The sequence below is a fragment of the Hippocampus bargibanti genome, linkage group LG06 (genome assembly GCF_051943395.1).
Source record: "Hippocampus bargibanti isolate YZ-2025 linkage group LG06, ASM5194339v1, whole genome shotgun sequence".
NCBI lineage: Eukaryota > Metazoa > Chordata > Actinopteri > Syngnathiformes > Syngnathidae > Hippocampus > Hippocampus bargibanti.
Window position 1 is genome coordinate 4,100,228 of NC_142739.1, and position 68,831 is coordinate 4,169,058.

Sequence of the window (68,831 nt, forward strand, 5' to 3'; positions counted from 1 at the left end):
AGAAAGCCTCTGCCGTAAGCGACAGAATGAGTCGTGTCCACAGCGAGCGTGATGCTGAGCTAGACCACTACCGGCAGCTCCAGTCTAGCATTCAGGACCGGTGGAAGGCCGTGTTCACACAAATTGACCTTCGTCAGAGAGAGCTTGAGCAGCTTGGCCGGCAGTTGGGTTACTACCGTGACAGCTATGATTGGCTAATCACTTGGATAGCCGACGCCAAGCAAAGGCAAGAAAGGATACAGACTGTTCCCATCACTGACACCAAGACGCTGAAAGAGCAACTCTCCCTGGAAAAGGTTCATAATGTACTTTGTTTTTACAAGGAGCCTGATGCAATGTCTTGAGAACATGTAAGGTCAACTACATTTTATCCTGCTTTCCAAAACAGAAGCTTCTGGAGGAGATTGAGAAGAACAAAGAAAAAGTTGACGAGTGTCAAAAATATGCGAAAGCATACATTGACACAATCAAGGTGGGCATTGGAAAACCCTTGGATTATAAAATTTAAATTTTATCTCTCTTGTTTTGTCAACGTAAATACCAGAAAATAAGCAGCTTTGAGGTAGATAATGCATGTTTTAGTGTACCACAACAGTTAATATGTGGCTCCCATGATCAAGCTACCGATGGAATCAGAGTCTGATGCCATACGTAGATTTGTCTGATGATCAGACGAATCTGATGGAGCGCTAAATGGCACCATCTTACTTGTTCTGGCATCTTACTTTTGACCTTCTTGGAGGGAAAGTACAATATAGAGTACAATAAAACATCCACCAGCATAAAATGTACTTCTTTTTCCCCGCTTTGTTTGTGACACACTGAAAAACCATGGTTTATACTTCTCCATACCAATCAACGCTGTTGTCTATCAGGTACCGTAAAAGGATAGCGGATGGACAACACAGCGCAAAATACTGGATGTAATCAACTTTTGTCATGCGCAGCAAGTCTACTCCTGCAGCATAGCGAGCGATGCTACCCCTGTTTCGTTCTCATGTCCCCTTTTACATCAGTGCTCCCCGCAAACTATCATTTACTCTGGAGTACATTTTTAAACCACCCTCTCAGCAGTCTCAAATTTGCTCCGATTTAAGCTGTTTTTAGGGGCTACATTGGTGTAACTTTGTACGTGTGAATGCTCTATGGGGGCCTTAATAGTGCTATACTGGAGTAAAAGTTACTGTGTGAACACCTCTTGAGTTTTGGAGTGACAGGTCGATAGGCAGTGGATGGATCTTATTTAGCACACCATTTCACTTCTCAGACAGCCGGCCTCTCATAGCGTGTTGGAACATTGGAGGCATCTACTTCTGTGACTTCACCTAACCTGAACATTTTTAACCTGATATTTCACAATATTTACTGTTGCATCATAAATGCAAGTCTATCTATCCATTCAACTATGGTCTATATATTTTTGTCCCCTCAAAGGACTATGAACTCCAGTTGGTTGCCTATAAAGCTCAAGTCGAGCCTCATGCTTCTCCATTAAAGAAAACCAAACTGGATTCTGCATCTGATAACATCATTCAGGAGGTATGGTTCATCACATCCACTTATTCAACAGTATCTTACTAAAAACAATTCCTAACTCATCCAACTCTTTTTCCACATCCAGTATGTAACACTGAGGACGCGATATAGTGAACTGATGACTTTGACCAGTCAGTACATCAAGTTCATCACTGATGCACAGCAACGCCTGGAGAATGAGGAGGTGCGTCACTCCAAGCCAAAACAAACAAAAAATGAGCAAGATCTTAACCAACAAACTAATCAACCGAAGACGCAATATTTTTATTCTTCCAACACTTGCGCATGCTACAATCATACATCACTCAGAAACACATTCACGCACACACACCCACACACCATGGTTATATAGTATTTGATTGAAAGAACACTCCTCATTTTTAAGTCCAGAACAAAGTCTAACGACATTGAATTATGTGGGGGTTCAAACTGAAATGAAGGAAGTTTTTAGTCTATCCATATATATTTGGTTATTTTTTTTGGGTGAAATTTACAATGTCTTCAGTTTATTGAGTGTTCCATTTGTCAGGTTTCTTTCACGTCAGTTCAGTTATAACTTGCGCCACTTTTACAAAGTTGAAATCTATTTCCTACTATCCTGTGTGCCCTGTGCCAAATTCACACGTTTGGGTTTTTAACATTCTTTTCTTACCCTAATGGTGTGTGTTTGTTTGCCTCTCTAAACTGCTTGCCATTGGTTTGTCCTGATGAATGCTTGAACTTGTTTGAGCATTAAAGAGGTAAATATTTATTGGTGAATGTTCTTTTGTGTGTATTCTATTTTATTTTATTGCACTTTTTTTACAATACATAACATAAATTCCACATCTCTGGTGACTGGTGAAAATTAACTACATTATTTCAGTTATAGTAGTTAAAAGGTTGCATGTCATGAACTCATTATTAATGTGACCTAATTGAACAGTCAATGAGACAATTGTGAGGAAACCTCAAAACTAAAATGTGTACGTAGTTTATACTTCATACAACGGCACACAAAGCTCACTTTGCTTCAAGGAATATCGATACGAATTATATTAAATGGAGGGGCTTTTCTACGAAGTGGTGTCCAGACTAAAATTGAACATTTCTGAAGGCGTTTCTCTTTGCCTTTGCCTTGTTTCAGTTTATTGCGGGGGGTTTATAGTGATTTAAAGAACCCGGAATTTAAAAATTAGGTCGAACAACAAACTGTGTGTGTGTGTGTGTGTGTGTGTGTGTGTGTGTGTGTGTGTGTGTGTGTGTGTGTGTGTGTGTGTGTGTGTGTGTGTGTGTGTGTGTGTGTGTGTGTGCGTGTGTGAGTGCCTGCGTTCCTGCCTGCGTACTTGTATGACTGTGTATGTATGATTTCATGTGATAGATACATGTCTATGGAGTAAACGACATTGAAGTACATTTTACAACTTCACTACTCAATAATACCCACAAATGTATGTTTCTGATATTAATATGTTCTAGAAATCTAATTTGCAATAATTTTAAGAGTAGTAGTTGCATTGCCTGCATGTAATGTGCCTTTTGTGTCCGTGAAAAATGTCCACGCCATCCATTAACTCATAACATCATCATTTTCACTAAGTTGCTTTGCCATGAATTAATTGCAATGCATCGTGAATTTTTAAATGTATTTTGCATATGACATTGGTCTCCGATTTGTTCTGTTCGCCAACTTTTAACATTAACATTGCACTGGTAGTACATTACATTTCATTGCTCTTATTCCAATGTGTTTATGTTGTGATTACTATTGTAATTACAACAGTAAACCCACACGGTTTGGAGCCATGGTTGCAATGGTTACCTTACACATGTCATGCTTAATTATAATCTTCTCTTTACCATTTGCTCCCACTAATGCAGAAAGCTGCAAAGAAACTCAAAGCAGAAGAACAGAAAAAAATGGCAGAGATGCAGGCTGAGTTAGACAAACAGAAGCAGTTAGCAGAAGCACACGCAAAGGCCATTGCCAAGGCAGAAAAAGAGGCGCAGGAGTTGAAACTCAAAATGCAGGAAGAAGTTAGCAGGAGAGAAATTGCCGCTGTAGATGCAGAAAAGCAAAGGCACAATGTCCAACTGAAACTTCATGAGCTAAAAAATCTTTCAGAGCAACAGATCAAAGACAAAGCTCAGCAAGTGGATGATGCTGTTCAAAGCAGAATAAAGATTGAAGAGGAAATACGCCTTGTTAGAATCCAACTTGAGACAACGGTCAAACAAAAGACAACAGCTGAATCAGAGCTAAAGCAACTTCGTGATAGAGCAGCTGAGGCTGAGAAACTGAGGAAGGCTGCACAGGAAGAAGCTGAAAAGCTACGCAAACAAGTCCATGAAGAGACCCAGAAAAAGCGTAAGGCAGAGGAGGAACTGAAATTAAAATTTGATGCAGAAAAGGAAGCATCAAGACAAAAGCAAAGAGCCCTGGATGACCTTGAAATGCTCAAAAAGCAGGCAGAAGAGGCAGAAAGGCAAGTGAAGCAGGCAGAAATAGAAAAGGAAAGACAGATCAAGGTTGCTCATGAAGCGGCACAGAAGAGTGCCGCCATTGAGCTCCAGAGCAAACACTTGTCCTATGTAGAAAAGACCTCAAAGTTGGAAGAATCTCTCAAACAGGAGCATGGTGCTGTCCTTCAACTGCAACAAGAAGCATTGCGCCTCAAGAAACAACACGAAGATGCGGAATTTGCTCGGGAAGAGGCGGAAAGGGAACTTGAGAAATGGAGGCAAAAAGCTAACGAGGCCCTCCGTCTAAGGCTTCAGGCTGAGGAAGAGGCCCACAAAAAGAATCTTGCACAAGAAGAAGCTGAGAAACAGAAGGATGAGGCAGAGCGTGAGGCCAAGAAAAGAGCCAAAGCTGAAGACTCAGCCCTAAAGCAGAGAGACATGGCTGAACAAGAACTTGAAAGGCAGAGGAAGATGGCCGAGAGCACGGCACAGCAAAAGCTGACTGCAGAACATGAGCTGATTCGTCTCAGGGCAGACTTTGACAACGCTGAGCAACAACGGTCCCTGCTAGAAGATGAACTTTACCGTCTGAAGAATGAGGTTATTGCAGCTCAACAGCAAAGGAAACAACTGGAGGATGAACTTGCCAAAGTGAGGAGTGAAATGGACGTACTCCTTCAGCTTAAGTCAAAGGCAGAAAAGGAGACCATGTCAAACACGGAAAAGAGCAAACAGCTTCTTGAGGCAGAGGCCGCCAAAATGAGGGACCTGGCAGACGAGGCAGGCAAGCTAAGAGCCATTGCAGAGGAGGCTAAGCATCAAAGGCAAGTTGCTGAGGAAGAAGCAGCTCGCCAGAGAGCAGAGGCTGAGAGGATTCTCAAAGAGAAGCTTGCTGCCATCAGCGATGCCACCCGTTTGAAGACAGAGGCTGAAATTGCCCTGAAAGAAAAAGAAGCAGAAAATGAGAGACTGCGACGACAAGCTGAAGATGAGGCTTACCAAAGGAAAGCACTAGAAGACCAAGCCAATCAACACAAACAAGCAATTGAGGAAAAGATAATCCTACTGAAAAAATCATCGGAAGCCGAAATGGATCGGCAAAGAGCGATCGTGGATGACACACTCAAACAAAGGCGAGTTGTGGAAGAAGAGATCAGAATCCTGAAGGTGAACTTTGAGAAAGCCTCATCTGGAAAACTAGATCTGGAACTCGAGTTAAATAAGCTGAAAAATATTGCAGAGGAAACACAGCAAAGCAGGCTGCGGGCTGAGGAGGAAGCCGAAAAACTCAGAAGGCTCGCCCTTGAGGAGGAAAGGAAGAGAAGGGAAGCAGAGGAGAAAGTCAAGAAGATCACTGCTGCAGAAGAAGAGGCAGCTCGGCAACGCATGGCGGCCCTGGATGAACTTGAGCGTTTGAAGAAGAAGGCAGAAGAAGCCAGGAAGCAGAAAGATGAGGCTGATGAAGAAGCAGAAAAACAGGTTGTGGCAGCTCAACAAGCCGCCCTGAAATGCAGTGCTGCGGAACAGCAAGCGCAGAGTGTTCTTGCTCAACAGAAGGAGGACAGTATCATGCAGAAGAAGCTCAAGGAAGAGTATGAGAAAGCCAAAATGCTTGCCAAAGCCGCCGAGGCTGCAAAAGAAAAGGCGGAAAGGGAAGCTGCATTGCTCCGTCAGCAAGCGGAGGAAGCTGAGCGGCAAAAAGCGGCCGCTGAATTGGAAGCCACACACCAGGCCAAAGCCCAGGAAGATGCTGAGAGACTGCGGAAGGAAGCTGAATTAGAAGCGGCTAAACTTGCCCAAGCTGAAGCTGCAGCCTTGAAGCAGAAGCAACAAGCGGATGCTGAAATGTCGAAACACAAAAAACTGGCAGAGCAAACATTAAAGCAGAAGTTCCTCGTCGAACAGGAGCTCACGAAGGTGAAACTTCAGCTTAGTGAAACTGACAATCAAAAGTCTCTCCTTGATGACGAGCTGCAACGCTTAAAGGACGAGGTCGACGATGCTATGGGTCAAAAAGCGCAGGTTGAAGATGAACTGATGAAAGTCAAAATTCAGATGGAAGAGCTGCTCAAGCTTAAAATGAAAATCGAGGAGGAAAATCAGCGCCTGATCAAGAAAGACAAAGACAACACTCGAAAATTCCTTGCGGACGAAGCGGAAAACATGAAAAAGCTTGCAGAGGATGCTGCAAGGCTTAGCGTAGAAGCTCAAGAGGCAGCTCGCTTGAGGCAGATTGCTGAAGACGACCTGAATCAGCAGCGAGCTCTTGCAGACAAAATGCTCAAAGAGAAGATGCAGGCCATTCAGGAAGCATCGAAATTTAGAGCAGAGGCAGAGATGCTCCAAAGACAGAAGGACTTGGCTCAAGAGCAAGCGCAAAAGCTGCTTGAGGACAAACAGCTCATGCAGCAACGTCTTGAAGAGGAAACCGAGGAATATCAGAAATCCCTTGAAGCAGAACGAAAAAGGCAATTGGAGATCAGAGCAGAGGCAGAAAAACTCAAACTCCAAGTTTCTCAGCTGAGCGAAGCCCAGGCCAAGGCAGAAGAGGCAGCAAAGCAATTTAAGAAACAAGCTGATGCCATCGCATCCCGTCTTCATGAAACGGAAATTGCCACCAAAGAAAAAATGGTTGTTGTTCAAAAATTAGAAGTTGAGAGACAAAATAACAGCAAAGAAGCCGGCGATTTACGCAAAGCCATTGCAGCGCTTGAGCACGAGAAGGCTAGACTGAAAAAAGAAGCTGAAGAACTTCAAAATATGTCTAAAGAGGTATTGTGTTAAAAATGGCATAACAAAACAGTTTATGCCATTGTCAACACTTCTCTGAAAACTAACAGTGTTTTTCTTCCAATTTTCCCGATTCCTTTTGTTTGATTGAACTAACCTTATGGCTTTGATTTTTAGGTTCACTTTAAACTTTTTTTTTTTCAGTGCTCTGTGCTCATGTACATCCCTCCCCTAATGCTTCATGCCATGCACCAATTTTTCGGGTGCACTTCATTTGTTTGCTTTGAGAGAAAATACAATAAAAATGGAAAAAGTATATCCTAATTAGGTAACTCAACAAGAATGTGAAAATTAATAGTGTACCAATTTCGTGGGGAGAAAAAAAACAAAACTGCTGTCATCGAAGTTGACAATAGTTATAGTGTGCATATTGACAATGCAATAAAACAAAATCCGCTACTTAGTTGCATTGCGTATCTGAAAACTGAAATTTATGTTAACCCGAATAAAATCACTTACTTCGCAGCAGGCTAAACAGTGCAAGATTCGAGTCTATACTGTACTCATATGTGAGATGTTGGTTTCGTCAAGTTGCAAAACAAGTTGTTTGATCAACATTCCAAATTCATTCATGACAACAAAATTAATCCACACAATTAATGAACAAAGGTATCACGCATCAGCAGACTGCACTGTATGGTGGTTGGTGTGGTGTATTGTAACAGACTGGTGTGAAGAAGATATTTGCTGCCCAGCTCAAACTGGTACTGACTTGGTTGTTTTTCTTCCCCCTGACAGATGGCTGATGCACAACAGAAACAAATTGAGCATGAGAAGACAATGCTCAAGCAAACATTCCTTACAGAAAAGGAAATGATGTTGAAGAAGGAGAAGTTCATTGAGGATGAGAAAAAGAGATTAGAGAGCCAATTTGAAGAGGAGATTAAAAAGGCACAAGCTCTAAAAGATGAACAAGAACGGCAAAGACTGAAGATGGAGGAAGAGAAGAAGAAATTGCAAGCCACCATGAATGCAGCTCTTACAAAACAGAAAGAGGCCGAAAAGGAGATGATAAACAAGCAAAAACAAATGCAAGAACTGGAAAGGAAGAGACTGGAGCAGGAAAGAATCCTGGAAGAAGAGAACCAGAAACTGCGGGAGAAACTGCAGCAGATGGAGACAGCAAACAAAGACTCTATTCAAACTGTCAAAGTTCCTATTACTATGGTTGGCAATGTTCTTAATGGGCAAAATGCTTGTGACACAGTAGATAACATGGGGAAGAAAGCTGACCCCTTAGCTTTTGATGGTATTCGTGAAAAAGTACCAGCAAGCAGACTGTACGACTTAGGTCTACTACCAAAGAAAGATTTTGAAAAGCTCAAAAATGGTAAAGCTACTGTTCAAGACCTTGGTGAGACCGAAAACCTCAAAACCATTCTTAAAGGAAAGAACACCATTGCTGGTATTTTGACATCATCTAATAAAATGATGTCAATCTATAAAGCATCCCAAGAGAAGAAGATTACACCAGGCACAGCCATGGTACTTCTTGAAGCCCAGGCTGCGACTGGTTACATGCTAGATCCCATTAATCATAAGAAGCTTTCTGTTAATGAGGCTGTCAGGGAAGGATTAATTGGACCAGAGCTGCATAATAAAATGCTTTTAGCTGAGAGGGCTGTGACTGGTTACAAAGATCCATACACTGGGGGCAAAATATCTGTCTTTGAATCCATGAAAAAGGGCCTGATAGAACATGATCACGCTATCAGAGTCCTTGAGGCTCAGATTGCAACAGGTGGCATCGTTGATCCTGTCAATAGTCACCGTGTACCCAATGAAGTGGCCTATAAACAGGGACTTTATGATCCAGAAATGAACAAGACTATGGAAAACCCTTCAGATGACACAAGAGGTTACTTTGATCCCAGCACCCAGGAACCATTGACATATTCTGAATTAATGATGAGATGTTCACCTGACCCCAAAACTGGCTTGCTTCTTTTGAAAATCACAGATAAAGCTGCCCAATGCTCTAGTATGTACACAGAGGAAGAGACCAAGGATGTGTTCAGTAAAACCACGGTGTCTGTTCCATTTGGAAGATTTAAGGGAAAAAATGTCACCATTTGGGAAATAATAAATTCTGAGTACTTCACAGAAGACCAAAAGAAAGATCTTCTCCGTCAGTACAAAACAGGCAAAATCACAATAGAAAAAATCATTAGGATTGTCATCACAATGGCAGAAGAGAAAGAAAAGACGAATGAAATAAACTTCAGTGGTCTTCGAGCACCGGTTCCTGCAACTGAGCTTCTAGAATCCAAAATTATTGATAAAGACCTTTACAACAAATTGCAAAAGGGGAATAAGACTGTCAAAGAGGTCTCTGAAATGGAGCCTGTCCACAGAGCGCTGAAGGGCACAAATTGCATTTCAGGTATAATTATTGAGTCAACAAAGGAGCCAATGTCTTTCTATAAGGCAATGAAGGAGAACATAGTGAGACCTGGACTTGCCTTAAATATGCTTGAAGCCCAAGCAGGAACAGGCTTTGTGGTTGACCCGATTGAAAACCGGAGGTACACCGTTGATGAAGCTGTAAAAGCAGGTGTTGTTGGTCCTGAACTGCATGAAAAACTCCTAAGTGCGGAGAGAGCAGTCACCGGTTACAAAGATCCATATACCGGAAAGACGGTGTCTCTGTTTCAAGCAATGAAAAAAGATCTAATTCCAAAAGAGCAAGGAATCAGACTGCTGGATGCACAAATGACCACCGGAGGCATCATTGATCCAGTCAACAGCCACCGTGTTCCCCATGATGTTGCCTGCAAGCGAAATTATTTTGATGATGAAATGAAACGCAGTCTAAGCCAACCAACCGATGAAGTCAAATGTTTCTATGACCCCAATGAAAAAGAAAATGCGACATACGCGCAACTCTTCCAGAGATGTTTAACTGACAAGAAGACTGGTCTGCAGCTTTTCTTTCTCACCAATGAGGCCATCAAAGCAAAGGAGGAGCCAACACTTACCGATGCCCAGACCAAAGAGGCGATGACTCAAGAGACCATTGAACTTGACTGCGGTCCATTCAAGGGCAGGAAAATTACCATTTGGGAACTTATCAACTCTGACTATCTAACTGAGGCGCAAAGACTTGACCTGATCAAACAATTTCGATCTGGAAAGATAACACTTGAAAAGTTACTCAAGATTGTCATCACATTCATAGAGAAAGGGGAGGCAAAGAAACAGGAACAGCTAATGTTCAAGGGTCTCAGATTACCTGTTCCAGCAGGTTGTCTTTACGAGTCCAAAATAATTGACAAAACAACGCTTGATCTTCTTCAGCATGGCAAAACAACGCCTAAAAAAGTCAGTGAGAATCCCAGTGTGAAAAAATACCTCTGGGGCTCAGATAGCATTTCTGGCATCTTCTTAGAACCAACCAAAGAGAAATTGAGCATTTATCAGGCTATGAAGAAAAACCTCATCAGACACAACACAGGGCTTTCCCTTCTGGAGGTTCAGGCAGCCACGGGCTTCATGGTAGATCTTTTGAAAAAACAATTTTTGACAGTAGATGAAGCCGTAAAATCCGGCCTTGTAGGCCCAGAGCTCCATGAAAAATTGCTCTCTGCAGAAAAGGCTGTCACAGGATATAAAGATCCATTTACAGGTGCGAAAATAGGCCTATTTGAAGCGATGCAAAAGGATCTCATTTTGAAAGACCAAGCCATGCCATTGCTTGAGGCACAAATGGTCACTGGAGGAATAATTGACCCAGTGAACAGTCTTCGTGTCCCAATGGACATTGCTTTTGAAAAGAACATTTTTAGTCAGGAAATGGCGAACACACTCTATCAACCATCTGATGAAAACAAGGTTTTCACTGACCCAGAAACTGATGAAAATGTAACATATAAGCAGCTTAAAGACAAGTGCAAAAGAGACCCAGATACAGGCATGTGCATCCTCCCGCTCTCAAAGCCTCAATCTCCTACAGTTGTGGAGAAGACATACCTCTTCACGGAGGAGCAAACGCAGAGTGACCTGGCCAGTACACAAATTGACATTCCGATTGAGGGTGTCACTGATAAACCCACAAACCTCTGGGATATCATGAACTCAAATTTGATCCCAGAACAACAGAGGCAGAAGCTTATCGATGGATATCGTTCTGGAAACATGACTAAAGAACGAATGATCATAATTATTATTGAAATCATGGAGCAGAGAGAGATTGTGCGAAATGAGAATCCTCTTTTATGTAAGACAATGAGGAGACAAGTTACTATTGAGGAGCTGCACAACGCTCGAATCATTGACTTGGAAATGTACAACCTTCTTAAACAAGGGAAAAGAGATATCCGTGACATAATGGAGATCAATAGTGTAAAACAGTATTTATATGGCACTGGCTGCGTCGCTGGTGTCCAAACTGACTCAAGCTCAAAGATTAGCATATATCAAGCCATGAACAGGGGATTTCTTGAACCTGAAATTGCCCTTAGTCTCTTGGAAGCACAGGCAGCGACAGGCTTAATTGTTGATCCAGTAAAAAATGAGACACTTACAGTTGATGAAGCTGTTCGTAAAGGAGTTGTAGGCCCCGAGATCCATGATAAACTACTTTCTGCTGAGAGAGCCGTTACAGGATACAAAGATCCATACAGTGGAAAGGTCATATCTCTTTTCCAGGCGATGAAAAAAGATCTTGTTCAAGAGGATTACGCTCTGAAAATGTTAGAGGCGCAGTCTGCCACAGGAGGAATTATTGATCCAGAATTTCAGTTCCATCTCCCCGCAGACATTGCGATGCAAAGAGGGTATATCAACAAGGATACCAATGAGAAACTGGCGGACGGTGTTAAAGGTTTCACTGACCCTGTCACTGATGAAAAGTTGTCATATGCACAGCTACTTAAGAGATGCAAGCTAGAAGGTGGATTGCGTCTCCTCTCTCTGGGAGACAAGAGACTGATGTTCAAGGGTCTCAGAAAACAAATCACAATTGAAGAACTTCTCCTTTCACAAATTATTGACCAGAAAACTGTTACTGAACTAAATGAAGGTCTAATTTCAGTAGAGGAGGTCAGCAGTAGGTTATCCAAGTACCTAGAGGGCACAAGCTGCATTGCAGGAGTATTCCTAGAGAGCACAAAAGAACGTCTCTCAGTTTACCAAGCAATGAAGAAGAACATGATCAGGCCAGGCACAGCCTTTGAACTGCTTGAGGCCCAGGCAGCCACAGGTTATGTTATTGACCCAATCAAAAACCTCAAGCTGACTGTTAATGAAGCAGTGAAAATGGGAATTGTTGGACCCGAATTCAAAGACAAACTTCTCTCTGCTGAGCGTGCAGTGACGGGGTACAGGGATCCATATACAGGCAAGACAATATCACTCTTCCAGGCCATGAAAAAGGGTCTCATCCTTAAAGATCATGGTATCCGTCTCTTGGAGGCTCAGATAGCCACCGGCGGAATAATTGACCCTGAGGAAAGTCATCGTTTGCCAGTTGAGATGGCATACGAGCGTGGCTTCTTTGATGAGGAAATGAATGAAATACTGACAGACCCATCTGATGACACCAAAGGTTTCTTTGATCCCAATACTGAAGAGAACTTAACGTACCTGCAACTCATGGAGAGATGCATTACTGATCCTGACACTGGCCTGGTTCTCCTTCTCCTTAAAGGAAAGAAGCGAGAGCGAAAGACTTCCTCAAAATCCTCAGTTCGTAAACGAAGAGTTGTTATTGTTGACCCAGACACAGGGAAAGAAATGACAGTGTACGAGGCCTACAGGAATGGACTCATTGACCGCCAGACCTACTTGGAGCTTGCTGAACAAGAGTGTGAATGGGAAGAAATCACAATGACATCTTCCGACAGCACAGTGAAATCCATTATTATTGACAGGAAGTCAGGCAGACAATATGATGTTGATGATGCACTCGCGCGTGGCCTCATTGACCAAAATTCTCTTGAAACATATCGTTCTGGAAACCTGTCCATCACAGAGTTTGCTGACATGCTTTCCGGAAACATGGGAGGCTTCCGATCTCGCTCCTCTTCTTTTGGTTCCACCACTTGCTCTGACTACTCCTCTCCTATGAGTCCAATACCTTCTATAAAACCACCTGCAGTCATATGGAATGATCCAACAGAGGAGACTGGCCCTATTGCCGGAATCCTGGACATAGACACATTGGAGAAGGTTTCAGTCACTGAGGCCATCCACAGAAACTTGGTAGACAACATCACTGGCCAAAGATTGTTGGAGGCCCAAGCCTGCACTGGAGGAATAATTGACCCTACAAGTGGGGAGAGATTTTCAGTCGCGGATGCTGCAGAAAAAGATCTTGTTGACAAAGTCATGGTTGATCGTCTTAATCTGGCTCAAAAAGCATTCAAGGGATTTGAAGACCCCAGAACTAAAGAAAGGATGTCTGCCTCCCAAGCTCTAAAGAAGGGCTGGTTGTATTATGAAGCTGGGCAACGATTCCTCGAGGTACAATATCTGACAGGTGGACTTGTTGAGCCTGATGTTGAGGGAAGGGTCTCACTGGATGAATCAATCAAGAAGGGTTCAATCGATGCCCGCACAGTGCAGAAACTAAGGGATGTCAATTCTTACTCAAGATACCTCACATGTCCAAAAACTAAACTTAAGATCTCTTTCAGAGATGCCATGGACAGAAGTATGGTTGAGGAAGGAACTGGTCTTAGGCTTCTGGAGGCCTCCTCACAGTCCAGCAAAGGCCTCTATAGTCCGTACAATGTCAGTGGCTCTGGATCTGCTTATGGGTCACGGTCAGGTTCAAGGACAGGTTCCCGATCAGGATCTAGGAGAGGCAGTATCGATGCAGGCTCTACCTTCAGCGTCAACTACTCATCCTCTTCCTTCACATCTTCCTCAACTGGTTATAGCCGCAAATTTTAATTGCCCACATATACAGTACCAGCCTCAAACAGCTTTATGAATTGGACTATTCAACATAGGAATCAATAGTAACCACTATATTTTATAAGTTCATTTATTTCAGGAGAAAAAATAGCAAAGAAATTATAATGTATTTATTTTGCCCGCCATGTGGTCAAACCAAGCTTGACTTGACAATTTATTTTGATATTAAGGAACCATGTTTCAAGGGTATTCCTATAAGTGCACAAACAAAACAAAGTATTGCCCCAAATATAAAGATTTTTTTTCCAACAACGCCTCATGGTCTAAATACAGCATGACATTTTTACTTTTTCAAAGTGGCTTCATAGCTCTTATTTTATAGCTAAAAATGTAAGAAGTTATGTATTTTGTTTTTCCTAACTAGTGCTGCTTGTTTGTCAAACTGAAATACTTTTCCAGTCTTCCGTGTTTTTATTTGAAATTCTTTTTTGACTCTACCAAATAAGATGGATAGCAACTTTTTTGACAAAATCTTATGTATTTATCTAACTCATACACGGATTCAAATGTTTGTATACTCCAAACAGATTTTGTGTTTTGTTGATTTGTTGATCTTAACTATGCATTGTGTAATCACAGTCTCAGACACTAAAATGAAAGACCCCTGTTGTATATATATATATATATATATATATATATATATATATATATATATATATATATATATATATATATATATATATATATATATATATATATACAGTACTTTCATATGATTATTTGTGATGCTTTGAATTTTATATAAATTGGACTTGGTTGCATGATTTTTGTTTGCTATTGTCTCTACCCATCTTGGGTTCTTCATAATCATTATTTCTTGCAAAGATTATGTCATACTTCATCCCACACATGATGTTAGTTTCGCCGTAAGTTATTTTCTTTTCCCATGCTTTCTTTTTATGTTTGTGTGTGTCCCTCAAATTAATTCAGTTTGTCACAGCTGCCAATGCACCATCATTTTGCTGCAAAATTCCATCACTTTAAACTACAATTACTTTTCTTGTATTTAAAAGCTCCCTTGGTCCCAAAGAATCCCTCCTTTGTGCACAGCTTCCCATTTGGCCCCAGTTTATGGCACCAACAAATTGGATGTATTTTTCAAACAGTATAAACATCACATCAAAGCACAGGTACAGTAAATTTCCAGAAATTGGTCATTTCAGTTTCATTCAGCTTGCGATGAAATGTTTAATTTCAGTTTGGCCAAATGTTCTTTTGTTTGAGTGAGTTTTTGTTTGTTTTTTTTTCGCCTTTGTAGCCTTGCCATCATTGTTTTGTATTTCACACTCAAAGTGAGCTGAGACAGACCTGACCTGACTTCTCCATCAAGGAATTTTAATTTCTGCCTTAAGCCTACCAAACATACAACTCTTCATCTCATAAAATGAGTTTTCTATTAAAAAAAAAAAAAAAAACATACATTTTGTGTTACACAAATCTTTAAAATCATTTTTGTTAAACGGCCTATATCATGCAAAATCAACTTTATTCAGCTTTTTGATATGTAAAGAGGCTCAGTAGCTGTCGTGTTTTCTTTCAATCACCCATCTCTGAGCATGTGTGTTTTCTAAGGACCAACACCACCCAATCGAACAAAATGATTGGTTCCTCAATCTTTGACTGAGCCACACCCATATAACCCCTCCAAACAAAACTCACATCCAAGTGTCGAACACCTGACAAGAGTGTCCAGGAAAGAGGCACTTTACTCGCCACCTGCACAGCCACATGGGCCTGCGTTTACTTTTGGATTAGAGAAATAGACACCAAAATAACTGAAATTTCTTAAGAAATTAGATTGCCCCTGTGTGAAAGGTAATATATATGTATAATAATATATATCTCATTTTGGTTGAGTGAGAAAAGTTTTAAAAAGCATGATATAGACCTTTTAAATAATTGATTTTGTTGAGCAAACATGATGTTCATTTTTCTTTTTTAGTTTCTCCAGGAATATTAGAGCAAATATGGATATTCATTTTCAACCATATAAAAACGGTAAGCTTTTGAAGAGATGTTGCTTTGTCTCGTGTTTGACTGCTGAATATTCCTGACATAAAAAATATGCAAATAAATATTTTGAGATGCCTTTTTGATATTTTATCTGAATGTGATCTAAATCCACTCATACCAACCTGCTCACTGTTATTGACACATATGTTTTGCATGATCTTTGCAATAACTGAACAAAATAATTGGAAAAGTTCCAAATGTAACTACTTTGGATGTTTGAATTGGTGTTTTAATTTAAATTATTGTAGGGTTTCTCAACTTGCATATTTAAATCCAAAGACAAAGAAAACACAGTTAGTGCAGCAATGAAACAGCTCATCAGCAATCTCTGAAGAAGCAAGATAATGCAGCAGGGAGAGATGAGGACCAACCCTCATCCATTCATTCATTTCTTTATTTTCCGGACCACTTAATCTTCACTATGGTAGCAGAGGGTGCTGGAGCCTATCCCAGCCGTCTTCGAGCAATAGGTCAGGGCAACCCTGAACTGGTAGCCAACCAATCGCAGGGCACACAGAGACAAACAACCATTCACAGTCACACCTAGGAACAATTTTGAGTGTTCAATGAGCCTTCCATGCATGTTTTTCAAATGTGGGAGGAAACCGGAGGACCCAGAGAACACGCAAACACCATACAGGAAGGCTGGAGCTAGAATTGAACACATGACCTCTACACTGTGAAGTCGATGTGCAAACCACGTGACCACTGGGCCTCGCAGTGGACTGTAGTTTAACTCATTCACTGCCATTCACAACATATACATACATATCAGTGACGTGCAGTCAGGGGAGGCAGCTGAGGCAGTCAGGGGAGGCAGGTGAGTCTGTGCCTCACCTGTCATCATGGAAATATCAAATGACAAAATGAATTAGTTATTTTAGTTACATTTATATTTATTTAGTGATTTGTACTTGAACGTTCTTTTCCATTTGACTACACCATTTTTGGATGTTTTTTTCAAAATCGCAGAATTTTCACATTTACCGTTCAAATACTAAGTGGAGACGAGCGGTGAGGCAGCAGCCGGCTGAGCCTCACCATGGATTGCGCAATCACTATGCTTACTGTGCTGGCTTGCTCTGCAGTGTGACCGCATTGCTGTCCCTCTGCATATCGCTATTAAAGTGTTCAAACACTTTTAGTATATGAACTAAATTTCTACAGTTTAGCTGGTGTTTATAATGTACAGTCACTGTACATTATAAACACTGTACTACAGTGTTTATTTTATTTTATTGTTATCAAAACTGTGTGCATAAGTGAGGCACACAGTTCTATTGCCTCATGACAGGGGGCGCTGGTGATTAGAGATTCTTCTTGCGACTCCTCGGCTGCAGAATAATAGAATTGTATTTATATATATATATATATATATATATATACAGTAAAGTCTCGTTATATCGATATTCAAGGGAGTCCAAAAAAATATCGATATAACCGGGACTATCGATATATCCGACCCTGTTTGCATGTAATTTTCTCCGTGCGTGCATAGAAATAGTATCGATATAACCGGGACTATCGATATATCCGATATCGATATAACGAGACTTTACTGTATATATATATATATATACAGTAAAGTCTCGTTATATCGATATCGGATATATTATTAGAAACTTTAGTTACTTTTAGTTACATTTATATTTATTTAGTGATTTGTACTTGAACGTTCTTTTCCATTTGACTACACCATTTTTGGATGTTTTTTTCAAAATCGCAGAATTTTCACATTTACCGTTCAAATACTAAGTGGAGACGAGCGGTGAGGCAGCAGCCGGCTGATATATATATATATATATATATATATATATATATACAGTAAAGTCTCGTTATATCGATATCGGATATATCAATAGTCCCGGTTATATCGATACTATTTCTATGCACGCACGGAGAAAATTACATGCAAACAGGGTCGGATATATCGATAGTCCGGGTTATATCGATATTTTTTTGGACTCCCTTGAATATCGATATAACGAGAATTTACTGTATGTATGTATATATATATATATATATATATATATATATATATATATATATATATATATATATATATATATATATATATATATATATATATATATATATATATATATATATATATATATAGGGCCTAAACTACCAGCAAGACTTTAGTTTGCTGACGAAGTTTCTAATAAGTAGCGAAACGTCCGACACCTTCAAAGAAGTACAGATGACAGCTGAAGAAACCTTTTCATCGATGGACCACTCCTGTACGACTGACAGCTTACACAGACGTATGTTGTGTGTAGTTTTAAGGCTTATTGAGTTGAAAATTATATTTTATGGAGACCTGGGAACTGATTATTCTGTAATGGCTTCCTATGGGAAATTATTTTTTGGGATACACACTTTTCTCCTTACACACTCTGTTTGGGAACCAATTAAGTTAGTAAGCCAAGGCCCCACCATTGAAAGAGACAGTTTCAACTCAGCTTTGTGAATGTTCAGGAGTGGCTCAGCCCAAAGCTCAGACCGAATCCGATTGAGCATCTCTGGAGAGATCTGAAATGGACTGTGCAACAACCCTTCCGGTTCCTGATGATGCTTGAGAGGCGCTGCAAATAGGAATGCCCTAAGAGAGGTATGCCAAGTCTGTGGCATCATATCTGAAAAGCCGTGGGCCTATAAATACTTTCAAATGTGAATCAATTAAGTGTACAGCAAATGCTGTGAAAACATCTGTTGATTTTTTTGTCTTGTATTTTAATACATTGGCAAATAATGTTGTACAATTTGAAGGATATAAATTCATGCATTTAATTTTGGAATGGGGTTGTCACTTAGTAAAATGTGGAAGAAGTTAATCCTTGTCAATACTTTCATGTTTTTTTTCTCCAACTATCTTTTCAAATTTACTACAATGGAAACTGGAATGTCTACTTCCGCAGGGAAACTTTTTCTGAATGCAGAAAGTCATAGGTGTGTGTGTTTGTTTGCGCTGTATATGTGTGTGTTTGTTTGTGTGTGTGTGTGTGTGTGTGTGTGTGTGTGTGTGTGTGTGTGTTGGGAGGAGGGGGGTGTTGAAATCAGGCTTTTTGTGTTGGGTCTGGGCAGCCAGGCCTCCCAAGTGTCACTCGAGGCCCTCTGCTCACATGAATGAACACAGTGAAAAGACATTGAATTCTGTGAGGATGACAGGAAAAGGGCGGAGCAATAAAAAAAAAAAGATTTAGGGTGATTGCGGCAAATGCGCTCATATCCTACCATTTTATGGATCACAACTTCCGCCCAAATGCGTATATCAAGTACAATTATTGTGCCACATTGAAAGATAGGCATTATATAAAAGAAAAACGCTAAACATTCATTAACGTAATTTATCGCATGCATTTGTAATCATTAATTACGGTCTAAATATATTTAGAATGTGTAAAAATGGAACAAAAGTCGTGTGGTTCGAAAAAGATCTCTGAATGAACTGCTCTTGTTGAGTAATTAGCAGTGTTGGGGGACATTTCAGTGTTTCAAATTTTTCTCATTCCTGGAGGGTTTGCGGTATGAATGAGAAAGAATAACGTCATAAACACGGTCATCATCATTTTGGGTTATGTTGTGTTACATCTATATTTCAAAACACACCAATATTTGGTTTATACGTTTTTGGATAGCTATTTACTTGTGTTAAATATGCAGTTGGCACTGTTATGCCTTTGTCATTCTACATCCAGTTACAGACTTTTGTCATGGAAATGTTGTTAGTCGGCTGCTCTGCTCTTTTTTTCCCTTTCTTTTCACATTTTGGACTTTTAGGACTCGTTAGTTATCAGTATGAATGAGGGTCCAGATAGACCTTTTTGCATTACACGAGAAAGTGTGTCACATCTGCTACTGTCCACATTGAACGATGCCATAATTATCTATTTGAAAAGATAGAAATAAAACATAGTGTGTGGTATATATTTTTACTGATGCAACTGAATTACTAAGACAATTGCTCCCTTGTAGCTGGGTGGGTCTGTGTGTCTTTTCAGGGCCTCTTGAACAACAAATGTTCTGGGCTACTTACAATTAACAGTATGGTATGAGTGCCCTATGAGCTGGGGTACTTGTCCTGTTAACTAGATTGGATATAAATGTAATGGTAATTCATGCATCAATTTTTATCAATAATTTATGAGGATGTTTTCAATTGAGTAGGTTAATAGTTACATGTAGCGACTAATAAAAGTATACTTCGCCCTCAACGAAGACGACTATTGATGGTGGATAATTTGGATGTGTTGATATATACTCTGACGAAGGCGGAAGTAGACGCCAAAGCATGTCAGGTATTTGAATACCTACACTATCTGTAAGTAAAGAATCTGCTTTATTTTAGTGTTGATATATAGATGGGATAAACGAGGAAGGCTCACTGTCTTTAATTTCTATGTACAGTTCCCGGGATCTGTTGCAACCACTCATGTAGTTTGGGGGTTACTGCCCTGGGTGCTCTTACCACAACAGACATGACTGTCACCTTAATTTTTTAGCACACACTAAACATTTTACAAATTTATTTACAATAGCCCTTCATCACACGTGTCAAAGGGATTCAGATTGCAAGAGTTAGCAAATTTGTTGATCTCAGCCCAACAGGAAAAAAGAAAAGAAAAAAAGTTTTTAAAAAGTAATCATTTGAAGAATATAGACCATTTTGGCCTTATTACTCTCTCTCTCTTGGCCTTATTACTATCTCTATCTATCTATCTATCTATCTATCTATCTATCTATCTATCTATCTATCTATCTATCTATCTATCTATCTATCTATCTATCTATCTATCTCTCTCTCTCTCTCTCTCTCTCTCTCTCTCTCTCTCTCTCTCTCTCTCTCTCTCTCTCTCTCTCTCTCTCTCTCTCTCTCTCTCTCTCTCTCTCTCTCTCTCTCTCTCTCTCTCTCCCTCCTCTCCCTCCCTCCCTTGCGCTCTCTCCCATTTGAGTTTCCCAGATAGCTTAAACAGTCATTGCAATTAGACACAGTTAATGACCACTGGGTGTGTCAATTATGTGTGGGAATTACACTTAAATAATGGTATAGAGTTGCAGCAACAGGGAAATGCATAATGAGAGGAGAACATATATCGCACACACAGTTTGAGGTAGTCTTTAGGAAACAAAGTGGCTGAAACCAGAGCAATCATGCGCTCAGTCTTTCTTGTGGGACTTCAACACTGTGCAGCCCACCCTACCCAATCGTCTGTCAGAATGTTGTACGCTATGCTAAAGCTTGACTAATCAAAGACAATAAGACAACTTCTCAACTTTGTCACGGAGATGAACAACGTATTTTAGTTTCGATTCTTTCAGTCTAGCTTTTTGTAACAGGCTTTGTTTGCTGTTAACTATCTTTCTTTCTTTCCGACCTATACATGTATGTCTACATACATTATGGTGAAATGTTACCTCTAAATTAAGTCAAAAATACCTAAACATTGCGGCTAGCCTATTCTGTTTAGGTCCATAGTTTATTTCTTCTCATCACCCAATCCTTAAGAAACTGAAGTAGAAACAATACTGTTTCTGTCTTCGCAAGGCTTGCAGTGCATCTGCCACAGGTCTCGCGTACACAGAACTTGGAAACAAGGCTAGTCAATGGTGTCAAAGATCCTAGCCTAGCCCATTAGGTTCTCTGCTTTTAACGCTCAGTCAGTGTTCTGTGATCTTTTGAAATTAAAATATATAAGTGGTAAAAAGTATATAGCAATATATTAGAATATGCATCTCATATATGCAAAAGTTAGTCATATATTTATAAATATGTACAAACATGGGAATGGGTAGGTCTGGCCTCCATGTGTGGAGTTTGCATGTTCTTCCCTGGCCGACGTGGGCTTTCTCCGGGTCCTCTGTTTTCATCCCACATTCAAAAAATGTGAATTACAGTTTATTGGAAAACTCCACATTTTCAATTGGTGTGAGATTGAGCACAGACGGTTGGCTGGCAACCGGTCCAGGTACTCCCCGCCTACTGCTCAAAGACAGCTGGGAAAGCAGATCAGAAAATGAATGGATGGATGTCTCAACTTTGATTTTGCTATCAAACATTAAAGAACAAAGCATCCATCCATTCAACTTTAATCCACTTTATCCTCACAAGGGACGTGGGGAGTGCTGCAGTCTATCCCCAGTAGTTGGGGTGTACCTTCACCTGGTTGACAGGCAATACCAAGAGCACACATAGAAGACCAACCATCTGTGCTCACAATCACAGTCATACCTAGGTGCAATTTTAAATTAGTCAGCATGCGAAAAATAATTATTTCCATGGGGAACCTTCAGGTTTTGTTACAGAGCATATCAAGTCCGTTGGACCTGGGTGTGAAACAATCATACATCGATCCGTGATATGGTTCATCCGCAAGTGGCTCATCGCAGCCTGACACAAAGCAGAAAACCCAATTCAGAGGGATGACAGCCTTTCATTCAAATTTATTTGAAGTAACCACTTGTCTGATAAGGGCGGCCCGGTAGCCGAGTGGTTAGCACACCGGCTTCACAGTGCAGAGGTCGCCGGTTCGCGTCCCGGTCTGGCCTCCCTGTGTGGGGTTTGCATGTTCTCCCCGCACCCGCGTGGGTTTTCTCCGGGTCCTCCGGTTTCCTCCCACACTCCAAAAACATGGATGGCAGGCAAATTGACCACTCCAAATTGTCCCTAGGTGTGAGTGTGAGAATGTCTGTTGTATGTCTTTGTGTGCCCTGCGATTGGCTGGCAACCAATTCAGGGTGTCCCCGGCCTCGTGCCCAAAGACAGCTGAGATAGGCTCCAGCAACCCCCGCGACCCTAATGAGGAATAAGCGGTACGGAAAATGAGATGACAGATGAGACTTGTCTTATAAGTGGGTGTGCATGAAAAGGCTTCTGGTTTCACCTGAACAATGAACACCTTTTTGCACAACTCTCTTGCACATGGATAATTATGTTCTGGGAAAGACTTATTGAGGTCTTACTTAATTGAATTTCAGCAAAGCGGTATGTAATTTCATAATGTAGGACTGGACAAAAAACAACAATGATTTTTTTTTTATTTCTAAGATTTCAGCCTTCAGTCTAATGAGAGTTTTTTTCGATAACTGTTTTTCATTTTTCATTTGATTTACTGAAATTTTGTCAACCATCAATCCACCATGTTCAGGGTCAAGGATTTCAATAAAAAAGTTGAATGCTTGAAATCACAAAGTGACCTAATGAAACAGTTCGGTACATCATCTGCAGTCAAATTGTGAGAATCGTTGAGAAGGGGGAATCCCTCCTCGAGCATGACAAGTCTGCAGTGGATACTCAGTGGGCAACATTTGACACAATATTGTATGATACAAGATTAGTTAGAATTACTTTCGAATACACACTTTCGAATAGGTGGGCCCCCTTTAAACTGGGCCCACTTCGTCAATGAAGAAATCTTCATGACAGTGCCTCTGAGTGGTCGATCCAGTTCTGGTCAGTCAGTGCCGATGTAAAAGGTTTCGTTAGGGTCTGACGTGAACTCTTCATCAGCTTTACCCAGGGGTTTATTGAATTGCATCATCCCACACGGGTCATTTCTATTTAACTGGCCAAGCATTGGGAGTTGCCTTTTTTTAATCCAATATATTATTTTATTTTTGAACAATAAAAACAAGAAAACATTGAATGTTTTTTTAATAAATAAATCGCATTAGACTGAGTCACATTATTCAGCTAAAAAATCATAAAAATGCCTTAAAGAAATGAGATGTGCTTTTTTAAACAGAATGCGTAGTTGACTTGAACAAATTAACGTTCAACAAACTAGCATTCAAGATTGACCTTGTGCATTAGTTGAAAAAAAAATGTGTCCACATGCACGTCTCCTAATTGAAAGTGCAAATTAGGATGGAATGTGGATGTGTGCACAGTGCAAGTGGGTATGCGTTGGTTGGATCAGCTGATTTGGTTCGTTATTTGACTGGCTGGAGAATTACAGGGGCAACAAAATAAAGAGGGCACAATTTAGGACAAACAAACTTCTAGGAAGTGCCTTGTGCCTTGTGTGATTATGCACAACAGACAGAATTCTTTTGTGTGTGTGTGTGCGTGCGTGTGTGTGTGTGTGTGTGTGTGTGTGTGTGTGTGTGTGTGTGTGTGTGTGTGTGTGTGTGTGTGTGTGTGTGTGTGTGTGTGTGTGTGTGTGTGTGTGTGTGTGTGAAGAATGTTCGTCTTTCATTTACATGTGAAATAAAAGAACCCCCCCCCGTGCTTTTCGTACAACTTCCAATAATGTTGACGTAGATTGATGTAATCAACGTGGACTCGTAATTCCCAGACAAATATTGTGGCATTTTGAAACATGACAGGAAATACTTCACAATGGAGGTCCTTACGCCAATAGTAGGGAACATATCAAAGTTGTTGGTATCGATGTTGTGTTCTTTGTTTTTGAGCAGGAATTACAATAGCTGCAAGTAAGATGAAAAGTAATGTGAGATCTTTTATTGCAATTAGTTATCACCTTTCTTGCGCCGAAGAAGACTGCTGAACTGACTCAATGAGGAATGAGTAATGAAAGGGGGTTGGGACGCTGAATGAGTGGGTGGGTAGCAGAGTGGGTGTGGATCTCTTTTGTAGCCTGCACTTCTCTCCCTCGCCACCCAAAGGGGGAAAAGGCAGAGGCATCTGTCGCTTAACACGTGAATGTTCTGAGAGTGGCCTGGGGGCCTTTCGAAAACTTTTTTTTTTCTTGCCCCTCCCTGCCCCTCCACCCACTCAAGGGGCAGCAGCATGAATTTTTAAGCTACATTGAGATCCAGGAAATGGGCTTCATTGAGTGAAATAAGATAGAGCAGGTGTGTTGGGGAAATGCAGAAGTGGGGCTTACATGATACAGGAGGAACCTGAGCATCATCATAGCTGGTGAGAATGATCTCTCATCTTGTTCCTCAGAGTCTGATCCCCTTGTCTAAGCTGATCTTGGCAGAGAACTGTGGGAGTTCAACTGAGTCGTTGGAATACATTGTGTCCATCTCGGCGCGCTAGCCCATCAGCAGCATTAACAAGGAAGGAATTCCTCTATCACAGCTCCCACAACAAAGAAGAAAGGGAGAGGAGCAAAGCCGGTGGGAGGTGAAGTGAGCTGAAGGGTGGGGTGCACTGTGAGGGGAAAGGAGGAGGACATTGTTTCCCTGTGACTATGGGCAACAGAAAAGCATGAGTTATCAGGACATGTGTGTGATCGTGTTTAGAAAGTGTGTTCGTAGGTGAGCATGCGTAAATGTTGTGAAATGATTGGGTGTGTGTTGAAGAGAGCATAGATGAGGTGGTGTGCCCAGACTTCAGTTTGGGATGTTGGAACAGGGAGGCCATTCAAAGGATGCTCAGACAAAGCGGTTTTATTTTTTCCCAACCTCTTTGAATCCTGAATGGGGACTTTCTGGATTCTTTTACCCATGCTGTTTGTCCCTGGTAGAGGGTAAGTGGAGTTCACATAATCTCAAACTGCCAAAACTCTCAGGATTCATCGAAAAATTGTGTTTGGATGTTGTTGGCTACTACTTGAATCCAAATCATCAAGAAAAACAAGCAATGTATTTTAGATACATTTGAAAAAATAGTTTTCATTTTGGACATACAGCCAAATTCTTGCAAGAAAAGAAACATATTTTTTTAGACTTAATCATTCCTGATTAATGTTTTAAACATTGTGATTTGGCAACTGTTCTATGGATAATGCCGTGATTGCTGATTATTACTCTGTTGCTAATTACAGCCTTCCCCCCAAAATGTGTGTGTGCGCGAGTGTGTGCGAGTATGTGTCTGCTTGTCTGTCCATCTATCAATCACAATGTTTGCTTGGCAGCAATTCAGATATGTATTGTTCTTACAGTGCACATCGACTGTGTTGTTTTCATTATTTTTCTTCAGATTACATTATTTAATTATACCGAATTACCATATCGTGTATTTCCTTAATGAATTTGAGTGCAGTGATTTACCAGAAATAACTGTTGTGAGCACTGGTTTGTTTGGAATGAATTTTAAGGAGAGGTCTAAGATGGTTTTGTGATGGGATAGTTGGGTCATCGGAAGATAAATGAAATGCATAAGTACAGTAGTATTTTTTCTGCCCAGTCAGACAGTGGCATAGTTGCATATCAGAAGCAGGGCTGGGGTATTTTTATGCTAAAAAAAGATATTCTTGGTCATTGGTTGAATAGCATTGATATCACTATATCTTGATAAATCTGCTCATATAGCCCCATAAATGGTATGCTAAGATCAGTTTGGAGCCAAAATGCGACTTCAGCAAATGGCTACATGCGGTAAAAAAAAAAAAGAAAAAACACCCGTACTCTTTAATTGTCAACCTATCTGGACATGGCCAGATACTCTGTGCTTTACTTGCTGGGCAGTGATGTGAGCTCACTGAGTAATCATTGATTTAAATGTTGGTTCTTTGTCCGGGACGACTCTCTGATCTGATTTAGTACTCCCCTGTGGATGTTTTGACAGCATCAACTCCCCGGTGAGACCTACGGTACATGAGTTGTACTTACTCATGCACATGAAGACGTCATATAGAGACTCTCATTTAGTTAAAAGCCATGTCCTCTAGCTTCTAGAATTTAAGTGCTTTTAAATACATGAGAAAAATGACATTCAAATTCAATGTTAAAATGGAGGATTCCTTATTTCCCATGGCTACATATTCTTTCCCACAAGCTAATAAAAGTGCACAAACTTATTGAAAGTATAAAGTCAAAGTCAGCTTTATTGTCAAATATGATAATAAGCATGACATACAGCACAGATGAAATTAATGTCCTCTCGCACCCAGTGTACGAGGCATGCAAGGCACTTATAACGTGGTTAAAAAGACGTACAATTGACAACAGACAATACATGTAATTTCTGAATGTAAAGTGAGGTAGTGTCGCCTGGAAAGTGAGGTAGTGACGTACGTAAAGTGAGGAAGTGACGTACGTAAAGTGAGGAAGTGACGTATATAAAGTGACGTAATGTAGTACTGCAAAAACAAACAACAAGAAAGGGTTGAAGTGAGGTCTTGCAGAAAAAATGAGAAAGAACAAAAAAATAGAGGTCAGGATGATAGTACAGCATGTAGTGTGTACTCAGAGTTCGGTGAGTGAGGCAGTGGGAAGGGGCAGGATGGGCAGGGCTGGGATGGAGTTGAGTTTCCGGACTGCCTGGTGGCAGAAACTGTCCTTGAGCCTGCTGGTCTTGGCTCGAAGACTCCGCAGTCTCCTACCCGATGGCAGCAGGCTGAAGAGGCTGTGGGAGGGGTGGGTGGGATCACCAGCGATGCTGATTGCTCTGCGGGTGAGGCGGGTGTTGTAAATGTCCTGAAGCGGGGGAGAGAGACACCGATGATCTTCTCAGCTGTCCTCACGATGCGCTGCAGAGTCTTACGGCAGGACACGGTGCAGGTGCCATACCACACGGTGATACAGCTGGTCAGGATGCTCTCGATGGTACTGCGGTAGAAGAAGGTCGTGATGGGGGTCGGGGCGCCAACTCTTTTGAGCTTGCGGAGGAAGTACAGGCGCTGGTGGGCTCTCTTGGCCAGTGATACCGTGTTGTGGCTCTAAACTACATACTGCAGAATCCCCTTTATCTTTGACGAGCCAATCATTTGTTGATGCAACTACCATGTTATACACCTTGGTCTCCATATGAACCCTTTTAGGGTCAGTGTTTACAATGGACGGCAATGTATCCTATAAGCTGTGCGCGTGCGCAATCGCGCACTGCTTGCACATACTCAGCGCACAAGAACATCAATGCAGCGCAAAAACTAAAATAAAACAGAAACGCAAGACTTAATATCTAATTTTAGAATTGATATAATCTAGTTAATCAGACCAATTATATCTATATATTTTGTACCATTTTGCGATGTAACTCAATGAATGATAGGTATCCAGCCAATAATGCCGTACAGTTCACGTACGCTCCGCAGCCAATTGGAGCAGAACCGTGTGAATGTGCCCTGCCCACGGCGTACACATCTGATGTTGCTCACAGTCGTCCTCAGTGTGCTCAGACACATAAAAAAAAATCACTCGTCAGGTTACAGGTTGTCATGACTGGTGCATCAGAAATCAGAAAACCTTTATTTGTCGCACAATAGGGAAATTTGCATGAAAAGGTTTAAGTGACCTTGAGAGTTCTAAATTGGGACCGCATTGGAGAGAGGACCCTCTTGCACCGGGGGCCTTTCGTATGCTCACCTGACTGGCTCATCGTCACTCTTCCAGCCTCGATCAAAATTAATGCATCACCTATAATTAACTACTCTTCACAACAAGGAAGGGTACAGCATCGGGGAGGAAACAAATAGCAGTGTGTCTTCTGCTCCACTTGTCATTAAAGAATAATTTGAGACAAAAGTATGTTGATGCTGTTCAGAACAATGACACAATAATTTCATCAGAAGTGGATCCCATGGACTTGGCTGAGTGATTACATTTGGATCATTGCCACTGGTTCGTCATGCCAACAGTGGGATCATTGAAAGCCTGTCACAGAGATTTGTAAAGCCAGAATATTTTAGCTGTGAGACAGAGCATGTGTGTTGTGGTCTAAATGAAAACAAAGGGGCAGCAAATATCAGAGCCAAACGTTGCACTGGGGTTCCTCTGGCCAAGAGAGAAATGATGCAGAGAGCTGGTTTGCTTTCAGGTGTGGCTTGTAGTTGCTGTGTAAAAAAGTGTACTTTTGCATTATTATTTTATTTGTCTTATTATAGGTAGACAAAGGTGATTCTCCATGCATGGCCAAGGGCTCTTACCGCAATCATTTCCTCATTAGTCTCCAGGCTGAAGATTATGGGTAACCTCGTAAGCCGGCCCACCTGCCTCGGCCAGAAGTCGGATGAGGACTTCCTGAAGGACTGCTACAATCGTCGAAAAGAGAGGCAGCTTCCTCAACATGAGCAGGAAAAAAACAAGGACATTGTGACAGAGACATTACAAGAGGAACAAGAACTTCACATGAGGCAGAAAGGAGCACATACACCAATTTCTGACAAACCTCTCCACAGCTCCCCTGCCTCAACAATCATGAGTACCAGTACTTTGGATCGTCCATGGCAAAGCACCCCATCTCCTATAAAAACATCATGCAATGGTACACTGACGAGAAGAACTGTACCCCCAGAGTATTCAAGATCTCCCTCTGCTTATCCTGACAAGACTGCTGCAGAGAGAAGGACTAGTTTTCAGAGGAGAGACTCGCGAGAAGGGAGTCCGTGGTCCTGGAAGACTGTGGCATCACGGGAGGTGACAGAAGTGACAGAGGTGACAGAAACTATTGTGACTGAGATCGTGGAAGTTACAGAGTATCCAACAGGAGATAAGTCAGGGGACCCCATTGTCACAAGAACTGTTCGAGTCCTGAATGGAGTTGCCCAGGAACTTGCTGAGGTTGATACAAAAAGAAATCCTTGTAATCCCATTAAATCACATAATTTACTTCATCATCATCATCATCATCATTTTTCGTCTTCTGAATTAGCAGTCTGTCCTTTTAAAGCAATAGTTGGTGTAACTGAACATCAGTGGTCTGACATTCAAAAAACTATAATTAAGAAAAAAAATGCAATCTTGTTCACTTCACAGCTTCAAGGTGATGGACACTCAAGGTCAGATCAGGATTCCTGTGTGAAGAGATGGAAGGTAAGTTTTAGCATTTCATAAGATTAAAACTGTTCAGATACTGCCTTCCTTTCAATTGTTTTCATTGATGTTGCCAATATTATGTGACGTCTTCCGAAAGCAAACTCAAATTCTTCAGAGTTTGGAAGCCTTGCTGACATGGGTGTGTGAAATAGAGGAGCTCACAGCAAATCAGAAGCCTCCATCTTCAGAGGTTAAAGTGGTGAAGGCACAGCTTCAAGAACAAAGGGTTTGTTTCTTTTCATCTCATTTCACAGTCCATAATCATATTAAACCACCTACAGTATGGAAAACACAACAACATAGTTATTCTATACATAGTAGTTGTAGCAAGGTCATGCCTCTTTTAGAAAATAAAATACAATGTGGAGGGGGCGTGTGCAGAGTTTGTGTCAACCAAAAATACAACATTTTCATGTTTACTGTGACCTCAGCCACTGTGAGTTCTTCCGATAAAGAAAAACAGACCCGCCACGAATTGGTACCATCTTGACACGTGACAAGGACACACAGATAGTTAAAAGTCCCCAGGAGTGAATATGCATACTTAAATCCATGTGGACGGTGATGGTTGTATCTGCACATTTGTCATTTGCATGCTGGTGAGCCAAATATTGTTGACACTGCAATGTCATTTTTGATCAATCTTCAACTGAGCAGAATACTTTGCTTTAGCTTCTGCAGCGCCTCCTAACAGATCGACGGAAAAGTATGCATACGATGATGTCAGAAGGTACGCAGATAGTGGAGGCCCATCCAGGAGAAGAGGGGGATCAGGCTCGGGTCAAGCTGTGTGCTCTCAAAAAGAAGTGGGAGTCCATTCAGTGGGAGGAGACTCAAAGGTCAACCACTTTCACAGGCAATGTCACACTTCGACACATTTACTTCAACACTTCCAATTTATTGTTGACCTACATGTTTCTCTCTCTCTTTTTTTTAATTTTAGGAGGGAGAGTCTGGAGCAGATTTTACCTAGGGCTCAACTCTTCCAGGAGGGCGTAGACAATTTGCAGCACTGGCTTATATCTGTTGAACAGGCCCTGACTGAACTACATAAAGCTGAAAAAGTCATGCTACACCCTTCAGAAGCCATAGTGAAGGCTAAGGTTGAAAATGTTGACCTTTTCCACATACTTCATTCATTCATTCATTCATTCATTCATTCGTTCGTTCGTTCGTTCGTTCGTGTGTGCGTGCGTCCGTTCGTTCGTTCGTTCGTTCGTTCGTTCGTTCGTTCGTTCGTTCGTTCGTTCGTTCGTTCGTTCGTTCGTTTGTTCATTCATCCATTCGTGCATTCATTCATCCATTTCTTTATTGGGAGAAGGAGAACTTGACGCGCAGTCATTTCTTTTTAGGCATTCGCTGATGAGATTCAGACTAAAACTGCTGAGCTTGCAAAAGTTCAAAAAACAGGTCATGAGCTCATGGAAGTGATTTCAGGTAATAGTCATTAATATCCACCCAAAACATAAGGATTGGATGATCATGATTTCCGAACAGAAGTTGACATTTGACAGTAAACAATCCACACCACACAGTTTCTCCCTCACATGAACGTTGGAAATGAATGCATTTTTGGTGACTATGATTTCAGAGGAGGAGGAACACCAGGTGCGAGAGAAATTAGATGGACTTCGTATCCGATGCTGCGTGTTAAATCTGAGTAGTCAGGATGTTCTCCAAAGGCTGGAGCAGGCACTGGAAGCCTGTCATCGCTGTACATCAAGCCAGGAGGACCTCCACATGTGGCTGCGACGCATTGAGAGAGAACTTTTGTGTGCCGCAGGGGAACAGACACATGTGGGAGATGCAGTGCTATGTGCGGCTGAACGACAGCGGGTAATATTGAGTGTTTTATGACTGGATAACCTTTACTTCGACTGCGACTCATAAAAAGTATGGTGTTATTTAATACAGTACAACTCCACAAAAGGGTACCAATAGCCAGGAAACAAGGCGTCTGAGAAGGCTTTAGTGTCGCCAACTCGAAATCTGATAGGTCAAAGCAATAGTTTGATCAACACTTGAAGCAACAGGGCCCGCAGAACTTATTGTGAAGGCATCCAGGTCGATTTCTGACCGTGACCATGAATAAATGATGGTAGAAATTTGATTGTTAAAATGCTTCAATCCAAAAAGACACACCTGGAAGCAATGAAAGGAAGCTGAAAGTCAATTTGGAATTATTTAAAAATAATTCATGGACAAATTCCGTGTGTGTTCTACATACAGTACTTGGCAATAAAGATGATTCTTATTCTGATTCTGAAAAAAATATATAATTAACATTGGTCTGTGATTCAGATGTTTTTAGGCCAGCAGCGAAGGCCTTGCAGACCCTGACGGTCCACCACTGGTTTACATACTGCCATGGAAAGTGAAAACGAAGTTATAGCTTTTTGACTCAAACCATAACGTATGCTAATACGAGTTGAGTACAGGTGTATGAAATCTAGCCTTACATTTTCTGAGAAAAGACGGACTACATTCTCAATTCACTCTTAGCTCAGCAGCTGTAAATGCACATAATTTTTTTCGGAGAATCAGCTTGACATAAAATTATTTGGCTTTGTTGCTTTTAGATAGAGGTCATTCATATGTGCTGCTGTGAAATGTAAATTTCTCCACAGTGACACAAATAAAGGCAAAACCAATCCAATCCAATATTACTTTATATTGGTGAGTTGTACTGCTTTAATGTATTTATTTCAATACCTATTCAATGTACATATATTTTTCCTCTGTGGGATACGTGAGTTTGTAAAATGGGCACATCGTACAGTATGGACTATTCTATATTATTAACTTCTTTCCCCAAAATGTTTGACAACCTCCTCACTTCCCACCCCCCATAATGTTGATAGCTGGAACAGGCTGTCGTGAAAGAAGTGGCTTGGTTTAAGGAAGCAGCGCTAAGACTTGAAAGGATGAAAACTGTTCACCTGAACCCACACCTCATATCCGAACAACTCAATGAGCAGAAGGTTGTGAGCAATGAACATTACATCACTTTTGTACTGAATGAGATTTACTTTAAATGTGCAGTGTAATGAGTTAAGAGCACAACTTATCTGATCTTTTGTCTCCTGGATAGATTTTGTCCGTAGAGATTCTTCAACACAAGTTCAACATTGAGAAGATGGAAAACATTGCTGAAATCCTGCAAACATACAGTGTAGAAAGCGAATCAGGGAAACTAAAGGTAAGTTATTTATAATGTATGATACTTTCCTTTAAAAATGTGTTGTCAATGTTGTTGGTTTCATTCTCCTTTCATATCTCTACACAGACCCTATTAGATGCCTTTCAGGAACAATTCGCCACCACATCAGCTACTAATTCCCATGGAATTCTGCAGCTTGAACATGCTCAGTCAATTCTTCTTCAGTTCTCAGAGGGCTTTGCTGAGGTTTCACCATGGCTAGAAGAAACAGAAACCCTCGTGAGGCAGCTCTCCCTCACCCCGTTCAGCTTCGACGCATTTCGTGAGCAACATGACCTTTTACAGGTAAAGGCGGGATAGTTATCCGCATGACGTGATTTTGCCACTCTTTTGCTTCTCTTGAAAAAAAAAACATTTTTACTTTGCATTCTAAAGGAATTGTACGGATGTGGCACAACCAACTACTTTTTCCCCTAATCCAAAATTGTATGGTCCTGATTTCTGGAGATCCCAAATGGCCGGTGTTATAAATTGCGTGTTCACAAGCCAACTGCGTGTGCGGGTGGGTGGTTAGAAGTATGTAATTAACTCAGCATATTGACATAAAAATGTATGGGAAATAGGCTTTTTAAACTGTTCTTTCTGTATTTTTTACAAATTTGTTTGATAACAAAAGTGTTTGCAGTAATATACTTCTCAGGGAACACACAAGACGAACTGTGTAGCAATTTTGTGCATTTTGGAAGACACAATCCTCTGTTCTACCCGGTCACAAAATCAGCTTCTGTTTTAATCACCATAAGTGTACTCCCAAACTAGCATTTAACAAACCAGACCCAAATGGATTAAAGTCGATGATATTTAACTATTTGATTCTTTTCTTCCAATGCTTAGTCCATGAGAGAGTCAATAGCTGAACATCGGCCGTTGATCTCACGATTATGCTCCTTGGCAAAACACCTGTCAGAGCTAAACCCAATACACGGAGAAGGATTTTGTCGCAAAGCGATTGAGGCTGAGGAGCGGCACCGAGCCATCAGAGATCGTGTTAGGGAGACTGCCCTTCTACTTGAAGAGTCCTTACCCAGATTTACTCAAGTAAGGTTCCACCAACTTCAAAGTAAAAACATGCAACTTCAATAATCTGATGCCTCAATTCGGAATGTTTATGTAAAAAATGCCCAATACTGTCACACCAGAATGACAGTCAACTGTAACTTGATGGATTTGATGTGCACACATAATCAGAGTTAAAACTTAGATGTTCCATTGACAGTATTTTTAGTTCGGGGGGGATAATCATGCAACCATTCTTGTTTCTACAGCTGAATGAGAGGATGATTCTTCTCAGAGAAAATCTTGATCGCCTGCGCAGTCACATCCAAACTCCAACACCTCTTCAGTGCCTTACGCCGAGGATTCAAGAGCAGCTACATGACAACAAGTATATCTTGTCTGAACTGTCCAAGTTGGAGCTTAGCCTTACAAATGTCAAGACACAGGCAGAAGACTTGCTGACCAACACACAGCCAACAGGGGTTGCGTCCATTGGCACAGGTGCATTACATTGCCCCAGTGTAACTTCTTAACAAATAATTGTTACCTTAATCCATTTTACACACTTCTATTCAAATGAATATTCCTCATTGATTGTGTAATAGCTTCCTTCTCATCAAAATCTTTGCATGCTGACAATACTAGCAATCCGGGAGCAAGTCTCGACCCTTTTCCAGCAGCTGGGTGAGACGTACAGTGAGGTTCGCGAAAGGGAAAGCTGGTTGCTCAAACTACTGGATCTGTCCATGAAGTTTTGGAGCGATGTTGCTGATGTGACAGCAGCCCTCAATAATGCTCAGCAGTCAGTTTTGGATCTTAATGCAAGCCAGACAGACTCTGAGACAATCTGTCAGAATTTAGAGATGATGCAGGTTAGCTTGGAAGACATTAAGTCTCTCATTGGTTTAAAACAGCAAGTTTGACATAATTATCCTCTTTCATTCTGACACCCACAAGACTCTCAGGGAGGCTATCGACACTTTGCAAGTAGATCTAGACACACTTGGTGTCCTCGGAATGGATTTGATGTCAGTATGTGGGGATACAGACAAACCGGATGTGACAAAAAACCTGGACGAAGTAAGCGATTACATTGAAATGAATAATTTGTGATGTTATGAGATGTACTGAGAATAGCGATGTGTTTGTCCTGTTGAAGCTTTATTGCCTGTGGAACAACTTGAATAAGTTGTGGAATGAATGTCACGACAAGCTGGAGGAATCCTTCCACATGGCCTTAAATTATCAAGACACTATGCAGGTGTGTGTACGATTATGAATCCGTTGTGTTGAATGCAGCAGCAAGTCTGAAACATTTTATGTTCATTCATTGTGGAAATTAATCAGATTTTTATGTATTTGAGGGACTTTTTGAGTGGTTAAAATCTGCAGAACTGAGGTCAACTGAAGAGTTTGTGGTCGGAACTTACCTGGAATCAGTCAAAGAGCAGCTGCGGGAACTTAAGGTGAGGTTTCACTCGGAGATGACCACTGTGGCTGCCTTACGCCAGCCAATCGGAGAGCACACAAAGACAAAAACAACAATTCACAGTAACAATCACACCCAGGGACAATTTCAAGTGATCTCATTCGTCCACACAGGATAGCCGAGGTCCGGAATAAAACCCGTGACCTTTGCACAGTGGGTATTTACTATCCAGTACTACCCTGTTCTGATCAGTGTTGGTTGTTTTTACAATAGGAATCGTCCGTTCGTTCATTCATATCTATTCATTCATCTTCCGGACCACTAGACGGGGCGCACACTGAATTGGTTAGCAGCCAAATGGCAGGGCACACAGAGACAAACAACCATCTGCACTCACACTCACACATAATTTAGAATGTTCAATCAGCCTGCCTTGCATGTTTTCAGAATGCAGTAGGAAACCGAACGACCCGGTGAAAATCCACCCGAGCCCGGGATAAAACATGCACACACAGGGAGGGGGATTCGAACTAATAACCTTTGTCGTGTGGAATTGGGATCCTAACCATTCAACTACCGGGCTGGAATCAGTAAATGGTAATTGCTATTGAAATAATGTCCATTTTATTAATTTGGAGTTAGCATAAATTAGTAAAAGTTTATCAACAATGTTACTGTATCCCAAAAATATTGAGAATTACTTTATATATATTATTTATTTCCCAAAAAGCGATATATCACTTTGTGTTGACTCATTGGGTTAGAGAGAGAGCGTTTTTTTTTCTGTGCATTCAATACTATTCGTGGGTCATCCCAGTCGCAATACTATGTTAATAATTGATGACCTTTATATTTGTTTTCTTCAGGAATTTAAACGAGAACTTTACCAGAAAAAGATTGAAATAGAAAGTCAAAATCATCGCTTTGTGTGGCAATTGTCTCCCGGCTCAGAGCGTTCATGCTTAATCTCACCCCTGTCTGACTTTAGACTGCGTTGGGACAGTCTCGAGTTTGAGACTGTCAGCAGACAGGTAAGTGGATGGCAATACACTCTCTCTCTCTCTCTCTCTCTCTCTCTCTCTCTCTCTCTCTCTCTTTCTTTCTTTCTTTCTTTCTTTCTTTCTTTCTTTCTTTCTTTCTTTCTTTCTTTCTTTCTTTCTTTCTTTCTTTCTTTCTTTCTTCCTTCTGTCTCTCTCTGTCGCTTTCTCTCTCTCTCTTACACACACACACACACACACACACGCGCACACACATACACACACATGCACACACACACACACACACACACACACACACACACACAGACATAAGTAATACGGTATTTTGTGTATGAATCAATCTTACCTTTTTGTTTGAAGCATCAACTGGAGTGTGCTCTACTCGGTCTGGGGCAGTTCCAAAACACACTTGATGAGTTGCACACGTGGCTTGCCCATACTGCTGAACAATTGCAGGCCAATAAAACAATGGGCATCGACCTGCAGGCTTGTGAAATACAGCTGGCCAAACACAAGGTTGGTTATGAGATAATGATCTTAAATCCTGAAAATACCTGAAAACTGTGAAGAAAATATCTCTAAATTACTTTAACTGTCAACCTTAACCTCAGGACTAAAACACATTGAAACAGCGACTGACGAAATCCATAAAGTTGCTGAATGAACTCTGCAATGTCTTCTTCCAGGTCTTGCGCAATGATGTCATGTCTCACGTTCACACAATGGAGTCCTTGAACCAGGCAGGCAAAGAGTTGCTGGAAGTTGGGTCCGGGGACTGTGCACATGGTCTTCAGTCTCAATTGGACCAACTCAATGAGAGCTGGGAGTTTGTTCAATGTGAAACTGAACGTTATCAGTTGGAGTTAGAAAACAGAATCAACCAGGTAATGCGCTTCATTTCAAATCAGGGGTGTCGTTTGGAGAGTGTCTCACACTGTATTAATATAACAGCAAGATATGATCCCATTTAGCTTCAAACAATATTTGTAAAATTAAAAATATATGATATAGTATAATGTATACATTAAATGTTACACTCACGTGTAGAGTATTAAATTATAATGTAAAAAAAAAATACAAATGTGAAATCAGTTTCTGAATCCGAAGTGAATGTGTTTTTGCATGAAAGTAAACCTTCAGATCATATGCAAATTCAAAATTCACATCACAGGAAATAATAAAATACAATATTTAAGAGCATTAAAGACTTCTCAAAAGTGAATAAAAAACCTTTATTGGACATAGATAATAATACAAATACTAATTATAATACTATTACTACTACTACTAACTACTACTACTACAACTACTACTACTACTAAAATATTTTATTATTATTATTATTATTATTATTATTATTATTATTATTATTATTATTATTATTATTATTAAGATACTACTACTACTAATAATAGTAACTATTATTATTGTTCAGATACTACCACTACTATTAATACTACTACTACTACTACTATTATTATTATTATTATTATTATTATTAATAATAATAATAATAATAATAATAATAATAATAATAATAATAAATCCAATCCAAGTTATTATTATTATTATTATTATTATTATTATTATTATTATTATTATACAGACTTAGGCTGGGGCATTTCTCATCAATGTAAATTCATTTGTCCTGACTTCTGCGTTAACCTGTTCATGCACCTTTTAACCTTATAACCTCATAAACTGCCCACTGTCATAACCAATCCCATCAAGAGTTGAATTGTGAAGGAACATGGAAATGCCAAAGAGATGTGATTCACTGAGAACTGAGGGTGTGGTGAAATACAGGATTGCTTTTTTTTTCCTGACACTCGCCATTCTCATTAAAATGCAGCTGGCTGCTACTGGACTTTGAAGGAGTGCATGCTTTTGTTATTTTTTTTATTATTTTTTCTTAAAGGAGCCATGAAAAATTACTAAAATACTTGATACTTGTCTTAACATTATTGTAATTTCAGGTATCGTTAGTTAGCGCCATATAATATACACTGTATGGCCAAGAGTATATTTCTCCAAAATAAGATGATAGTTTAAAAAAACAGTATTTGGTCTTGTAAACACGCTGTCCTCCTCAATGTTTTATTCTGGTACTTGGGTTATCAGCAGTTTGGATTTGGACATGTTAGTTTCATTCAAAACATTAAGATGAATAAATAGATTAAAAATGCTGATTTGAATTTTGACTTCACATGAATAAGCAATGGGGCCACCCTGGTAGTCGAGTGGTTAGCGCGTCGCCTTCACAATGTAAAGGTACCGGATTCAATGCCAGCTGAGGCCTCCCTGTGTGGAGTGCAAGCATAGTGTGAGATTATGAATATTCAATATTTTTGTAGATATATCAGATTAAAGGGCAACCGACACCACTTTTTTGTTTCTTAACTGACATCAGAAAAAAATTTCTAAACATCTAAAATACCCAAAACATACAGGATGATATTTTTAGTCAAATGCAAAACACCAATAAAAATGACTTAAAGTGTCTAAAAACTACTTCAAATTGAACCCGACAGTTTCAGAAGGTCCCGCCCCCTTGTTCGTGGTGTCATGCCTTGCCTTGCTCGAGAATCAAAACAATGGCTTCAGATTCGGAGAAGATGCTTTCTTGTTAATCATCCAGTTATGAATATGATTCAAATAGTTCTGAAGAGGAAGCATACATGTTTGCAATTCATTAAAGAATTTATTCCACGTCATCTGGAAAGAAATGTAGCACCCAAAAAATGCAGAACATGGCAACAAAGCTCCATGGAAATGGGCTGATTTTTCTCCTGGGAATTTTTGTCAGCGAATATCAAATAGTTGTCTCTGGGCAACACACAACAATTTGTGTTGTTTATGTGTTTTCCTTCTAATTTCGCCATGAACACGGATCAACACGCTAAAGTACTGCAAAATGCATTGTGTGTCCTTTAAGGTTTAAAATTCACGACAGTATTCATATATACTGTATATGTATACAGTATATATCTTTAATAAAGTGACTTTCAAAAAAACATCAGTTATGGAAATTTTCTGTGCAATTGTTGTTATGGCGTGCATCGTGAGTTGCTTTACAAATGGCACATTGCCCTGATAACTATAATTGTTGGTGCCCATCCATTTATATTTTCATACCTCCTATTTCTATATTTTTTCAGAAGAGATCTCCTTTCTTGGTTTGCCAATGATATGTTTGTACACTTTTACTTCACTTTATCAGGTGCAAGATATTACAATGGGAATTCAGGAACTCCAACAGTGGCTGGACAATACAGACATCAGATTGCCATCTTCCAAATCCATGTGGGGTATGCCAGAATCAACCACTGAGAGCCTTAATGCTCATTTGGTGAGACACAAAAATACTTCCAACTCTTCGATGTAGATCAAAGTTAACCTGATCGACTTCCTTTGTTGTGCACACTGACAACAGGAGTTGTGCAATGAGATGGAGTCAAAGCTTCACACTTACACAGATGTGAAAAATGCCATTCAAAGAATGGTGGAAAGCAGCAATGTTGTGCCGGGATCAAGTACAGAACACAGCCTGTCGATCTTAGACCAAAAGTGGTCTTCTGTGTACAACAAAGTTCAAGAACGGAAGGTTTCTCAACTCATCTATTTGTTCTCTGTTCTAATTGCGTTATCCATACGGTATTGTGCAATTAAGCGTGTGCTGCTCTTTTTAAGGTAAAGCTTATGAAAGGCTTGAGTCTGGCCAAGGAATTCCACAGTGACATGCAGGACCTCCTCACCAAGATCTCCAAGTGTAAGGAGTCTATTGGACTCCTCCCAGCTCCCAGCTTTGTTCTGGACACAATTAACAACCAATTGCAGGATCATAGAGTAGGTTGTATTATATACGTATAGTAAATTACACATAGTTTTCTTCCCTCCAAGATGACAATGTTATCCCTCTTTATTTTCAAATGTATTCATATATAAAGACACTGGTGGATGAAATGAATGGTTACGGCGAGAAGAAGACCACAGTGGAGAGTGCTGGCAGTAGACTTGCTGAGTTTAGCAGGAAAGAGGATTGCGATGTCATTCACAACCTCGTCATGACCGTCCAAGATAGCTACAAACAGCTACAGCAGTGTATTTCAGAGAGAGGCATCATACTGGAGGACGTCAAAAAGAATGCCAAACAGGTCGATTGTTTTCTACGTTCACTGTCACCATCCATGAGAATGTTAACTTTTGCTCGGAAACATAACATATTTTGAACTGTCACCATTACTCCATTTCAGTTTAATGAATCTTGGCGCCTCCTGGTGGACTGGATGTTTAAGGTTCAAGAAACCTTAGACAACCATAAAGAGATTGCACTGTCACATGAGGAGATTAAACAACAACTAACTGAGCAGAAGGTAAAGTCCACGCCCATCAACTTTTTTTAAACATTTGTGCATATTCACTGATGCCACGCCTTTTCTTTAGGAATTCCAGAAAGTTCTGAGATCCAAGAGGCCCATGTATGAGGCAACACTAAAGAGTGGCCACAAACTTTATGACAGAGCTCAAATAAACCATGACCAACAGCACCTGGAAAACCTTCTGGCTGAATTGAAAGACACATGGGACACAATCAATGGAAGGTCTATTGAAAGGTAACGGGATCTCTTGTTGTTGGTCAGATTTGTTCCTGCTCAGTTTCAAAGTTCCTTCTGTTTTTCCTCTTGAAGACAACACAAACTGGAAGAAGCTTTGCTATTCTCGGGAAGGTTCACAGATGCTCTTCAAGCACTGAACAACTGGTTGTATAGAGCTGAACCACACCTAGCTGAGGATGTTCCTGTCCGCGGGGACAAGGACGTGGTCAACAGTCTCATCGACAAACACAAAGTAAGGCACAACATGTTGTTTTTACTGTTCTGAAAAAGATCCTGGATTTAGAACTGAATCACAGGTACAAGAATGTTTTCCCCTTTCTTTTCTTTGTACATGCATATTTCATTTTGTTCTTTATGACTTTTTCAAACTGTGAGAAGTGATTTGGTGCAAATTTTAAGGCAGCTTTTAGCTGGACTTTTGATTGACACACTTTAATTTCAGGAATGACGCTCTCTCAGAAATGACTGTATTTTATATTGCAAAGGTTTTGGACGTTCTGTTTATTGGTGTCTTACACCCGAGCCATCACACTACTGGCACGCCGTTACACCCGAGCCACTGCGAAGACCATTCACTTTGTCAAAGAAGGACAAAGGTCGGAGAGTACATCAAGCAACCGCTCTACTGGTTTTCTCTCCACGGCCCCAGACTGGGTGATGACAGTTGACCTGGAAAGGCAACTGAAGTTTCCAGCACACATCACCCAGACCAGGTTGAGACCTGACATCATCTTGGTCTCTGAGGCCACAAAGCAACTCTTCTTGCTGGAGCTGACGGTTCCCTGGGAGGAGTGGATGGAGGAGGCTCAGGAAAGGAAGAGGGAGAAGTACCAGGAGCTGGTGGAGGAATGTCGAAGGAACAGGTGGAGGATGAGGTGTATGCCGGTGGAGGTGGGCAGTCGGGGATTTGCCAGCCACTCCCTGAGCAAAGCCTATGGCACACTGAGCATATCAGGTAAAAACCGAAGAAGAGCCATAGGCAACAACGTGGAGGCAGCAGAAAGAGCCACCAGATGGCTCTGGTTGAGGAGGGAAGAGCCGTGGGGGCAGTGGAGCATAGGCATGCCACTTGGACACAGGCTGGGGCCTTGCAAACCCCGGTCGGGTCGCCTGGAGGAGGGTGTCTGTTGAAAGACCCGAAACACCCAGTGATTCTAGGAATCAACACTGATGATGTGTCCAAGTTTGCGCATCAGCAGATGTATTGTTAACATACATTCTTATCATTGCTCTTCTCCCTTAGGCATTTCAAAAGGAGCTGGGAAAGCGAGCAGGGTGCATCAAGACACTGAAGCGCTCTGTGAAGGACCTGACCAGGAGCAATGCGGCTGATTCACACTGGTTGCAGGAGCAAATGAAGGAACTCGAGAGCCGATGGGAGGTGGTCTGCAAGCTGTCGGTCGGCAAGCAGGACAGACTTCAGGCTGCACTTCAGCTGGTAGTTCAAACATCCGCTAAGTAACATTATGGGACGTGGAGTACAAGTTGGATACTTGGAAAGAATTGTTTCACAAAATAAGTTTATCTGTTCATGTTTTTCTTAGCAGCACCACAGATTGTAAAAAACTCAAAGTATCAAAATATGCTCCTTTTTTACTTGATGGAAATTGAAAATATAATTCATGTTTGATGACTAACAATTGATTGACAGTTTTCTGTTGACCTCATTAAAGTTGACAGGATTGCTCACTGTCAAATCTTATTTTGTTTTTGTGAGGCTGAGAAATTTGATGGCCTCGTCCATTCTTTCATGGAGCGTCTCAGTGAGGTCGAGAGGCTTTTTAAATATGCAGTCATACCAGAGGAAGAAGAAAGTTTGCTCGCCCTCCACTCAGACAATGAGGTAAACTGCGTTTACAATTGTATGCAGTGATAAATAAAGGGCCACATTAGGATTAGGATTTGCTCAAAGGTTCAAGGGCTGTCTGGGAATGTGATTGTTCATTAGCAATGATCGTCTTCGGTCATTGAATGATTGAATGCAGTGAGGAAATGCTGATATGTAGTATTCTTTCCTTTTCCGCAGCAAGCTATGTTTACCTTAAAAACTCAGTCAACCGAGTTAGAGAATATACAGTGTGTGGGTCAGAAGATCCTCTCCTCTTGTCATCCAGACTCAAAAATAACCCTGAAGTCTTGGATGGGTGTCACCCAGACCCGCTATGAAGAGGTGAGGAATTTTGTGACCGCATATTGAAACACAAGCCATTCATTCTCCAGACAACGGATCTATAAATTGAATGTGCTGTATTCATCATCAACGAATCCTTTTGTGGTTTATTGAAATAGGTTCTGACATGGGCCAAGCAACAATGCTTGAGGATCCAGACCATTCTAACTTACATGGAAGAAGAAAGAGAGGAAGTACAGAGGTTGTTGGAATGGATCTCGTCAGCACAAGAAGCTCTGAGTATCAGAGATGAAGAACCTCTGCCTGAAAACACAGAGCAGAACCAAGAACTTATTGAGCAGCATTGTGTATGTTTTTCTTTACCCATAATACGTCTGTGTAAGCTCTCAGTCGTGCAGGAGTGGTCCATCGATGAGAAGGTTTCTTCAGCCGTCATCTGTACAAAAGTGAAGGTTTCGGACGTTTCGCCTCCTATCCAAGAGGCTTCGTCAGCGAACTAAAGTCTGACTGGTCGTATCGGTCCCATTTATATATCCCTAATGTCCAGACATGGTGGCGCCGGACACAGCTATGATAGGTCCCTACTCTCAAACCGATAAACACATTAAGGCAAAAATTAGTGCATCCAAAAGATAGGCTACCAAATGAAAAACAAAGTAATGTAGTTTATTCCATACATTGTAAGAATGAAAATTGTAAAGAGCAGTACATTGGGGAGACTCAACAAATTCTCCAAAAAAGACTTTATCAACATCGCAGGGATAATACAAGTGGACCTCAATCGGCAGTACATCTGCACCTAAAAGCTAGCAACCACTCATTTGACGACAATGAGGTTAAAATCTTAGCGAAAGAACATAGATGGTTTGAAAGGGGGGTAAAAGAAGCGATTCTTATAAAACAACAAAATCCTTCATTAAACCGGTCTGGTGGGGTGAGGTTCAATTTGGATCGTTCATACAATAGCCTGCTTAGGCAAAACAGGTTAGGCAACTTTCGTAATGCTGATGAGGGTCGTTATGCTGATGAGGTGATACCGGTGGGAGTGGGGGTAATAGGCCAGTCGTTAGTCAGGAATGTAGGAACAATCAGTGGGGCCACAGGGAGGGGTCCTAAGGCCCCCCAACCTGAGAGTAGGGACCTATCATAGCTGTGTCCGGCGCCACCATGTCTGGACATTAGGGATATATAAATGGGGCCGATACGACCAGTCAGACTTTAGTTCGCTGACGAAGCCTCTTGGATAGGAGGCGAAAAGTCCGAAACCTTCACTTTTGTACAGATGACGGCTGAAGAAACCTTCTCATCGCTTTACCCATAATGTAATTTGTTTCACTGCATAAAGATGCCCGCTCAGATTGGGGTAACTTTTACCACTCATCAGCACTTGACTACATGGGATTTATTTCTGCAGGTGTTTGTAGAGGAGCTAAACAAAAAGCTTCCTGAAGTTGAACATGCAACAAAGTCGTGCAAACATAAGAGGGTTTCTAAGCATCAAGTTTCCCCCAGGAAACGACCAATCACAAGTAAAGAAACCACTGTTATTGTGTTTCCCATTGAAGGAGTTATATTTGTTTCTTTTTTTACAAAATGAACTGATGTGAGACTTCCACACTTTGTCAACCCAGAGAGACGGAGCCTTCTGAAACTGGCTTCTTCAGCACCAGTCCCCCTGGGGCATCTTGACCCCCAGACACCGCAGCTCAGTCAACTGGTCAGCCAGTGGCAGAAACTTTGGCTCGTGGCGCTAGCGAGACAAAACCACCTCGAACAACACCGGCAAACACTCATTGAGGTTAGTGTGTTTTTACAATGTCGGGAAGAAACAAATAATCCTTTGGTGCACCCATTGTAATCATTTTTCTTGTTGATTATTTTGATGTCTCATTAGAATGTAGATCCTACGTTTTTGCTTTTTCTTTAATACAGAAAGACGAATTTGCCAATTTCGACTTCAACATTTGGCGAAAACGCTACATTCAGTGGATAAGTCATTCGAAGTCTCGCATTCTCGATGTCTTCCGAAACATTGACCGGGATCAGGATGGTCGAATCAGCCAGAAAGAGTTCATTGACTATGTCCTGGCTTCGAGTAAGACCCATTGGCCCTTGCCTTTTATTGTTTTGGGTAAATGTGAAATCTATCCATTGACTGGTTTCAATGACAAATGACAAGTACTCTGTAGTTTGCAGTGCAGAAAGCATTACAAATATTTTCTATGTATTAACCCTTTCATGCATCCAGTAATTTGATAACATGGTAAGCTGTCTACTGCATTAACCGTAGTCCCCAAAAGGGTTGAAGTCATAAACATGAACATTGAAGCAAACAACAGATACACATTCTTTTTCAAATTACATGCAACCTTTTTCACTCCATTGTCAACAACGCCATGCAAATTAAGTTCTTCTATACCACAAGTATTGGATTGGATTGGCATTCTCCTAATTACTTCCACAGAGTCCCATAAAGATCCTCATCCCAATAGTATACCAAATATTATACAGTTATGTTTTAACTTTGTTGCAGAGTTTCCCACCAACTCGCTGGAAATGGGTGCAGTAGCAAACATCTTTGACATAAACAGTGATGGTTTCATCGATTATTATGAGTTTGTGAGTGCGCTACACCCCAGCAGAGATCCCTATAGAAAAATGCTGGATGCAGATCGAATCACTGAAGAGGTACAAACAAGTCTTTCGAGTGAGAGAATTACTTGCCGTGACTCGAATGTTACAAAGATGGTTCAACACTTTTCCAAATTTATTTTTGCAGGTGAGCCGTCAGGTGTCGCAATGTAACTGTCCCAAGAGATTTCAAGTGGAGCAGATTAGTGCCAATAGATACAGAGTGAGTTAACACTTTGCTTTTACATGTGATTCTTTGATCGTCTATTTTTTACTTCTCAAACATTTTTAACTGTTTAAATGTTTAATTATGTGCAGTTTGGAGATTCCCAACAGTTGCGGATGGTTCGTATGTTGCGTAGCACACTCATGGTCAGAGTGGGAGGAGGCTGGACTGCTTTAGATGAATTCCTGGTGAAGAATGATCCCTGCAGAGGTAAAGTTACTGTCTGACAGGGAAGGAGTTTGAGTGGGTGTGCAAGGCAGAGAAGTTCAGAATGGACGTAATCAGGCGAGCCTCCACACACAGCTGGTTCTAAGTCCAACCCTCTGGCTTGGTGCCTGTAAATTCGGGTCACTTGCCAACATCAGGCTGTTATTTGATGAACGACGATTATGAAATGAAATCAACACTTTTACAGTATCGTGAACACTGATCTTTTGTCAACAGTAAAAGGCCGGACCAACCTGAAGATCAAGGAGAAATACTTGTCTCCCACAGGGAGCACCTCGAAAGCTTTGAGCCTCAGCAGGTCCAACTCAAGCCTCAGTCTCTACAGCAGTGCTTCCGCCCCAACTAGCCCAATGACACGCAAGGCAAGCTATTACTTTTAAACCATTGGCACCTTTGGTTATTTAAATTCTCCAATGTAGCCACAAGGTGGCACAAGCCAGTGTCTTATTGTGCCGGTCCCAAGCCCGGATAAATACAGAGGGTTGTGTCAGGAAGGGCATCCAACATAAAAAAAAGTTGCCAAAACAAATATGCGAATCAAACCTATGAATCCCATACCGGATCGGTCGAGGCCCGGGTTAACAACTGCCGCCATTGGTACTGTTGACCTTCAGGGTGTCAGTGGAAAATGGACTACTGTTGGTCGAAGAAGGAGAGGAGGGAGGTGTGCCCGGAGAGATGCAACGCCAAGAGTATAGAACTAAGAGTAGGAACTTTTAATGTAGGAACAATGACAGGTAAAGGTAGAGAGCTGGTTGACGTGATGCAGAGAAGGAAGGTAGACATACTGTGTGTCCAAGAGACCAGGTGGAAAGGGAGCAGGGCTAGAAGCTTAGGGTCAGGGTTTAAGTTGTTCTATCATGGTGAAGGCAGAAAGAGAAATGGAGTTGGGGTTATCTTAAAAGAGGAGTTTGTTAGGAATGTCTTAGAAGTAAAAAGAGTATCAGATAGAATGATTAGTCTGAAGCTAGAAATTGAAGGTGTGATATTCAATGTTGTTTGTGGGTATGCCCCACAAGTAGGATGTGAGCTGGCGGAGAAGGAGGAATTTTGGTTGGACTTTGGTTGAAGTCATACAGAACATCCCGAGAAGTGAGAGGGTTGTAATTGGTGGAGACTTCAATGGACATGTTGGCGCAGGAAACAAAGATGATGAGGAGGTGATGGGTAGGTTTGGACTCCAGATGAGGAACGCTGAAGGACAGATGGTGGTTGACTTTGCTAAGAGAATGCAAATGGCTATTGTGAATAGTTTCTTTCAGAAGAGACAGGAACATAGGGTTACCTATAAGAGTGGAGGCAGAAGTACACAGGTAGACTCCATTTTGTGTCAACAGCGCCATCTAAAGGAAATCAGTGACTGCAAAGTAGTGGTTGGTGAGAGTGTAGCTAGACAGCATAGGTTGGTGGTGTGTAGGATGACGCTGGCAGTGAGGAAGATGAAGAAACCAAAGGCTGAAGTGAGGACAAATGGTGGAAGTTGAAAAAGGAAGAGTGTTGCATGACATTTAGGAAGGAGGTAAGACAAGCACTGGGTGGGCAAGAGGTCCTTCCAGATGACTGGCAAACTACAGCGAACATAATCAGAGACACAGGTCGGAAAGTACTTGGTGTATCGAGTGGAAGAAAGGTAGATAAGGAGACTTGGTGGTGGAATGGGGAGGTGCAGGAGTGTATACAGAGAAAGAGGTTAGCAAAGAAGAAGTGGGACACTGAGAGGACGGACGAAAGTAGACAGCAGTACAAGGAGATGCAGCGCACGGTTAAAGTAAAGGTGGCAAAGGCCAAACAAGAGGCCTATGATGACTTATATGCTCGGCTGGACAGCAAGGAAGGTGAAACTGATCTTTACAGGCTGGCGAGACAGAGAGACAAAAATGGTAAGGACCTGCAGCAGGTTCGGGTGATTAAGGATAGAGATGGCAATGTATTAACAGGTGCCAGTAGTGTAATGGCAAGATGGAGAGAGTACTTTGAAGAATTGATGAATGAGGAAAATGAGAAGGAACAAAGAGTAGAAGACGTGACTGTTGTGGACCAAGACGTAGCAAGCATTAGCAAGGATGAAGTGAGGAGGGCGCTGAAGAGGATGAAGGGGGGAAAGGCACTCGGGCCTGATGATCTACCAATCGAGGTATGGAAGTTTCTTGGAGAGGTGGCGGTGGTGTTCCTGACTGGGTTATTCAACAAGATCTTAGATGGTGAACAGATGCCTGAAGAATGGAGACGAAGTCTACTCGTGCGCATTTTTAAGAACAAAGGAGATGTGCAGAGTTGTACTAATTACAGAGGAATAAAGTTGATGAGCCATACAATGAAACTCTGGGAAAGAGTAGTTGAAGCTAGACTAAGAGCAGAAGTGAACATTTGTGAGCAGCAGTATGGCTTCATGCCAAAAAAAAGAGTACGACAGATGCAATGTTTGCTTTAAGAATGCTGATAGAGAAGTACAGAGAAGGTCAGAAGGAATTGCATTGTGTCTTTCTAGATCTGGAGAAAGCGTATGACAGGGTGCCCAGAGAAGAGCTGTGGCATTGCATGAGGAAGTCTAGAGTGACGGAGAAGTATGTCAGAGCGGTACAAGACATGTATCATGACTGTAAGACAGTTGTGAGGTATGCTGTCGGTATGACTGAGGAATTCAAGGTGGAGGTGGGACTCCACCAGGGGTCAGCTCTGAGCCCCTTCTTGTTTGCTATGGTGATGCACAGGCTGACAGACGATATTAGACAAGAATCTCCTTAGACCATGATGTTTGCAGATGACATTGTGATCTGTAGCGATAACAGGAAACAGGTGGAGGAGAAACTAGAGCTGTGGAGATATGCCCTGGAAAGGAGAGGAATGAAGATCAGTCGCAGCAAGACGGAATATATGTGGGTGAATGAGAGGCATCCAAGTGCAAGGGTGATGCTACAGGGAGAAGAGATAAAGAAGATGGAGGATTTTAAGTACTTGGGGTCAACTATCCAGAGCAATGGAGAGTGTGGAAAAAGAGGTGAAGAAGCGTGTCCAGGCAGGCTGGAGCGGCTGGAGAAAAATGTCAGGTGTGATGTGTGATAGAAGGGTTTCAGCTAGGATGAAAGGAAAAGTGTATAAAACCGTGGTGAGACCAGCCATGATGTTTGGACTGGAGACAGTGCCACTGAAGAAAAGACAGGAGGTAGCTGGAGGTAGCAGAGCTGAAGATGTTGAGGTTTTCTTGGGGAGTGACCAGGTTGGATAGGATCAGGAATGAGTACATTAGAGGGACAACTCATATTAGAGGCTTTGGAGAGAAAGTCAGAGAGGCCAGACTGAGATGGTTTGGACATGTCCACAGGAGAGAGAGTGACTATATTGGGAGAAGGATGCTGAGTCTTGAGCTGCCAGGCAGGAGACCGAGAGGAAGACCGAAGAGGAGGTTTATGGATGTGGTCAAAAGGACATGAAGGTAGCTGGTTTGAGAGAAGAGGATGCACAAAACCGGGATAGATGGAGGACATTGATTCGCTGTGGCGACCCCTGAGGGGAAAAGTCGAAAGGAAAAGAAGAGGTTATTTAAATTCTACAGTCTTCGCTTGCAGGTTACGTCATAAAAAGACATTGATGTTTCCCAAATTAGATAATCGTAACACGGACACCTGACTGCCAACTCTTTCCCCCTTTTAGGCTTTACTGCGTCGAAGTTTTTCAGGCGAACGTTGCGTTCATCCTCGAAGTTCCATCGCTGCATTGGAATCTGAACTCTTGTTTGTCACAACAGAGGGGTGCACCTCACTATCACCATCAGGTCAGGCAATCACAGTTGTTAAGTGTGAAGTATTTACTGTCTGTAAGGCTGTTTATTGTTTATATCGTGATTGCATACATAGTATATACAGTATATTTTAATTCAACCAATATCTGTTTTCATTCTTCACCCCCCAGAAGAAACTGAGAGGCTGCTTCCCACATGATTGCCTCAGCCTCCAAAGCTCCATGTGTGGACTAAATCCAAACAGTCTTCTGGCCGTGAATGACAGACACGTTAACTCGGAAGTAGTGTTGGGATGGAAGGTGCTGCAAAAGCAAATACAAAAAGCCAACTCTGAAGAGAAAATAAATAAAGTCTAAATACAGATTATTCTGTAGCTTACGAGTTTCTGTGGAAACTGAACACATTTGAAACTGTCTTTTCATGTGTGAAGAATGTTCATTTTTCATACCCCAGCTCCTGTTCACGCCTGAGAATATAATAGCAAGTTTTGCGTGGAAATGTGATGCATGTGAGTCTTCTTATTATTGATGAGCATTGTTTTCTGATTTTCAACTCTCCCAAATCAGAAAATGTCAACTGCAGCAATTGTTTGCATAATTTCATAGTCAACGTTGGTGCTCGGCTATGTCTGTATTAAAAAAAAGGTGTGCTTACGTTGTGTAGTCCACTTAGTATCCAAAAACACCTAATACCAAAACCACAATGTATGTGCGAGGCTGCCATATGTTGGCCCTCAAAAATCTACAGCATGATTTTTTTGGGGGCGGCGGGGCAAGATAATTTTGCTGGCAGGGCCACACCTTGACTGTGCAGCTTTTATGGTTTCTGAGGGAATGTTTTTAAGTGTTTACAAGACAATACAATACATATTGATTGTTTGTTCATATTGTTGTATGTGCACTGCTTTAATACATAGCCATTTTAGAATAGTTTTGATAGTGTTTTTATACACATCCGTAAACATCCTATTTTATTTCATGTTTAGTTTAGTCTATATGGATGTATGTAGCTTATTAGATAACTTGTTACATCAGTAAGATGCAACAAGTATTCATTTCCAGTCTAATGTTCTCCCAACCCCCTTCCCGTTGCTGATAGGACAATCTCATCGTTGCTGTGTGGATAAAACTAGGTAAAAGGGGCGGGCTTTGCGCTCTTGGCTTCCCGCTCCGACTAGGCATGTTCTTCTATTGTTTACGAGAATAAAGTAGTTTTTCTGTTCACCATTTATGGTCCCCGCCTGTATTTCATCGGAAAGCTTCATCGAACCAGAATCAGGAAGATATACAAGAATTAGAATCTAACATAAATTCGATCCTCAGCGTATTGTCAGTAAAATAAAACTTAAAGGACAACCAACGTCTCCGGACAAGTTGTGTCCATAATTTGTAAAATGGCTACAAATGACTTCTACTGAGCGTATTTTACAAAGATTCCACCGCATATAGCTATATTTTACGTTTTAAGACTCGCACTGAATATTCCGGGAGTCTTGTTTTTGAGTTGATGACGAGTCCTCACCCTACGTCACTGAAGGAACGCCCCTGACCGAGAAAAGGACACATTGTAGCAGTCCTTCCATCACGTCATTGCATTTTGTTGTACTTTGTTTGGTCTGAAAACTTCGTGTAGCACCAAAAAGAGGCAGAAGAGGGCGACAAAGCTCCGTGTAAGGAATTAATCAGCCTGTGGAAACGGGCTGATTTATTCCTTATACGGAGCTTTGTCGCCATATTCTGCCTCTTTTTGGTGCTACATTTCCCGCCCCCAGATAAATAAAAATGGCACTGAATAAATTCTTTAATCGATTGCAAACATGTATGCTTTCCTCTTCAGAACTATTTGAATCATATTCATAACTGGATGAGTGACAGGATAGCATATTCTTCGAATCTGAAGCCATTGTTTTGATTCTCCAGCAAGGCAAGACGTCTTGGGGTGACACCATGAACAATGCGGCGGGACCTTCTGAAACTGGCCACTTCCGGGTTCATTTTTTTTGCAGATTTTGGACACTTTGTCATTTTTATTGGTGTTTTGCATTTGACTAAAAATATCATACTGCGTGTTTTGGGTATTTTAGATGCTATAAAACGTTTTTCTGATGTCAGTTAGGAAACAAAATAGTGATGTCGGTTGTCCTTTAAATAACAAAGAGCGGAAAGTAAATCTTTACCGGAAGTGACAACAGCCCAACACAATGTTAAGTAAATAAAGCACAGTCAACTGCTGGTCTGCTATGGGATAGCAGTTATAAACAAATATATCAGCTGCAGTTACAGTGACATTGTAATGAACTGACGCTACACGAATAAAGTTTAAATGTTTTGAAAAAAACAAGACGTCAGCCTATCTGTCATCCCTTCACTTGATTGATACACCGGAGAACCAGTAAGATGACTTCTCATTCTTACTTGCACTGTGCATGCCCAAACAAGCTCCTCGGCGTTGCAAAGTATACAAGCTAGTTACTTCCATCCAAATTATTTGCTCGTTTTATTCCTCTTTAATGTAAAATGGGGTATAATTTTGAGTGGGGGAGCTGGACCAAGTAAGAAGAAAAAGAGTGTCCCTCTCTAGTCTAGGATATGCGAGTAGGACTTTTTTTTCATGATGACATTTTCAAATTGTGTTTGGCTTGTCTGCCAGTTATAAGAGTTTTCACCATTATTCCTTTCTCTCTTTGATGGGAAGGTTTCCAAAAGAAAACGGGTCTGGGACCAAATAGAGCGCCAAACTGAGCGCACCTGAATGTACCACCGGACTCCCCTCCACTTCCTCATACGTCACTTTCTTGTGTTCCTTCGCATTGTGACCGACTCCTTTAGTGTTCGATTGTGAGCAGGTGTGTTTGTATTGTTCACTCACGATTATAAACAACACACATTGATTACATTGATTAAAATGGGCACAGATAATGATCAAAAACCGACCTTTGACTTGTAAAATATTTTTTTATTTTTCTGGAGGCCAAATAGGAAAAACATCTGATAGCACCTCTGGTATTGTTCAGGGGGCCGGGCCAAATGTGCTGACGGGCCGGATACGGCCTGCGGGCCGTAGTTTGGTGACCACTGCTGTATATCATTTTGACTTGGTCATTTCAAAAGTAGCTCCCGTGCTGTAAAAGTGTGAGCACCCCTGGCTTAGACAAAACAAAACAAGTACAAAATGACCTTGTGAACATGGAAAATCGGGGTCTTGCATTTTTATTCTGCTCCACCCACCAACACCTTAGATGCCTTGCATCTTTGCAGACTGGGCGGCATGGCTCAGTGATGCCGGGTTCAAATACCCGGCCATTGCGCATTGCGCATGCGTAGCCCCGACTCTGGATATCTGTTGCAGATAACCCAAGTGTCCTACTCGCCGGCTCGCGCACTTGCACAACTAACGAGCGAGCTCACATAATTTTTTACGACCGCCGCAGCTGAGCGAAGTCATATAAGTGAGAGGAGGATTCCATGTGACCGAACACGGTAAGCGGTTTTTAGGAGTGGTATTGGTGAATGTTGGACGACCGGATTGTTGTTTCAACGTTTACTAATGTTTCAAAGTCACATCATACGTCGTCTTTTTTGACATATATGGCTTAATCAAATTATTGTCGTTCATTGTTCATGATGAATGTAGAACTCTTGAAACTAAAGGTTGGCGTGACGTTTGTATTTTGATGAATCTATTGTACGTTGCATCCACAACCTCCTTTATTTTATAAGGCAAGCGTACTGTGTGAAAGTTCATGACATCCTTCATCAGAGAAGACAAGGTCAACGACAGTCTTGAGCTGGCAAATAATTTTTTGTTGGCTTGTCGTTTTGAATACCACAAACATTTAACGTATTCTTGTTTAGGACAAAACATGCATACGCATACGCAATAGTCTATATATATATATATATATATATATATATATATATATATATATGTGTGTGTGTGTGTGTGTGTGTGTGTGTGTGTGTGTGTGTGTGTGTGTGTGTGTGTGTGTGTGTGTGTGTGTGTGTGTGTGTGTATGTCTCGTGGAAGTTAATATGGACGCTTTTTGTAGCTTGTGACTAAATCACATTGTATATACATTTACATGTATATATACAATCACATGTATGTACATTTGTGTTTATTTTGTGAAGTTATACTCTGCTGTCTGGAACCTTGTTGGGATTGCAAATAGTTTCCCTGGATAAGTAATTCTCTTTAATACACCATGCCCTAGGAGTATTTAAGACAATTAACACCATGAAATATTTGGTACGTGTCAATGTGTTTGTATGGCAAGTTTACAAAAAACAACAAACAAATTGTAGGTTAGAACTTTGTGTGTGTGCAAATTAAAACCAAACAAACAACTCAAAGCCTGGCTGAATTTCCCGGTCCTGCTCTCATGCCAACTAATCATTGTCAGCAACTTGGAGGATTGTTTGCCTGGCCACCTGCCGTTTTCTGCCCTGGCGAACTCTTTGCTGTTTCCATTGTCTGTGAATCTCAGGTCCCATATCTTGTGCAATTTCCTCTGCTAGAGAAATGGAACATTATTATGTTTATAAGAGAACTGTACTACAAGTTATTGTATGAGAAATGTCCTCCTGACATTGGACAACACGGAATGAGGGTGGGTTGCTGTTTGGCAGCATGATGGCAAGCTTACACTAGCCCAGGGATCGGGAACCTTTTTGACTAAGAGAGCTGTAAAAGCAAAATGTTTACAAATGTTTTTTTCTATGACACATGCGCGCACACACACACACACACACACACACACACACACACACACACACACACACACACACACACACACACACACACACACACACACACACACACTTAGGACCATCTTTTTTTTTCTACACCTAGCATCGCAACTCGCAATGCCTACTACAATTTTGGCCAGCCAGCAGCTTGCTCTCGCACAGCAATCTACTGCGTGACTACACTCAGTACAGTAGTTAGACAGTGCAGATACCGTCTGGGCAACATCTCCTGTAGTACTGTACACTGCTTTTTTTCCTTTGGCGTCCGCCTGAGTACAAGCGTGTGCGTCGGGCGACTTCTTCTGGCTTCTCCGTTAGCAGGTAGAGTGATTTTTCAACAGCGCACTTCGTGGGACGCCGTGCGTATTTGGGTCAGCAGAACGTGGGTGCGCCGATACTAAAAGTTAAGTATAAAAATTAGAAATAAACTGTACAGTAAACAGTTTGGTATACATTACAGGTACAGGTATACAGGAATAAAAATCGACAATATGAAATATAAAATCATAAAAACAACACTAAAAGGTATGAACATTTATAAATAAACTGCACAGGAAACAGTTTGGTATATATTACCGGTACAGGTATACGGTAATAAAAATCTATAATGTGAAATATTAAATGAGAAAAACGACACTAAAAGGTATAAAATTTATAAATAAACTGCACAGTAAACAGTTTGGTATATATCACAGCCAAACTATCGGAATTAAAGTCAATTTCCCAGATCCATCGGCAAAGTTACTGCTAGCTAGCCTGCATACTACTCATTAGCGTGCACCTTTGCTTTCTGCTGTCTCGCAGAAGTATATTGATACTAACGTAGCATGGGGCTTGTCCAAGTGACACAGACATTTGACAGTTTCATCGATGGTATTGTTTCATTGCAAATTAGAATCACGGCAGAACCTGTTCTCTCGACAAAGGCGAATCATTCAGTTCATTCAACCTGTAGTGTACAATTTGACAAAAAAATGTGTAAAAAAAAATCTTTATTACTCGTCGGGCTTATTCAAAAGAGGGCGTTAACCAGTTTCGACATCAACGGCACCGAGGTCAGTATCATCCAATCAGAATTTCGCTTTCAGTCAACCGCTAGGTCTGTATCATCCAATCAAAATTGTGCTTTCAGCCCAAACGGGAAATGAACAGCGAAAAAGCAAGAATACATATTTAGCTTTATCTGCGAGCCAGATTCAATCATCAAAAGAGCCATGTATGTATGGCTCGCGAGCCAAAAATTTCCACCCCTTGCACTAGCCCCTTAAACTCCGGCCATAACAGCTGTAAATAAAAAAAATATGGAAACAAATGTCGCAGTTTGGTTTCAGAGGATATGTCAATGATGAATGCTCATATTTACATGTCATCAAAATGTTAGCCCAATGTTACTTGTTAACTTCATTGGCTATGTTACAGTATAATGGATTGGCAGAGACTCTTTAAAGATTTCCTCCTTTGAAAATAAACATGTTGATCGGATTGTGCAAAGAGAAGACAAGAAAATAGACAACAGCAGTGAAAAAGAAATATACTCTTTGGCAATAACTGACCAGAGTCAAAATCAATATGGATGTCGATTAGACAAAGTTTGCTTGGGGGGGGGGGGAGTCGCAGTTAAAGCATCAGTCATATAACTGCATTTCTGTCAACGCCATGAATGACAGTGCATCCATTCTTCCTGTTCACGTCCAAAACTGATAAATAATCTGGTATCTCAAAAAAGCCCTATACATAATCATATTTCAGAAAACTGAGTCACAGTACATCAATTTTCTTTTTTGTTGCCCTCCCACCATCACCAAATCATTTGATCAAACTGCCCTTTCTTTATGTGTTTCAGATTGAATCGTTCTTCATTTCCTCGTTTACTTCCTCGATGCCACAATCATGTCCGTGCTGACTCACGTGCTGGCATGTTTGTTTGGCATGGGCTCTTGGGTGGCACTCAACGGAATGTGGGTGGAGCTCCCACTAATTGTGCCACAGATCCCCGAGGGTTGGTTCCTGCCATCCTACCTCACGGTCCTCATCCAGATGGCCAACATCGGCCCCCTGGTCATCACAGCGATGCATCATTTTCGACCAGGAGTGCTTGATGAGAAGCCGGTTGTCTACTGCATCGTTGTGTTGGGGATCCTTGCGACATTCCTTTTGGCTTTCTTCTGGAAGCGGACAGTGGCAATAGGGAGCACCCTGTACAGTGTACCTCTCTTGATATTATGTTTTCTTCTCTCTGTGGTGGACTGCACCTCCTCTGTCACCTTTCTGCCTTTCATGATGCGCCTGTGCCCCCAGTACCTCACCAGCTACTTTGCAGGTGAAGGCCTCAGTGGTATGGTGCCTGCACTGGTGGCTCTCATTCAAGGTGTTGGTGTAGTCCGTTGTCACAATGCTACTTTGACAGCTTCGTTGAACAAAACGCTCGAGAATTCCACCGTTGACAGTGGGGAGCTCCAGGCTGTGTATCAGCCAGCCAAATTCTCCACTCAGACCTTCTTCTTTTTCCTCACTGTTATGATGGTTGTTTGCTTGATAGCCTTCACCTTCATCAACCATCACCCAGCTGTGGCTTGGGAGAAGAAGAAGCTGTATTTCAGAGAAGAATTAAAGTTGGGAAAGAGAGAGCAAGATTTCCCTTTAGACACACGCACACAAATGCCAGAGCAAAAGCCAATGTTGAATCCCTTTGAGCCTGAAAATTGGAAACCTCGCAGCTCCTTTGGCAGGGGCACATACAGGAACTCCGAGGTGGCTTTCATTTTTGTTGTCCTGGCTTGGGTGAACGCTCTGACCAATGCGGTGCTGCCATCAGTTCAGTCTTACTCCTGCCTGCCTTATGGAAACCAGGCCTACCATCTGGCTGCCACAATGGCGGCTGTTGCCAACCCGCTGGCCTGTTTCATTGCCATGTTTATGCCGATCAGGTACGTGTCATGAATGAAGCATTCTGAGAACCCCAACCCCGCTGTCTAAATATAAGTTGGTCAAACGCTAAATATTTCTTTCAAGACACCTACTACAGCTACAGCTAAGAAGCATTGTGACCTATAAACTGGGGTTACTAATAATAACTTCATCAGTGCCGTTCTTGCATCTTGCAAAATGTTTCAAGACTAAAAACATGGAGTTTCCTTTCATTTCTAGTTCTGTACTTCCAGGTCACTCATCTTTATGTGTTTTCTGACTATGTTTGGCACTGGAATTGGAACATACATCATGACAATGGCTGCTCTTAGTCCGTGTCCTCTGCTGGTCCACAGTGCATCTGGAACTGCTGTTATAGTAAGATTTCTAACACGCATTTCATGTCAACACTTAGCACAGAGAATGTTATACCGACAGTCAATTATCAAGGCACAACACCAGAATTTGTTTTTGCCCCACTGCCAACTTAGGGTGGGGATGGTCCCGGGGGGAAAAAAATAAATCACAACTTCATGTTTCCCTTTTTTTCTAAGCCAAAGTATAATACGCATGTCACAAGTGACACCTCAAGGGGTCGCTGTAGCCCTTTGTCCAAATTCATGTTAAAAGTGTGGCGCCAGGTTCCGTGAGGTTCCTGGGCAATTGGTTGGCTCAAGCTGTGCTCACCCGCATCATGCTTTAAAGTTTAATATGTTTGGACCATATGATGTCCAGGAGTAACTCCGTGGAATACTGTGTGTGGGGTGTCCACCTCACACACAGTATTTTCAGACACGACCTATTACCCTTTTAGGTCTGTTATAGGTCCGGTATAGAACAATTACAAACCACCGAGCAGTGGTTTCCAAAGGGTAGGGTGACTAGACCTTTTAGTCAGATTTTTTATATTTAAATATATTATTATATTTCTCATAGGTTTGTGGCACCCCCTATAGCCTGTGTAGTGCGTATGACAAGTTATTGAGAGCAGTACATGACGTTTGGTATAATAATAATAATACAGTGAGACCTTGGTTTACGAACTTAATTGGTTCCCAGACAGAGTGTGTAAGGCGAAAAGTGTGTATCCCCAAAAAAATGTTCCCATGGGAAACCATTAAAATGAGAATAATCTGTTCCCAGGTTTCCATAAAATATAATTTTCAACTAAATAAGCCTTAAAACTACACACAACATACCTTGTTCTTTCTATAATAAATGTGCTATTGTATTGTAATGAATTAAATACACTGCACTGTATAATAAAGTCACTTTATTTACATTTCTGATGGTCATTGATGGCTTGATGTAATGGTGTCGGAGGTCAGAGGGAATTGCTGTTTGGAAAGAGTCACATTCCATATGGACTGTAATTTAAGAAATATACTGTACTATAAAATAACGTTTTATTTACCTTTGTGATGGTCGTTGATGGCTTATGGAAGGAGAGTCACCTTCCATAAGGACTGTTGGTAACTCAACCTCTGGTGTGGCTTCTCTTCTTTGCTTCTTTGGAGACTCCTCATCATTTTTGCTGTTTAAAAACCTCTTAATTGACACCTGTTGCTTTCTGACTTGTAAGGTCATACGAAACTGAGGCATCATATATATCGGAGTGAATTAGCCGTGCTTTCTCGCATATAATTGCTTTACTCACGCTGTCGCCGGATAGCTGCTTTTCGTTAATCCAAATTAACAGAAGTTTTTCAACTTCTTCGATTGCCCGAGACCGTTGCTTTGACAGCACAGAAACACCTTTCGCAACAGACGCACCTTTGATGGCTCCTCTGTTGCGGTGGATGGTAGCAATGGTTGACTTAGCATATCCGTACTGGGCTCACACAATCACACAAACGCACACCTCGTTCGTGTTTTTCAATTATCTCCTCCTCGACGGTGATTTTGTCTTGTCTTCTTCGGCTGAACACAAGCCTGTGGTGGAGTTTTTTTCGGTCCCATAGTAGCAAAATTATCAGCAAAAAGCTCCTCGGAGGCGATCGACATGTGCATTCAACGAGAGGGGGTGTGGATAGGTGCGCCGGCTGGAGTGCTGTTCGGTCGTGTGCTTCCGCCAAAGATCCGAAGATCACTCCGCCAGATCCGAAGATCACTCCGCCAGCCGTGGTTGGTGTGTATCGCGAAAAGTAGCGCGTATTCCAAGGTTTAATTTTCATAAATTTGACATTCGTAAACCGAAAAGTTCGTATGGTAAGCTGTTCGTCAACTGAGGTCTCACTGTAATAATAATACTTTACATTTTCAAAACTCTCACGGACACTTTAAAGTCACGAGATAAGAACGTATTTTTTTTGTGCGGGTGAGCAGCAATAAAATATCAACATGGTGCAGTGCAGGAAAACATCAGATGTCGCTACTTTAACATATAAACGATAAGTAACACACTGTTTTAATGTACTTTGTGGGCCTGCTTTCACCTATGGCATCTTTGAAAGGTAAAAACTGATGAGGCTGTTTTAACCTTGAAAAGGAACAGCACTGCAATTTTTTATGTAGTTGTTGCACAACCCCAGGTTATTTAATTTTAGAAGACTATTTATTTTCAGTCAGCTGGCACACAAATAGATTGTGACAAATTGACAGTGGATGATGAGTAATGAGCTCTAATACATAAAGCCCATCGGTAATTGTGATACATATTTGCTTTTTCTTAACCGTGTATTTTACATCTTGTGTCCTTCAGGTGCTGGTTTGGATCCTATTTGTTCTCTCTCTGTCCTACGTAAAAGTAATAATTGGGGTAATTCTACGGGATGAAGGTCATAGCGCCCTTGTGTGGTGTGGGGCAGTTGTCCAGTTGGGCTCCATGGTAGGCGCCCTTTCCATGTTTCCGTTGGTAAGCATCTATGGCCTTTTCAAGTCAGGTGATGCCTGTAACACCAAGTGCCCGACGTGACAGAAAAGTGTTTAATACAATGCTGGACACACCAGAAAGCCAACCTGCAGTTGTGCTGTAATGTGGGCACATCAGTGGGAGTGTTAAAAAGCCTTAAAAGTTTCAACTCTTCAACAGAGCTGAGTAGCTTCAGGTCTTTCTCTGCCACTTCATCTTTCTGTATTAACAAACTGTTATAGATGATAGATTTCTTGTTGCGCTGTCTGCGTCAATCTTCTGAAAGAGTAAGAACCATAAAAACTCCAAATAAATGATGTATTGCTGCATTTGTTTTTTTGTTGTTTTGCATTGTAATTTAATTCTCAGATGCTAAAAAGGTTAACTATTTATGAACATCTAGTTTTTGAATCCCTATAGTCCAGGGGTCGGGAACCTATGGCTCGCGAGCCATATATGGCTCTTTTGATGATTGCATATGGCTCGCCGATAAAACTAAATACATATTGTGGTTTTTTTTCGTCGTTCATTTCCCGCTGGGGCTGCAGTTGGCGGAAAGCGCAATTTTTATTGGATGACACTGACCTAGAATGGCCGAAAGCGCCATTTTGATTGGATGATAGTGGCCGTCATGTCGAAACCGGAAAACACCCCTTTGTGTGTGTGTGTGTGTGTGTGTGTGTGCGCGCACGCACGCGACCGTTTGCATGTACGTGCGCGCGCGTGCGTGTGGCTCTCACTGAAAAACATTTCTAAATATTTTACTTTTATGGCTCTCTTAGTCAAAAAGGTTCCCGACCCCTGCTATAGTCGAAAGGTTAGTATGCCGACTTCACAGTGCAGAAGTAGCGGGTTCAATTCCAGCTCCGACCTCCATATATGAATTTGCATGTTTTCCACGGCCTGCGTGTGTTTTCTCCGCGTCCTCTGCTTTCCTCTCAAAAAACATGTATAGAAGGCTAATTAAAAATACTAAATTGTCCCTCAGTGTGAGTGTGACATTGGATGTTTGTGTGCCCCTTGTGTACCCTGCGATGGGCTGGCAACCGTTCAGTGTGTCCTCCACCTAGTGCCCAAAGACAGCTGGGAACGGCTCCAGCACACTCCGTGAACATAGTGAGGAATAAGCGGCTTGGTTTACGAACCTTTCGGTTTACACTTGATGCAAAAAGCTCTCAACCCCACTAAACAGAACACAATTGATGAGGAAAAAGGTAAAATTATCACAGAGAAAGCAGCTCAAAGGGATCATTCCTCAAGATGGTGAAAGAAGAAGGCTACGTTCCCCATCAAGTGTTTAATGCTGATGAAACTGGCCACTCCATTCCATCAAGCCATCAACGACCACCACAAAGGTAAATAAAACAACTTTATTACATAGTACAGTTTGTTTCTTTCATTATAATCCCATAGAACATTTATTATACATAAAATAAGGTATATTTTGTGTCGTTTTAAGGCTTAGAAAATTATCTATCTATATCTCTCTTTCTCTATATCTCTCTATCTCCCTCTCTATCTATCTATCTATCTATCTATCTATCTATCTATCTATCTATCTATCTATCTATCTATCTATCTATCTATCTATCTATCTATCTATCTATCTATCTATCTATCTATCTATCTATCTATCTATCTATCTAAGGCGGAAGTAGTCGCCGAAACATGTCAGGTATTTGAACACCTACAATACACTGTCTGTAAGTAAGGAATCTGCTTAACATTATCTATCTATCTATATCTATCTATCTATCTATCTATCTATCTATCTATCTATCTATCTATCTATCTATCTATCTATCTATCTATCTATCTATCTATCTATCTATCTATCTATCTATCTATCTATCTATCTATCTATCTATCTATCTATCTGTCTATCTTGTCTATCTAGTCTATCTGTCTGACTCTCTCTCTCTCTCTATCTATCTCTATCTCTCTCTCTATCTCTCTCTTTCTCTACCTCTAAATCTATATCTCTATTTCTATCTATCTCTATCTCTCTTTATCTCTATCTCTCTCTCTATCTCTCTTTCTATCTCTAAATCTATCTCCCTATCTCTAGCTCTACCTCTACCCTCTCTACCTCTCTATCTCTACCTCTAAATCTCTCTGTCTCTCTATCTCTGTTTCTATCTCTCTCTATCTGTCTCTATCTCGACCTACCTCTCTATCTCTCTACCTCTATCTCTACCTCTACCCCCTCTCTCTCTACCTCTCTCTATCTCTAGATTTCTATATCTCTATCTCTCCTTATCTCTCTCTTTCTCTATCTCTAAATCTATCTCCCTATCTCTCTCTATCTCTACCTCTACCCTCTCTATCTCTCTACCTCTCTCTATCTCTACCTCTAAATCTCTATCTCTTTCTATTTATCTCTATCTCTATTTCTATCTCTATCTCTCTCTCACTATCTCTATCTGTCTCTATCTCTACCTACCTCTCGATCTCTCTATCTCTCTACCTCTATCTCTACCTCTACCCTCTCTCTACCTCTCTCTAGATCTCTATCTCTAGATCTCTCTCTCTCTCTCTCTCTCTCTCTCTCTCTCTCTCTCTCTCTCTCTCTCTGCCTTTCTCTCTCTATCTATCTTTATCTCTCTATAGCTCTCTCACTACTGACGATGGCACACTACAGACGATTTGTGTCATCTACGATGTCCCAAATTCACAACCTCCCATCCCTGAGGCACAGCTCCCACACCACTTTCAACATCAAGGCTAATCTCATGTGAGGACCATCCATTGGCACAAATGGACAGAATAACATCACGTCCAGTGTTTCATGATTCCCATGGGGACCTGGGAATGGATTATTCTCATTTTAATGGTTTCCAATGGGAAATTAATTTTTGGGATACACACTTTTCACCTTACACACTGTCTGGGAACCAATTAAGTTCGTAAGCACCTCATCTCATCTCATTTTCCGTGCCGCTTATTCCTCATTAGGGTCGCGGGGGTTGCTGGAGCCTATCTCAGCTGTCTTCGGGCACGAGGCGGGGGACACCCTGAATTGGTTACCAGCCAATCGCAGGGCACACGAAGACGTACAACAGTCACTCTCACACTCACACCTAGGGACAATTTGGAGCGGTCAATCTGTCTGCCATGCATGTTTTTGGAGTGTGGGAGGAAACCGGAGGACCCGGAGAAAACCCACGCGGGTCCGGGGAGAACATGCAAACTCCACACAGGGAGGCCGGACCGGGACGCGAACCGGCGACCTCTGCACTGTGGGTGTGCTAACCACTCGACTACCGGGCCGCCCCGTAAGCACCTCATTACACAAAAATACAAACTGCTGTCTAATGTTACATCGGTGGAGAAACTTGAAATAATCACAAATAAAACCAAAGTGAACATTCTCTGTTTTTTTTTTTTTTTTTTTTTTTGCTGTATTTTTGCACATACAACATGTTCTTGCTTGATACCCCTGTAGTCATGTGCGCACTGACTTCACGGTGTAGAGGTTGTGGGTCCGATCCCTGCTCTGGCCACCCTGTGTGGAGTTTGCATGTCATCCCGGGGCCCCTAACACTCCATATTTTCCATATGGGTGAGTGTCAGCGCAAATGGTCGTTCGTTTCTGTGTGCCCTGTGATAGGCTGGCAAACCCGTTTAGGGTGGCCAACCAATTCAGGGTATTCTCCGACTACTGCCCAAAGACAGCTAGGATTGGCTCCAGCACACCCTGAGACTACTGAGGATTGAGACGTTCGGAAGATGAACTATTGAATGTTGTTGTTGTTTGTGTTATGGTGATAAATCGTTTGAAAATGACAAATTACTGTTGAATATTCCATATAGTAAGGAGTCATCAGTTCAATGGCTGTCTACGCCAACCCAACTCATCACCGTTTTGCTAAATATTTTCTGAGGGCCATATCTGTCTGAAAATGTGCACATTTGCAATTAAAAAAGTAATTTAATACCAATAGCATTTGTAATCTTACTACTTGGTGAAAATAATTACGATTTGGGCCTGTGACTGTATTTTGTATTTTTTTTTTAAAGTCTAAACTAGCACATGTTTTAAACGAACGCTAGGGGTCTCTGTCCGCCTGGGATAACAAAATGATTCGTCGCTCATTCTCAAAAAGTATCACTTAAAATGTAAGTCATCTTGTAAAAATCCAAATAAGACCTATATTACTTGCATGAGGGCCGAATTACATTTCCTCCAATGCATGCAAATGCTTTCGTACTTTGGAGGTGTCCCGGTGATGCATCTTTCTGGGGGGGCTATGCCCGTATCTCTGAATCATATTACCCCCCACATGCACTAAATCAGAGATTGTATATGTGTAAGCAGTGTGTTCATTTTTCTTTTTTTTTTAACCCACAGGGACAAGTAAGAATGAGAAAGTCATAACTAGTCAGTGTCTGATTCAGATCCCAGAGGTTCATTGTGCACATCTGGGGTCATCATCTCTGTGTGGCTCATTCATCACCAGCAGACTCTTATCTCCTGCAGTAGTTTCAATGACTTATGGAGTACTTTCTGTAAATACTGCAGACCCGTTTGAAATTATTTTCGGGGAGGTGGGGGGCGAGGCCACACATTTAAATGGGCCTCTGACTATGGGCAGAATGAATATGGGTTTGGCACATATTTTAAAGGCAAATAGTATTAAAGGGCAACCGACGTCACTTTTTTGTTTTTCAGAAAAACGTTTTATAACATCTAAAATACCCAAAACACGCAGTATGATATTTTTTGTCAAATGCAAAACACCAATAAAGATGACTTAAAGTGTCCAAAATCTGCAAAAAAAATGAGCTGCGAATTGGGCATTTTCAGAAAGTCCCGCCCCTAGTCCGTGACGTCACGCCAAGACCTCTTGCATTGCTGGATAATCCAAACAATGGCTTCAGATTCAGAGAATATGCTTTCTTGTTACACATCCAGTTATGAATATGATTCAAATAGTTCTGAAGAGGAAAGCATACATGTTTGCAATCGATTAAATCATTATCTGTGCCATTTTGAGGCAACATCGGGGGAAAATCTCACCCAAAAAAAAGGAGGCACAAAATGGCGACCTCCAGTGGCCACCTCCACTTCCACAGGCTGATAAATTCCTTATGGAGCTTGGAATCCCTCTTCTGGCGGCTTTTGGGTGCAATACGGTTCTCAGACCAAACATGTACAGCATAATACATTGATGTGATTGAAGGACTGCTACAATGTATCTTTTTTCGGTCAGGGGGCGGTCCTTTCATGACGTCACATACAGAACTCAAAAACAAGAATTCCTGAATATTCAGAGTGAGTTAAAACGTAAAATATGTGGTGGAATCTTATTAAAATACGCCCAGTAGAAGTCATTTGAAGCCATTTTACAAATTATGGACACAACTTGTCCGGAGACGTCGGTTGTCTTTTAAGAGTGCAATCTTCTTTAAATTCGTATTTATTTTTCTGTCCTTCATGTGAAACATTTCCACAAGTCTCCCTCATTCGCCTTTATGCATCCATAATTTCAGTCTAAAACACATGAATACATCCACATTCGTGGTGCTTTTTAACGTCCAGTTATGAGACTGCAGTGTGCCGAGAAATATTAAATTTTGCCAAACGGCCAGGAACGATCACGTTTCGCCTGCTGTTATGCAATAGTCCATTGCTAGTGTCTGCTAAAACCTCGATGAGCAGGGGAAGGGGTGGTGTGGGGCTGGGGGGGCTTGTCTAAGGAAACCTCAGTGTCTGTACCAAAGGAGTTTAAAAATATTTTTCTGGTAAATGACTCACGATTATGTATAAAAGTGAAACTTGGACATAGTTTATTTAAAAACTGATATGTGAATGGCCACATCATAAAATGAGATTATAAAAGTTGATTGGATTAAAGGTTTTAAATGAGGTGTTTTACACTAAAATGCACAACATTCTTATAATGTTTTCTTGACAAAGATATACAGAACTCGTCATGTTATTTTTTATTTTTCTCCCTAATGCCTGCTGCCCTTTGCTCAACATATTAATAAGATTGAAGGTGATAAACAAGCTTTAGGTACCAAAATATTAAATTTGTCTGGACCTTTTCTCACCTGTTACACTGAGTTTCACCTCCTCATGTATCCTTCAAATGCATGGGAGATTACCTTTCCCGTTAGGTCCATTATATTCAAATGGCCTTGTTTTTTTCCCCTTCTTCGCAACAAGACATAAAGTCATCAAAAGTTGAAAGCAAACACTCAAGGAGGCACTTAGCAACAAGAAAAAAAAGCTTTTATGATAAAACATTCATATAGCATGCAAGAGACAGGTAATCTTTGAAGACGATAGTGTTGTCTTGTGGTCAGTTTCAATGTAGTACCACTTGGGGAGCTTTGGAGATGAATGCTGCTAATAACACCCCCGCCCACCTATCATCTACTGGTCCTTACAAGCAGGACTACTAATACCTGAGTGTGTCTCCACAGTGATGTGAATGATACCTTAAAGAGCTGTTGGAGGTTGGACCAAACAAGGGTTCATTACTTTGACAGACTGATGACAGCTAAGACACACGTGCACACATTGGATACAGTAGTTTCCAATAGATTACCCCCAAAAAACGGAAAAATTTAAAAGTTGTTCTTTTTTATTATTTAAGTAGATTTAAACCATAATAACATAATCAATTTGGATCGTTCATACAATAGCCTGCTTAGGCAAAACAGGTTAGGCAACTTTCGTAATGCTGATGAGGGTCGTAATGCTGATGAGGTGATACCGGTGGGAGTGGGGCAAATAGGCCAGTCGTTAGTCAGGAATGTAGGAACTATCAGTGGGGCCACAGGGAGGGGTCCTCTGCCCCCCTCAACCTGAGAGTAGGGACCTATCATAGCTGTGTCCGGCGCCACCATGTCTGGACATTAGGGATATATAAATAGGGCCGACACGACCAGTCAGACTTTAGTTCGCTGACGAAGCCTCTTGGATAGGAGGCGAAACGTCCGAAACCTTCAAATTTGTACAGATGACGGCTGAAGAAACCTTCTCATCGAGGGACCACTCCTGTACGACTGAGAGCTTACACAGACGTACTTCAAGATTAAACCAACTTTCTGTTCTACACCTGGCTTCCTGATGATTTAACCATCCTCTTCCATGAACACCCGTAGAAGAAATGAACCAGGTTGCATTAAACAACAGTTTAATGCAACAATGTTCTCCCCAGTCCTGCGTGGGTTTCCTCCAGGTCCCCTGATAGAACACTCGAAATGGTCCCGAGGTGTGAGTGTTCGAGCGAATGGTTGTTTGTCTCTGTGTGCCCTGCAATTGGCTGGCAATCGATTTAGGGTGCCCCTCGTCTGCTGCCCGAAGACAGCTGGGATAGGCTCTAGCACAACTTCGCGACCCTCGTGAGGAATAAGCAGTTTGGAAGATAAATTGAAATGTGCTTTCGGTGGGTGCTGTCTTAAAGGACAACAGACACCATTTTCTTTGTGCCTAACTGATGTCAGAAAACCGTTTTATAGCATCTAAAATACCCATAACACGGAGGCTGATATTTTTAGTCAAACGCAAAACACCAATAAAAATTACTTAAAGTTGCCCAAAATCGCCACTATTGAGCTCAAAACTGGAGAGATTTAGAAAGTCCTTTACCCATGTTCGTGACGTCATATTGGGAACCTTCTAGAGAAATCCAGGGATCCTGGCCCACACACCGCCTTGCTCCAGAATCAAAATAATGGCTTCAGAAAGCTTTCTTGTTACTCATCCAGTCATGAATATGATTCAAATAGTTCTGAAGGGGAAAGCATAAGTGGTTTGCGATCGATTAAAGATGTCCTTCCGTATCAATTTCAGCCGTATGTAAGCGACAAAACCGGTGAAGGGCACGGCAAATGAAGCATATATGAAGCTCTGTGAATTTGCAACTCAGCATCAACTTCAGTGATATGTGGCACATAAGGACATGAATAACAAATAATAAGCTACAAGATGAGAAGGTTTCTTCAGCCGTCATCTGTACAAATTTGAAGGTTTCGGACATTTCGCCTCCTATCCAAGAGGCTTTGTCAGCGAACTAAAGTCTGATTGGTCAAGATACAAAAAGGATAGGAGTAGCAGTACCTTACATTGCAGGAGTTTCTGAAAAATTATAAAGAGTCCTTTGGCAGCACAAAATTCCTACTTATTTCAAACCGATAAACACATTAAGGCAAAAATTAGTGCATCCAAAAGATAGGCTACCAAATGAAAAACAAAGTAATGTAGTTTATTCAATACATTGTAAGAATGAAAATTGTAAAGAGCAGTACATTGGGGAGACTCAACAAATTCTCAAAAAAAAAATACTTTATCAACATCGCAGGGATAATACAAGTGGGCCTCAATCGGCAGTACATTTGCACCTAAAAGCTAGCAACCACTCATTTGACGACAATGAGGTTAAAATCTTAGCGATAGAACATAGATGGTTTGAAGGGTTTAAAAGAAGCGATTCTTATAAAACAACAAAATCCTTCATTAAACCGGTCTGGTGGGGTGAGGTTCAATTTGGATCGTTCATACAATAGCCTGCTTAGGCAAAACAGGTTAGGCAACATTCGTAATACTGATGAGGTGATACCGGTGGGAGTGGGGCAAATAGGCCAGTCGTTAGTCAGGAATGTAGGAACAATCAGTGGGGCCACAGGGAGTGGTCCTCTGCTCCCCCCAACCTGAGAGTAGAGACCTATCATAGCTGTGTCCGGCGCCGCCATGTCTGGACATTAGGGATATATAAATAGGGCCGATACGA

At 41.3% G+C, this 68,831-nt stretch overlaps 3 protein-coding genes and 1 long non-coding RNA gene across 11 annotated transcripts in view; 3 read left to right on the forward strand and 1 right to left on the reverse strand.

Annotated features, from left to right (window-relative positions):
• plecb (plectin b) overlaps window positions 1-15,775 on the forward strand; it is a 128,429-nt gene extending 112,654 nt beyond the window's left edge. For all 6 annotated transcript variants that reach the window (XM_088998231.1, XM_088998232.1, XM_088998226.1 and 3 more), the window contains exons 27-32: window positions 1-296; window positions 389-472; window positions 1,435-1,539; window positions 1,622-1,720; window positions 3,397-6,750; window positions 7,507-15,775. The exon at window positions 1-296 is cut by the window's left edge and continues 61 nt beyond it. In XM_088998231.1, the coding sequence (XP_088854357.1) occupies window positions 1-296; window positions 389-472; window positions 1,435-1,539; window positions 1,622-1,720; window positions 3,397-6,750; window positions 7,507-13,662 (10,094 nt within the window). In that variant the 3' untranslated portion in view covers window positions 13,663-15,775. The remainder of the gene's footprint in view (window positions 297-388; window positions 473-1,434; window positions 1,540-1,621; window positions 1,721-3,396; window positions 6,751-7,506) is intronic.
• Window positions 15,776-26,799: 11,024 nt separating this feature from the next.
• Window positions 26,800-28,811, reverse strand: LOC148896217 (uncharacterized). The gene is made up of 4 exons (XR_016115245.1): window positions 28,721-28,811; window positions 28,479-28,608; window positions 27,124-27,162; window positions 26,800-27,030 (listed from the first exon to the last, which is right to left on the reverse strand). It is a non-coding gene; the product is annotated as an uncharacterized LOC148896217 (long non-coding RNA).
• macf1b (microtubule actin crosslinking factor 1b) lies at window positions 27,022-50,809 on the forward strand. 2 transcript variants are annotated; one of them, XM_088998233.1, is made up of 40 exons: window positions 27,022-27,177; window positions 28,437-29,112; window positions 29,308-29,364; window positions 29,465-29,593; window positions 30,040-30,206; window positions 30,311-30,470; window positions 30,720-30,804; window positions 30,959-31,203; window positions 32,229-32,348; window positions 32,459-32,566; window positions 32,654-32,872; window positions 33,422-33,625; window positions 33,853-34,084; window positions 34,229-34,455; window positions 34,541-34,663; window positions 34,743-34,844; window positions 34,948-35,049; window positions 35,879-36,043; window positions 36,371-36,526; window positions 36,697-36,894; window positions 39,231-39,359; window positions 39,444-39,614; window positions 39,701-39,856; window positions 39,958-40,164; window positions 40,264-40,383; window positions 40,454-40,623; window positions 40,699-40,858; window positions 41,870-42,064; window positions 42,344-42,469; window positions 42,653-42,796; window positions 42,916-43,104; window positions 44,172-44,286; window positions 44,389-44,555; window positions 44,690-44,852; window positions 45,291-45,445; window positions 45,537-45,611; window positions 45,707-45,824; window positions 46,059-46,204; window positions 49,494-49,614; window positions 49,752-50,809. In XM_088998233.1, exons 2-40 carry the CDS (start codon window positions 28,516-28,518, stop codon window positions 49,778-49,780), a joined length of 6,252 nt encoding a protein of 2,083 aa, XP_088854359.1. In that variant the 5' UTR covers window positions 27,022-27,177; window positions 28,437-28,515; the 3' UTR covers window positions 49,781-50,809. The 2 variants fall into 2 exon arrangements, with proteins under 2 accessions (XP_088854359.1, XP_088854360.1); XM_088998234.1 differs by lacking the exons at window positions 27,022-27,177; window positions 28,437-29,112; window positions 29,308-29,364; window positions 29,465-29,593 and having other exon boundaries at window positions 29,876-30,223.
• Window positions 50,810-52,924: 2,115 nt separating this feature from the next.
• slc52a3-2b (solute carrier family 52 member 3-2b) lies at window positions 52,925-60,416 on the forward strand. Of its 2 annotated transcripts, none has more exons than XM_088998534.1 (4): window positions 52,925-53,060; window positions 56,173-57,256; window positions 57,491-57,614; window positions 59,938-60,416. In XM_088998534.1, the coding sequence occupies exons 2-4, from the start codon at window positions 56,220-56,222 to the stop codon at window positions 60,148-60,150; spliced, it is 1,374 nt and encodes a 457-aa protein (XP_088854660.1). In that variant the 5' UTR covers window positions 52,925-53,060; window positions 56,173-56,219; the 3' UTR covers window positions 60,151-60,416. The 2 variants fall into 2 exon arrangements, with proteins under 2 accessions (XP_088854660.1, XP_088854661.1); XM_088998535.1 differs by having other exon boundaries at window positions 57,569-57,614.
• The last annotated feature ends 8,415 nt before the right edge of the window (window positions 60,417-68,831 follow it).

Excerpts from the sequence above, each read along its gene's own strand:
- slc52a3-2b (XM_088998534.1), top strand. The coding sequence starts at position 56,220 with ATGTCCGTGCTGACTCACGTGCTGGCATGTTTGTTTGGCATGGGCTCT. Across the intron at positions 57,257-57,490 it reads GCCATGTTTATGCCGATCAG|GTCACTCATCTTTATGTGTT; the intron begins GTACGTGTCATG and ends CTGTACTTCCAG. Across the intron at positions 57,615-59,937 it reads CATCTGGAACTGCTGTTATA|GTGCTGGTTTGGATCCTATT; the intron begins GTAAGATTTCTA and ends TGTGTCCTTCAG.
- macf1b (XM_088998233.1), top strand. The coding sequence starts at position 28,516 with ATGGGTAACCTCGTAAGCCGGCCCACCTGCCTCGGCCAGAAGTCGGAT. Across the intron at positions 36,895-39,230 it reads TAGAAAACAGAATCAACCAG|GTGCAAGATATTACAATGGG; the intron begins GTAATGCGCTTC and ends TCACTTTATCAG. Across the intron at positions 42,065-42,343 it reads TTCAGGCTGCACTTCAGCTG|GCTGAGAAATTTGATGGCCT; the intron begins GTAGTTCAAACA and ends TGTTTTTGTGAG.